Raw genomic sequence first — 70,725 nt, forward strand, 5'->3', positions numbered from 1 at the left:
TTCAGGATGCTCCAAGTTTTTGCTTTTCTAGGTTTTTTCATTTTATTTATTTATTTTACCTCACTTTTTTTTTTCTATTTGCTGAGTTCTTCAAATTTTGTTAAGTTTTTGAAAATAATTCCATGTCTTGAAAATTAATTTTTTAGGGGGGGGGGGGGTCTAAGAGGTGTTTAATGTTTTTGCATACAAAGTAACAAAAGAATATAAGAAAGAAAAATTCTTAAAAAATATATAAATCAACACTTCATATATACTCATATATACAAGGATAAATAGATACATAATCTCAAATATTACTGTTTATCCTTGGAAAAAAAATGTGATAGGAAGGAGGGGAAAATTTTTCTTTGTTTGAATAAAAAAGTGAATGAAAGATAATAAATATTAAATATCATTAATGTCCTTTGCAAGGGGACGAAGTGAAAAATAAGATTGAAACCATTTATTTTTCAAAAGAATAAAGTTGAGTATTTTTTATTAAATAAAGTTAAAATCTGTTAAAAAAACAAATCTCAACCCAAAATTTTAAATTTTTAGAAGAAAGAATTCGAGAATAATTTTATATTTTTCTTTAATATATTTCTTAAAATAAAAGTTACTTAAACTTGAAATTTATACATATATATAATACATTATGCTTGATTTTACTAATTAGAATGTGGTGATTAAATTCAAACTCATAACTGTTGGTTTTCAAGACTTTAATATGATGTCAAAGAATCATCTTTACTAAAAAAAACTTAAAATTTTTAAATAAATTTTCATTAATTGTTTTATATTATTGTCTAACAAAATTATAGTTGTAAAACTCAGATAAACCTGACAGATTTATCTGGGACTTGGTCAACTTGAGTGGTAGACCAGTTCAAGTTGAAAAAAAATAAAAGAATAAAAATTATGGCTAACCATGTCAAAAGCTCGAGTTAATTCATTGACTTAGTTAAAACTCAGATCTTAACTTGTTGGTATTTTTTATGATTTTTTTTGTTAAAACCATGTTATTTTAATATTTTTTTTTAGAAAAAATAGAAGATCAAACTGGATTGACGTAGATCGATTCTCCTTATCTATAATCTAAATCTTATTTTAGATCGATTTTTTAATTAAGTCTTATAACCATAAATAAAATACTAAGTTGATGTAAAAAAAAATTAAAAAACTATTACCCCAATTTAGAGGGGAGACTTTAGAGGAGAAAGAAGCGTTAAAAGTAACCTCCATTTCCCTTCCCCTTTATTAAAAAGTTTCTTCTCATGTAAAATTAAGCTTTTACAGGAACCTTAATTTTCACCGTCTCGTTCTCCCCTGCCCTCCAATCAAACTTTTTTCTGAAATAAACTGTAAAGTAATCAATACAAAGCCCCTCTTTCCTCTTTTTTCATGCACGCGTACATTCTCATAATCTCATGCGCACTGATTTGACGAGGCAAAACGTTTTGCTAGCAAATAAAAGCTATCTCCTTTTCTATCTAGAATAGGTTTGTTAGACATGTCATGGATGGCGTCACCGCCTATGATGAGATGCACCTCCTCTCATTGGGTGCCATCATTATTATCTTTATTTTGTTCTTAATTTCATTATTATTGTCTCAGTCTTATCCTTGACCGCTTCCATAATCTCCTACGTGTAAAACATATGTAAACGTACCACACATGCAAGGTCGGGTTGATATTGATGGTTCTTGGTTAGTTGTTAGAATTGTCGAGTTTGATTTGATTTAATTTAGGATTTTAATTATTAAAATTATCGCATCAACTATTATATTTCAATTAATGCTATTTCAATCTTTTAAAATATTTTAGATTTAATTTTCTTCCAATTGAAAATTTAAAACGAACTAGATTAAGTTGGAATTTACTATCTTTTTAAAATATCTTGAACAATACTATCTCGTTATTTTCTAATATTTTTTATTTGAGATAAAAAATAACAATCTAAAAATGTTGATGGGATTTTTAATTTTTATTTTAATTGAGATTAATTTTTTTATATTTTTGAAATATTAATTCTATCATACTGATTCAATATTCAAATTTATGCTATAAATTTTTTCATGTCACAAAGCATGAATTTTGAGAGTTATATTTGAAAATTAAAAACTGTTTGGAATTACATTCTGTTTTACAAAAATTTAATTATTTTTTATTTAAAATTATTTTTTTATATTTTTAAATTGTTTTAATATACTAATATTAATAATAATTTTTAAAAACTAAAAAAACAATATTATTTTTATATATTTTCAATCAACTATTTTCAAAAGTAATTACTACAACCCTTCTAAACAACCCCTTTAAACAACATAAAGGACAATGCCACAGGCTGAGGCTGGTCCCTTCTGTGCTGTGCCTTTCAATGCAGATATGTTGGGACAGCAAATATTGTTTCTAGCTTTAATTTGCTAGGTTTGTTGCATTCTTAGGTGGCTAGGTTTTGACGTTTGGAAGCTGGTCATCAAAGTTCATCTACCCCAAGTTTGTTCTTTTTTTTTTTTTTTAATCTTGCACTTGGAGTCTATTGCTCTGTCAATAGAGTTCGGTTAAGTTAATATCTTTTACGACTAACATTAAAATTTATTTTTAATTAGTTTTGAAATCATGAATTTTAAAAATTAATATGTTGTATGGGGTGGGTTGAATAACTATGCTAATAGGCTTCAATTTAAAGGATTGTTACAACGTCCATATTAGCAAACGAGGATGAATATTGGATTTTAAGTATAATGATTATTTTTTAAATTTTATTTGAATTTAATAATTTGATAAAATTCCTATTTTTCTTATATTAATATTTTGAGACTTCACAAGTGAAAAAAAAATACATTTCTAAAATATCTAACAAACTTGTCTGCAAACAATGTCTCTACGGTCCATCTAATTACCACTAGAGGACATGAATGAGAATCATGACGAAGACTCTCATACTATTATTTACGAGGACATACTTCGTAATTTCACAAATTAACAGGGGCAATCTTCGGAAATTGACTTGTAATAATTAACAACATTAATACCATGCCCCTGGAGTCCTTGAGGTAAAGCCTGAGACTTCTTTTATCTCACCTCTCTTCCTGAGGCTGCTAGATCTTTCAATTCATGGCTGCGACTACCTCCACGAATTGCTCTAGCTTCTTCAGCCTGCGTTCAAATTCTGTTGAGCCAAGGGTCCGTACCACATCCAGTCATGGCTCGTCACCGGGGTGTGGAAAGCTTGATGGGGTAGCTATGTGGTTCATCAATGGTGTGGCAAGTGCGTTTTTTGCATCCTTGGAGAGATGTTCCTGCATCCGTATTGCCACTGAGGATGATGGTGATGAAGCTAACGATGCACCCTTGATTCTCAATGATGGAAACATGAGGCACCTTGAAGGTGGCACTATTAGCCGGAGAAGGACAGGGAAAGGCAAGAGGAGTGCTAGGGCATTTGATGAGGACTGAATTTCTGCATGGGTTTGCTTCAGCAAACTTGCAAAGAACGTTCATTTTGGTAAGTCATGGGGTTTTGGGATGTGTGAGGTTGGTTTGCTTCTTCTTTTTGTTCTTGGAAAGGTTGGGAAATGGTAAAGTTAAGGACAGTTGTGTTTGATGGTCTGATCTCTTATGAGTTATGATACTTTGATCAATTATAATATATATGGAAACAATTCAATAACAGAATTCAAATTATGTACACGTTCATAATCTTGACTAATTAAAATCGTCGGTGTTTTACTATCATTATAAGTTTTGGAAAATTAATTATCTCGGTAAGGTAGAAAATGCTTACTAAAATATGATACTACGTACAGCTATTCAATAATTTAGGAAGTCGCCTGATCCATTACATAAGTGCTTAATTACTAACCATCAGAGTGTTTGCTTTCAATTTTGTACCCTATGGAGGAAATCAAGTTCGGTTCTTGTTATGAAGATGAGAACACGAAATTCTACAGAATTTTGATTGATTAGATTTTGATTTTATCATTTAAAGTGTGGTTGATGTGTGTTCGGTGCTGTGATAATTTTTTTAAAAATAATTTTTAATTAAAAAATTTTAATTAATATTTTTTTATTTTTTTATAATTTTTAAAGTGCTAATATAAAAAATATCTTTCTAGTATATTTTAATTAAAAAAAACTTTTAAAAAATATCATGCACCATAATATTAAATACACAATTAGTGTCTTTATAACTTTTCAACCTGCTTCAAGATAAAAGGGTCTTTAGTACATGTTTGTTTTTGCAGCAAAAATAGTGTTTTTAAAAATTTTAAAATATATTTTTGTTTAAAATTATTTTTTTTATTTTTGAATTGTTTTAATATATTGATGTCACAAATAAATTTTAAAAAATAAATAAAATTATTTTAATATATTTCTAAACAAAATTATTTTTTAAAAAAACTGTTATCACAATATCAAATAGATACTTAGTCATATTTAGATCTTTTAATTTGACAAATTAAATTGAAATTACGAATCATATAAGAGTGTTTTAGAAGACAAATTAAGTTAAACATGAACCATTGACAGATAAATCTTTTTAAGTAGGTAATTAATGCATTGATTTGTTCTGTTTAAGTATTTGCGTAAGTGTTTGGGAGTGTAATAGTAATTTTTTAAAAAATATTTTTTTGAAAATATATTAAAATAATATTTTTTTATTTTTTTAAAAATTATTTTTAATATTAACATATCAAAATAATTTAAAAATATAAAAAAATTTAAATTTAAATAAAATGCTATTTGGAATGTAATTTTAGATGAGTCACCAACTTAAACAAATTCGTTTTCTTTTCATTACCTCATCTTGCATTTCCCTCTTTTGGGAGCCATGATATTTCGACGTCTTGCAATACTGAATAAAATAAAAGGTAAACACGGCACTAACGCCTAAAAGTGCTTTAAATGGTCAAAAATGTTTTTTTCCCCGTGATTTTGAATGATGATGTCTTTCTTATCATAATGTTTTTTTGTTGTTGGCTGCTTTCTTTTTACTGTATCTTGGCACACCATGTCCAGGAATCCAAAGATAGATTGGAATATGAGCACGATTTATTCTAGCTTTAAAATGACTGGTAATTGTGCTCCTGTTTTTCTCGTTTTATTAAATGTGATTTCGTAATTAATCCTGTAAATAATATCACATCATCACCACCTTTTTTGTGGTGATAGGTCAAGTGAGACTCAAGTTTAACCCCACAAATATAACAGCTCATCTTTTAATCGTAGTTATTAAACCATTAATGGTATAGTAGTTGGAGTTGGTGACTTACTAATTTGGAGCTTAACGTAGCTCAATTTGTTTTGAATTAATTCATCAAATCTTTGGTAACATGATAGAACCCACGTGAGACCTTTCGGTGTTTATTTTTTTTTTAATTTTCCTTATAAAAAATAATGTCATTTCAATTTCTTTTTAAATTTTATTCAGAATGAAGTCATTATTTACTATTTTAGAATGGATTTGGGTTAATCACCGAACTCATCCTCAACTAAGTTTAATAATTATAATTTTGATATTCTTTTTGAATTGGATCAAGCCCTCAACTAAACTTAATAATTTTAATTTTAATATTCAGCATAACTGCAACTTTTAATATTCAGCATATTGATTTTCATGTTGTTTATCATAAATTAACAAAACTAATTTTCGTACATCTCAAACCCTCAACTAATTTTAAAATTAGATTTTCTTGTCGATTTTTCTTTTAACTGTTGACAGTATGGACCCTGCAAGAGTACAAAGATTTTCACTGTCTATGGTTTCAATGCTGTTATGATACATTTAAAAACTTTATTCAACATGCTAATTTGCTAGCGGGGCCCCTTGCGCTTCTCAAATTCTACACTCCTTCACGGTTTGTTCATAGAACAACAAAATCAAGAACCATAGAACAATCAAATCCTCTATTTAGCAAAAAAAAAAAAAAAAAAAACCAAATCCTCTATTTGGAGTGTTTGTCCATATGATATTGGCTCCATCGACACTATCCAATGGATTGTATTTCCTAAAAATGGAGATCTTCGTCTTTAAAACTTTCTGCCTGGTCGATGATCTTTGCTGGCCAAGCTCACTTAAAAATATATAGAGGGAGAGGGGAGAAACCTTTAATGGCCCGATCCAAGAGAAGGGGCCAGAGAGAAGGGTAGGATCATGGACCAGTTGCCTGATCATAATTTTCTTTTATTCCTCTTACTAGAAAACATGAATTATTGTATTTATTATTTTACCATGAATATGAAAACGAAAATGAGAAATTAGAAACCCAAGTCGTAAAGCAAGTAGCTCATCGTTTTATCTTATCCCTATGTGTGGACATGAAGAAGAAAGTTAACAAATTGGGGGCCCAGAAGTTGCGTCCATGATTGCCAACTTTGAAAGCTGAGGCTGGTTTAACTAACCGTTTAAAATTGCGTTCAACTGCATTTTTTTTAAAAAATTATTTTAAAAAAAATTATTTTATACATTTTTAAATTATTTTAATATGATGACATCAAAATAAATTTTAATAAAAAAAACTTTAAAAAACAATCCCATCAAAATCATTATTGCTTTCCTGAGTTGGTGAGAGGAATCACATGAATGTAATTTTAAATTTGGACCATGTTTGTTTCTTGGAAAATAATTTCCTGGAAATTACTTTCCAAACTTTTTTGTGTTTGTTTGCTATTAGAAAAATTGGTCAACGAAAAATACTTTTCGATCAAAGAAAAATTTAGCTTGATTTTTAGAAAAGTGTTTTTCTAGAAAATTTGGGCGGAAAACACTTTTTGGAGTTGTGAAAAAATTAGAAATGTTATATTATTTGCTGATTATATCAAATTTGGTCATCAAACTTTTGATTGCTATATATATTTTGTTTTGAATATTTATTTTTCAATTTCATCTTTAAAATTTAATTTTTATATTAATTTTGGTCCTCATTTTTATAATTGTTATTTGCTTTTCTCTTATCATTTTTTTATTGAAATTTTTTATTTTTCAAATTTGATCCTCATTCTATTGATTGTTACTTATTTTACTTGAAATAATTTATGAAATGTTTATTATTATTATTATTTTAATTTCTTCATCTTTTATTTTTTTTATTTTTTAGATTTGATCTCTATTATTTTGATTATTATTTATTTTATTTGAGATAATTTATGAAATTATTTTTTTTTCAATTTCATTCTCATTTAAATTTTTAATTTATAATATTTGTTTCTCATTATTTTAATAAACTTGAGAAAAATAAAATATTAATAAGTTATTTTTCAGCTCATTTCCCATGAAATAACAAAATACTGAAAAGTATTTTCCAACTTATTTTTTATTACACTACCAAACATCAAAAAATAATTTATTTTTTTAAAATTTACTTTTTTAAAATTGATTTGAAAAAAAAAAAAATCTAGTAAACAAACGGGTCCCTGAGCCTCTACTCTGCAGGTCATGAAAGTGGAGAGTCCAAGGAAAGCCATGGAGCAGTCCATTATCTATGTTTTCTGAATGACAAACGGGGTTTCATTAACACTGAGCTTAGCCCATGTTTTACAGGGCGTATTAATTAGGCCATCACTTACATGGCTATACCAGGACTGGCAAAGAAGCCCAGAGGCTAAAACAGGGCTGCAAGCAACACATATTGCTTTGCTGCGGTTCAAATATTATTCTTTCTAGTAGAAAAAATAAATAAACACGTTTTTTCATTTTATTTTTTAATGTAAAAAGATCTTATTATATATATATATAAAAATTATATATTCATTCAATTAAATAAATTGAAATTTTTTTATACCAATAAATGAAAAAAAAATCATTAAGAATTTGATTATATAACTATAGTTAATGTAGAATCTAGTTCAAACCAAGTTTTATATTATTGGAGTGGATGTTCGCTATAAGACTTAACTTGATAAATTACTTGGATTTTTTTAAAATTTTATTCAAAATAACATCTTTATAGACTTTTTTTTAACCAAAACAACATCATTTTATGATATATATGGATTGATGTGGTGTTCTTTGAATTTAAATGATAAACTTTCTAACCCATTAAACATTTATTTAAAACGTGAGAGAATAGGAATCGCATATTTTTCGTTGTGAATTGCACAAGAATTTCACTCTTTTAATCAATAATATCAGTGTTTAGAGAGCAACTCATATAAATTTCGTAGTCGACAACCTTTCATAATTAATTCCATGTCAACAAATCACGAGAAGGAAGGAAACTGCTCAATTCAATGATTCTGTGATAAATTCAAGGGAGAATTCTTATCGATCGCCAGGTACAATGATAGGATCATGACAGTCCACATTCCATTATCTTGATGGATCATGCATGACCTAAATTTCTGACGGCGAAGCTTGATAACGTTTACAGATAAAAGCCATCGACCAGTTAACTGTCAGAAATTTAAGAAAGCAAATGGAAAGGGAATGGAAAGGAGATGCTGAGACGCACTATCAATACACAAATAGCAATGATTATGGAGCTTTTAAAATCCCTTATATTAATTCATTAAAAATCTTAACAACTCTTGTAATAAAAGATTATTGTTCCCACATCACCAACCTTACTGTATCACATAAAACCTTTATAACGAAGAAAGAAGACCCAATATGCAGCCAAAACTGACCCCAACATTTCAACATATATAGACAACTAGAGCTAGCTATACTAGGTTATGACATGAGCATGAGTAATGCTATTGTTTAATTTGATCGTATCGACACCATACTAATGTCCAAATCCAGTGATTTTTGGTGGAGATCGGCTTAAAGCATCGACATTCTTGATGCTTTCACATGATTGTGCATGACGAGGGATTATCTTCACAATCATATTCACATCTGCACGCATAGTAACCGCTTCTTCGGCAACCACAGCCGCCGCTGCCACCCCAACTATCATGCACTGGCCTTCCATAAATTTCATAACTTGGGGGTGCCGGCCTACCATAGTCATGATAACATGGGCCTCCACTAATCCCTCGGTAGCATTCAGCACAACATGTCCCTGGGTGGACTGGTTCAACATTAACCACTTTCAGCTTCTCTGGTTCGTTTGGTTTTGATGGTTCAACAATAAGTTTTTTCGGCTTGTCTGGTCCTTTGGGCTTGTCATTGCCATCATCTGCTCCTTTTGTCTTGTCCGGTTCTTTGCGTTTCTCTGGAGCCTTGATCTCAATGCTCTTGACAGCTCTACTTCCGTTATAGATTATCTTTTCCTTGATCTTTTCAGGACTGCAACATACCACAGTGATGGTCACTGTGCCTGCCTTCTTGTCATATATCTGGTTCTGAATTTCTCTTGTTCACAATCCACAAAAACAACTTAGCCACTTTCCTTTCATCTTAAAACAGCTCAAACTAAGTTATAATACATGGAGAAAGAGGCACTCACGAGGGATTCTACACAGTACTTTCTTGATTTTCTTGTGGCATTTCTCACATTCAAGGTCAACCTTGATCACCATTGTTGTGATTGTCTGCAATAGGAGCACATAAAAACAAGGACATTATTTCTAAGCCAAGAAGAATACTGAAAGGACCGGAACACTTTCTGACATGGAAGGATATTGATCAGTAAAGATAGTGAACAAGAAGATGAGGTCCGTAGGGCCAAAAACAATGAACATCACATAAAAAGAAGAATAACCCAAATGAATGGGCTAAATAAAAGACAAATCTAAACCAAGAAAAGAAGAAGGAAATATATCATAATCCCCACATCCATCCATACACATACCTTTTCAGCCATGGTTTTGTCTAAGCTTTGATCTGAACCTGATGAGATGATAGAATTGAGAGCAGAGTGAAGGAACGGACCAGAGGGTGAGAGGGAGATTGAGATTGAGATACCAAAAAGAGGCTTTTAAAAATTAAGATTGATCACAACTTAAGTAGTAGAAGTGTAAGACCATGTTTTAAATATCGGGCATCTAGAGACCAATAAGAAGAGAACACGTGGGAGTGGTTCAACAATTTTGTTAATCATTTCGAAGGTTGTCGGTCATCCTCCGGTGCACTAGTTCAGTCATGTTAATAAATGAGCCATGCATGATGCAACCCCCATGACAGCCGTACACGTGTCCCCAAAAATTCCCCATAAAATTTTAAAAAATCTTCAATTAATATCTCCATACCTCATGTGTAAAAGAATTTAGCCGGCGGTTGATTGTTGTTTCCTGAAAAAAAAATAAAAAAATTGAAGACGCATAGAAATTTCTTACCTCCTTCGTGGTCTAAAAACGTAGTATGCTAATTTTATGAATGTTTAAAAAGAATATGCTGAGTAACTGATAGTGAATAATATAAATTTAAGATTTTATTTAAGAATTTAAGAATTTATATTGAAATGATTGTTTGATATTGTATAAAAAATTTGATAGTAAAATGATTATGAGTTTGAATTTTACTATTTTTATTTTAACTGATAAAATTAATAACACAAAAAAATTTGAGTTTGTATAAATTTTAAATTTAAAGTGTTTTCATCTAATGTATATATTAAAGAATAATATAAATTTTATAATGTTTAAATTATATTTATTAAATATCTATAGTATAGAAAAGATAACAACAATATGAAAGAAAAATAATATTTTTCAAGAACCCACTTCTTTGATTTTTTTTGCAAGTATACTAATAAATTTCATAATGTTTAAACTATAATTATTAAATTAAATATTAACATAAATACAATAAAAAAACTAAAAAAATAATTTTTTTAAGAACCCATTTATTTGATTTTTTTCATATTTATTTTCCTTTTATATATATTTTAATTTGATACAATCTTTAAAACTCAGGTTTCTTCATTTCTTATCAATCTTTACAATTGCAGATGTAATTTTGAAGAACGGTAAGGACCTTGACAGTTTCACTGCTAAAATAATAGAGGGATATAACTCATTACAATTCAAAAGTATAGGGACAAAACGTCCCATTTACACTATCATATCCAAAGCCAAATTTAAAACCACGTGTCTTAGAAGAGCACGTGTCGCTCATGCACTGCCCTTCATGAAATACGGTTAACTGAAAACGCCAGCTCAAATTGGGCCAGCCACAAGCACCAGGCCAGGCCTCACTCATTACTATTATTATTATCATGATCACAACGCCGCACAACCAATCAGCAATCATTCACCGTTCATTTTGATGGCAGGCCAAAAACACACGATGTCGGCACTGGGCAGAGTCTTAAGTTGCAGAAAGCACCCTTATATTGACACCTGTTGTGTATCGGAAGCATACTCACAAAGATTCTCATCTACCGAGACACACCAAATAATCCCTCTAAATATCGTTCTCTCTCCTCTCAGTCTCGAAGACCTCAACAAAAGAAAGGCTCGGATCAGCGACCCGCGCACCGGCTCCAGTTTTTTCAGTCGAAATGATTGCTGGTGAGGAAATTCTAAAAACCTAGCCAGGTTGCTGCTAAAAGTCAATCACGACGCGAAGTATTTTGCTGTTTACGAATTCCTTTCAAATTTGAGAAACAGAAATGCTAGGGGATGGCGGAGAGACTCCTTCCAGGTACTGCAGATTCTGTTACTTAATCAGGTTAAAATTTTAGGTTTAATTTGTGATATTTGATTATGCAAATTGTTGTTTAATTGATAGGTTTGAGTTGTTGTCTATGGTGAAGAAACACTCTAAGTTGTTAGGGAAAACTACAGTGGAAGAGGAAGATGCAGCAGATGTTGAAATGGACTCGCGGTTCTGGCACGATGTGTTGGATTTGTATTTTATTCGTGGTAAAGAATCAAGGAGAAAGCAGGATGATGATCTCGTCTTTTTCGTTAGAAAAAGGGTGAAGCATTGTTTATTTGTAGTGGCAATTATCTAGTTTCGCTTTAATGTTGATTTTCGATTTCGTACTAATTTTGTTTAATTATGTTGTTGTAGAGCACGCAAGGATATGGTTTCAATGATAGTGTAGAGAGTGCTGCTCCTTACTTTGTACGCAGGTGGGCACCTAAGGTAAAGAGCGGCGTAAATTTGTGCTTTGGATTGATTTGTGATAATATTTGCTTGAGGGAAAGCCGGCATGCTTGTGGCTTTCTTCCCACAGCATGATGGAAAGATAATGTGGGAGTTTATGCAATTGTGAATATAAAACTCTGAATGTGGTTATAGTTGAAGAAACTTGGGCTAGGCTGTGGTTTGGTCTTTTTTTATATTTTGATTACGCCTATGGTAGTTAGATGTGGCCTTTTTGGTATATGGAATTGATTTTGCTAAGGTGCTCATTATCTTCAGTTTTGTCTACTAGTTGGATAATTTAGTTAGTGAAAGTTCAGCGGAGGTGGATTGGAGGCGCTCGTTTTACTTGAATTTGATTGCACATACATCATACACAGTAACTGTGGCAATTTGCAGGTATTTTGTTTCTCATGTCATATCTTTACCTTAATATATTACGTATACTACTTGCCATACTGCTGAAAATTGCTCTGGAACTGAAGAAATTTTTTGAAATTCATGGTTTTTCACCTGCTTAAAAAGGCCCGTGACTGATAAAAATAGGATATTGTATTAATCCTGAACTGGAAAGGTTTTTTTTTTAGCCATGAAAGAACTTTGTGATTGTGAGTTCTTGTTTTTTGTTTTCGTTTTCAGTCAACAAGTCCTTCGGAATCATCAAGCTGGGCAAGATACACAGTTGTCTCCTATATATAAGGTACTTCCAGTTTTTATATAGCATGGTTGTTTCTTTTTGTTAGTTTGTGAGCTTCTTATCCATAGGGAGAATTTAACAATCTCTCTGCAGGTTGTAAAGACTGTTTATGCATCTCCAAGTCGTGTATATTTTCATTTGGACTCAAAAAAGGTATGCTCATTTGCTGTTAATAAGTCATCCTCTTAATTCATGCTGTCTTCAATTCTCACCTGACATTATCTCTGATGCATATATAGGAAGTAGAGACAACGCCTGCATATCCAGATATCTGTTTTGCAGTTGATGATTTTGACTCCACTTTTGATGCAGTGGTACTGTGCTTATCTTATGACTGTTGTACTTTTTAATGCTTTATTTTGCAAGGTCAACAATTTACTTTTTTTTATTTTATTGATGTTTTTCTCATGACAAGGTGTGCTGTGTATGTCAATATGCATGGATGTGAGATGGAAATTTTTAAGCAAAGGGGAGTGGAATAAAATTTGATCTGTATCACTTAAATTATAAAATTTGATCTGTATCCCTTAAATTTGATCGAGTTATACCCTTACTAAGAATGAATTTTCCTTATGAAGAGCATAAATTATTCAGCACGTTGCATTGAGGAAAAGAAATGATATAAAATGCTTCATATCTAGGACACATTCACAATCTTTTACATCTTTAAACTTTGTCAATTCGTTGTTACTTTTCTTATAATTTTGCTATCATCAGGTATTGACAGAAAGAGACCACTGCTATTGTGTACTTCTCAATGCACATGATGGGGCAGCATTTCCTAGTGACAAAGAGTTGCAAGATGGCAGTTCTAGCAGTAATTTTTGTCAGAAAAATGATACTAGTCCTGGGAAGGAAAAGAATTCTAAGGTTTGTGCTTGTTCCACCCAACACATAAAACTTGCTTGTTTGAGCTCTTTGATCTACCATGAACTCCCACTTGCTGAGCTATTCTGATTTGAAGAGGCTTTAAGTTGCTTGAAATTCTCTGACACTTTGATACATCTCTTGGACAAGCTTGCCTTAGATCAAAGTGGTTTCTGGTGTCATATATCATACTCTCCTTGCATGGAGAGCTTTGGATTTTTATTAGAAAACTTTTACAGAACCTTAGATTCCAACAGCTAGGAATGAACTACTGTAGATGCCATGGGTGGCTATGGAAAATCCATGTTAAACTTGCCAGTTTAGTTGACCGCGAGCATACATTTTCCAAATTGCAATATCTCTAAATGCACAAATGCGTTGCTGATTTATTGTAGGGTATTATGATTTCTTTTTTCATCCTCCTGTGTTGTTTCTACTTAGTTTTATATGCTGAGATAGAGATGAACATGAAAAGAAACTATTCTTATTTCTATCTACAATTCATTCAGTTCCTTATCTAATTGGAGCCATTATTATGATTTCAGCTCACACTTTTCTCTGGATTTGTAAGCTATCAAATGGTTCGAGAAGCATATGATGGTATATCTTCAATAAATTACTCAAAAATGGTTCTGTTTTCTTTCTGTTGTTTCATCAGAAGTAAATCTTAGGTGACTTTCAGTTAGAGTGATATGAAGTTGGCTCTTCTCTATCTGGATTATTAGTTTCACTTGTTATTTCTGCAGGAAAGCATTTGTGTGAAGCATATGAAGTAATGACTTACTTTGACATTGAATTTGCTTTTGTTGTCTTCAGCCTGACATATGTAACTTGTAGTTTATCTGTGCTTTTATTATTTTGAGCCAAAAATATCCTTTAGTCTCATATGGAGGCAAGCATGCTGGATAATCATTATAGCCATTGAAGATTTTCTGATTTGCAATATGCAAACCTTGTTTTAATTTTCCTAGACTGAATAACAATTTTCTTCTGGGGACTCTAGGCATAAATTCTAAACACTTAACCGTAATTCATTCTTTATCTACTTCTAACTAAATTCATTTTGCTGCTTCCACAGCAGATGAACACTTGTACTAATGGTTTATCAGAATCAACAAAGAGGGTGCATTCATCCCAAATATTTCAAATAGGCACTGTGATGTTAGCAAACTATCTTTTCTATCCAGCTCTTGATGCCTTACACACGTTTTTCTATTTTGTTGGTAATGTCTTTAGCTTTCAGCAGTTTCCTAGTACAATTGTTTGTTTGGGTGCCCGGGGTTAAATTCTTTGGGAGTTGGGAGCAAGTGCTCTCACATGTTCTTGTTACACTTGTGGTTTCTCTCGTTCTGAAGTTCTGACTTGGCAACTTAACGAAGTTGACTTTGTTACTCAATTGTTCTGGTTTCTGGTTATTATCATACTATTGCAACTATGATCTCTGTCCTGTGGTAAAAATGAGTTTTTTTTTTGTTTTTTTTATTTGCAAAAAGAATTTTATTGTTACCAGTTTCTGAACTTCGATGCAGCTTGCGGAGATATCAGAAACTGAAATGCCAACAATTTTCTTTACTCATTTAGCTCTCTTATCTCTCTATCCCCCTGTTCAACAGCTGGCAAGTCTCGATTTGGGAGTCTTCTTGGTCAATCCCCTGGAAAAACAGACAGACTTTACATGAAAGGTCCAGGAGGACGTGGGGAAGTTGAAGTAGCTGTTTCTGGTGTTGCAGGTAAAAGCGGAATCCTTTTCTTCCTAATATCTTGATTTCTTTCAGTGTATTTTTTTTTTGGCTTTTGAGGGGCAGGGATCTATTCGTTTCCCACCTCCCCCACTTTTTGTGGTTTTTGGGTTCAAGACTCCTAATTGTTTTGCAAAAGTGCCACTGTTCTTTATTAGTTGATTAGATATGTGAATAGTACGCGCAATGATTTCCATTCTACTGAATTGAGTTTTCATGTTATCAGATCAAAGCCAGCAGGATGTTGGCCCATTTTCACCTGTTACTTCAAAGAAAGGGTTCGGGATTGGCTCAGTTTTTCTAAAAGCAGCATCTGTTGCATCTGTGGCAGCAAAGCATGCCTTTGCAGCTGCTTCTTCCTCCGTATCTTCAGATGACGAGATGTTACCCCTCAAATGCTGCTTAATGTCCATATCATTGCCCTGGGAATATATCGCATATGATCTTTTGTTCAAGGTAAAATCAATGTTTCTGCTATTTGTTCCTCAATGAAAGATGAGTTTGTTTTCGGAATTTGGATAGTGGTATTGGATTCTTCTTTAGGTAGATACTAGAAGCTTCTTTGTTTCTATCATCTTTCCTCTTGTGTTGCAACTAGCGTGCCAATTGGTAGGGTTAAACTCTGTTTTGGTATTTGAGGATGTGGACATTAATTTTCCGTTGTCCTTTTGGTGGGAGTTGATATTGATTTCCTTACGTTTTCAAAAGAGTGCTAATTTTTTCACTAACTGCAATCTCAGGGAAGTCCTCCTGTGAACATGTAAATATACACCATGGTTATCGCGAAACAGCCCAAAGATGTCGCCGGCTAGAGGAAAGTGTGGGATAAAACAACTTTCGGATGTTAGTCGGAGTCACTCCTGCCTGAACTTTGACGGAACCTTATAATTGTAGTTGTACGTGAAAATTCTTTCTTTGCATTTTTTCTGTTAAGTAGTGTTTTAGGGCTGAATTTGGAATGTTGTAATATTGTAATAATCAATGACCTTGACAAATGTAAGTGTCAGTTGATGGTTTCCCCTTTCAAAATTCAACAGGCCTTTTAAGTTTTATCAGCCCTTGCCAGGGTCTGGCCTGGTCGTGATCCAATCTTGAAACGTCGTTTTAGATATATTTTTTTTTTTTAAAAAAAAAACTGAAATAACCTGAGTTTGGTTTGGTCCAAGTCACTCTAGACTTGGCTGGATTGTTTAAGTTCATCTGGGTCTGTTGCTAGTGTGGTTCAATGACCAACTCAACTTGGGTAAGTGGTCCAATCACTTTAAAGAATTTCTTTTGTTAGATGAAATTTGATATCATAATCATGATATTGCATTAAAAAAACTGAAGAAGGTGAATTCACTGATTTTTTAGACATATTTTACCGTGGATAGTAGGAATAGTGAATTTACCTTCTTCTTGCCTTGGAAAAAAAAACTTTAGGTTAATGGTTGAGGGCATTTGATGGGTGAGTATTTGTCTTTTAAATTACATAATAAATTATTATAAATATTTTTAAGATTAATATATTGTTGGGTGTTATTGAAAAGCAGGTTTGTATTTTTAATTATAAAATATGTAATAAAATAATCAATCTACCCTTGTATACAAAATTACTTTGATTGATTAAGATTAGGCCTTTTGTTTTTTTATATGCTTTCTATGTCCTTTATTTATTTTTTTATTTGGTAGGGTTATACGAGGTTCTATTATTTTTTGTTAAATATATTTTCTCAAAATAATTTTTTTATTTGATTAAATAGAATTAATTGATTGAATATATATGAATACTCACTTCATTGTGTTTTGTTTTTTTAGAGCATTGCTCTAGAGAACCATGCGACTTTTTTCTACATCATCTTGTATTATTTTATAATGGAGTTTTAACGATCTCAACAAATTATTTTTGTTGTGGATGATGTCTATGATAGAATGGTTATGAATTTCCAATAATTTTTTCTTTTTTCTCTTTACAAACATAGTATCAATGATTAATTTTTTTAGTTAATTATTGCTGGATATTTTATTTATGGTTCACTTACTATTGTTATTTTCAGTTTAAATTAAATTATTAAATTAACAGAGATATTATTAGATGCAGTTAAGTTAATGACTCCAGTGTTAGATTTTCTTACTGAAAACACTATCATTGATTAACCATTCTTTTTTTTACATTAAAAAAAATGAATAGTCGTGCTGCGTAGTGTGGGTTTTAGTTTTAGTATTGTACTAATTGTTTACACATTCAAATTCGTTCCCGCCGGCCTGGTTACAATTGACAGTCCAGTAAGCTTGATTTTAAACCAGTTTCCATCCCCACAACCCTTTTGCCTGCAGCCGTGGCTGGGAAAAATTTCTGACCTGCTTTCTTTTAGGCAGGAAAAGAAAGAAAAGCTTAGCAGGTAATTATCGTGCTTCATTCTACCTCCTTGTTCTATAAGCCTCGTCCCTTCCATTGAGTGATCTTGAATACTCTTCTTGCAAAACGAATTCAACGAAGAAATCACCAAAATACAACACAAATTCGTGCTATTGGCTGTGCTCTCTCTGATGGGTCAGGTCACTATGGCGTTTATATTGCAATGGTTTTGAAGCTACGATGTCTGTCATTTAAATAGGATGTTTCACCATTTGCACCCTTCGATCCTGCTTGCGTCTCTGGTGCCAGAGAAGTAAACGAAAACGAGAATAAGAGGGACAAATAAAATTGTCAACGAGATTAGCTGTGATTAGCTGTTCGAATTAGAAATTGATGTGAAAGTATCCAAAGACTTTACTGTGATTAGCTCTTTGAATTGGAAATTGATGTGAGAGTATCCAAAGACTTTAATGATTAACTGTGGATTAGCTATTTGAATTAGAAATTGATGTGAAAGTATCCAAAGACTTTAATGATTAACTGTGGAATCTAATCATCATCCTTCATTTGTTTCATTTCCAATAGATTATCATTGTCTCGAGTGCCCTCTACTGATTTCAGTACCCCAGTACTCATCCGCCATGGTGGGATTACACTGCCAAGTCAATGGGAGTTATATCAAACAAGTTTGACACGCGGAGATTTTTAAGATATTAATTGTTTTTATTGTATTTAATGTTGAATTAAAGCAATAAATTTTTAAGGATATAATAAAATATTAAAATTCATAAATAATATTTTTAATAAGTTTTTTAAGAATTTATATTTTGTTTTTTATAAATTTAAATAAAGAATGTGTAGAGAAAAATAGGAAGAGAATACAATTATTTTTAATTTATTTATACTAGTATCAATATGATATTTATAAGGAAAATAATATTTTTTCCGACCAGTATGTCTGTAAAACTTAAAAACATATATTTTCATATGATAAAATTTAATAGGCACATCTTTTCATATCATTTTACATGTAGAATTCAAAAAACATAAATAAATTAATTGAATAATTTTACGAGAGGTATCATGCATAATTAATTAATTAATTAATTTTAAAAATAAAAGGTAAAAATATTTATTTTACATTATATAAATTTTGACTTTCCTTTCAATTCTTTTGTTAAATATTCAAATCTATTAATTTTCACATTATATCCTACAACAAAACCTCCTATATTTTATTTTATAACAAAAATTATCAACGATCTCAATACTACGATGAGTAATTAACAAGTCTGTTTAAAAGTGTGATTATAATTATTTTTCATTTAAAAAATATTAAAATAATATTTTTTTAATTTTTAAAAATTATTTTTAATATCAATGTATTTAAATAATATAAAAACATTAAAAATATTAATTTAAAATAAAAAAATTTATTTTTTTTTAAAATATTTTTATAACATAAAAACAAACAGGGTAAATCTAATCGTGCTCTCCTTTACCCTCCCGTGGATGCGTTCTTCGATCTATCTCTGCACGAAGTAGAATGCTGGTGTTGTGCTCATCAACCCAGATAACATTATAATATAACGATGGCGCTGTACTGTATGTCATCTAATTAAGAACCAAACAGCAACAAGAGCCTCTAATTTGCTTAGCATATGAAAGGCAGTTGAAAACATTTGAAAAGTTGGTATCGGGCTGATTTATTTAGTAGCCATGTCTGCAGCACATGAAGGCTACTTTGGCACTGTTGAAAACACAAAGGGTTGCAGGACGCTTAGATTCACTTTAGTTCATGAAACAAAAAAAAAAAGGTTGAAATAACAAGGGAAGGTGTGCAGCTGTGCATGTTGGCCTCCACTAGCTATGGCTGCTTTTGATATAATTGCTTATAACATTCTATAACCAGAACTAACTGCCAACTAAGAAAACTACCAAACAAACGAACTTGGAATATTCATTGTTCATGTAATGGTGTGGGTTAATATATACATAGTCCAATACAATGTGCATGCCATGATCCTAAGAAGCAGCAGCAGTGTCTGCAACAAAGTCTTGGACATTTCTGCTTGAAAGCAGACCAATTTAATTGCTTTTGGGAGGAGCAATTGATCACCCAACAAAATACAATCTTGATTTGGGAAATGTGAACGCTTGAAAGTTTTGCTTTGGAGAAAAAATAACTTCTTTTTTCTTTTAAAGCAGTTCGGTCTTGGGTTTTTGCTTTACTGCTAGTTTCCTTCTTTTCGTCTCATGGATGAGTGTTGTAAAATCTTGATTATTCTGGTGATTAATAAAATTAAAATTTCTAAACTGAGTTTGGTTTTGTATCAAACTAGATAAAAATTAATCTGATTAAATTTAATTAGCTCGATGAATTAACCTGTAATACTATATCTGAAAAGATTTGGTTTAATTATTTTATAATAACTCTATTTTTATTTATTTTAAAAAAATCTTGAAATAACATCATCTCCCTTCAACTGAAATGTAAAAAGCATTAACTATAAAAAGCAGAAATTCGATGATGCATTTGCACAAGCATAAAAGATTAGAAATCTTATCCACTCAATGCGTAATCGAATTGATAGAAGAATTACATGTTAAGCATTAATTAAACTTTTGGTAACCCACCATTTTGGACCAAACCATACCATTGTATTTTAAACTGCGGTTCAAAATTAAAGGTAATAAGTTAGCTGTTTTTTTATTCAAACCGCAGTTTGAAACACCGCATACCGTGTAAACAAGCCAAGCCATCCCTAAGTGGCTGCGTTAGGTTGTTTTCGTTTGATTCTTCGTGATTAAGCTAACCTAAGCTAATCTATCCCTTCTCCCTGACCCACAACCAGTTCTCTACAGGAAATTCAAAAGGCAGACCAAAGTAAAATAAAAGCACTCCCACCACCATGGCACCTTCTACTAAAGCTGGGTCGACATGGAAATAAATACATGCCCCCTGGACGAGAATGCCCTAGCTCTTCCAAAACCCTTTCTTCATGTGGGCCCCGAGTGTCTTTTCCCTTGGTGCATAAATAGCCATCCCCAGCACTTCATCATTCCCTTTTCCCTTCCTTTCCTCCCTCGCGGCTAAATTTGAAAAACCTGTTTCATTAATTTACTATCGGTCCACCCATCATGTTCTCTGCCCAGGAAGCGGTCCAGTTCGAGCACCCGGCTCATGGCCCCGGGTTGACGGCCAATGAGATTCAAGAACTCTTATCTCTCCTCCAACCCCCCTCTCCTACCGAAATCTCCGGTTCAAGGGGATCGAACCAGGCGGTTTACTCAATCGATGAGAGGAAGCGCAGGCGCATGGTATCGAACCGAGAGTCAGCCAGAAGGTCCCGTTGGAGAAAGAAGAAGCATTTAGAGGACCTCACGCAACAGTTAAACCGGTTGAAAATCCAAAACCGGGAGCTCCAGAACCGGTTAGGTTCAATTATAAACCAGTCTCACGTATTATGGAGAGAGAATGGCCACTTAATGTCTGAATCTGTGGCTCTCAAGGCCAGACTTTCGGATTTACGCCTCGTTTTAGCTGCAATGAACGCCATGCAACAAGCACAATAATCTGGTCCTTATTAAAGCTTAAACTTTAACCAAGATAATTAGGCCTAATAAAGCTCTAATAAACTCATGAAAATATTAGAGCCCTGATCCCTCGTCCCTCACTCTCCAAGTGCAGGTGGGTGTTAACTAGCTTAATGTGGCTGTTCTTGAGATTTTGTTGGAGACAAAGCCCACGTTGTTATACCATGTGTGAAGATCTGAGGCCTGCCTTTTGGTCTTGTCCAGGACTTCCTTTTTAGCAGGATAGCCTTTTTCTTTTCGTCCCCCCCCCCCCCTCTCTTTAAGCTTTTTTAGCTATGTGTTTGGTGTTTGGCTAGTGATGTTAGGTGCAGTAGACTGTACTGCAGCTTCATGAATTGGTAGCATTGCTATCATATTCATCTAGGGCATGACTTGTGTAAATAGATGTTTTTTGGAGACTAGTCATATGGATTGCGATGTTATCTGAAATCTTTAATGTATAATTGCCTTACAAAATAATTCCTTTTCTAAACCTAATCCAACAGCGAAAAAAGTTTGATAAATATATTTACATCACGTTTGTAAATAAGAGAAGCCATTAGCTTTTGCCAAAGGGAAAAACAAATGGAGAATTACGTGCATGATGATCAGTGGGATGCTAACTTTGTTCGGACCTCCAATGCTAATCAACATTTTCATTGAAGTGACAGCGCGCAGTGCTAATATATTCTTGCATAACATTTTCATTGCGATTTCCTACTGTTATTCCACGTATAATTGACCTCCAGATGCGAGACTATTAGTCAAAAGTTATTAAACTCGGTTTTGCATGCATGGGTTAATCAAAAAAATAATATTGTCTTAATTTTTTTAAAATAATAATATTTTAGAATTTATTTTTTTAAGTCAAACTGAATTTTAAAAGGATAATCAGATCAAGATTAACCGTTAAAATCAATAAAATTAACTAAATCAATTTTCATTCAATTTTAAAAAATAAAAAATAAATGTATTCTCTTTGGCTATTTACTTTATAGCCTTCTCAATATACTCTCGATGGTTATAAAAAAAAACAAAAAAAAATGATGCTTACTTGTAAACTTGATCAAGACTAAAATAGAGTTAAAATTGCCATTCAATCACCGTCTTATTATAAGGGTTTGGATAAAAGGGGACAAAAAAATCAAGGCATGATAGGGTTTTTTTTATGTTCTTTCAAGGATTGGATGAGGAGACGAGACCATATATGACTTGGGGGTGCTTTCATCGGAGAAGGAAATAAAGAAATGAAATATGGAGGGTAATTAAGAAAGAGAAGGAAAGAGAGATGAAATTATCGAAAATTGGCAAAATAGGGTTATTTGATCAATGCCTATAGGGTTTTTACTATTGATTAAATGGATAAGTTAGTTGCAAGTGAATTTCTATAGCAAAATTGGATGGAAGCTTATAGAAAAAACATATTGATGTTTTTCTATCTTTGAAGGGTTTCCAATCCACACGAGGAAACAATAAACGACATATATTTCAATGATTGTGTGTAACTGTGTGAGGATTTGCCCTTTGGTCGAATGGGAAGATGAATTATGGTAAAAAATTTTTTTAATATTGTAGAGTTTTAATATCAAGTTTAAATTTTATTGTTTCTATTTTTTTAATTAATTAAATCATGTATTTCAGCGTAATGTAATAATGAATTTGAACAAATCACAAGTCTAAATAGTTTTTCGAAGCTAGTATAAAAACATTCTTAATATTCTACCCAATAATTTATTTTTTTGAAGTTAATGTTAGTGTTTGTTGGTATATTAAAACTTGTTTTTACTTGAAAAAATATTAAATTAATATTTTTAAATGTTTTTGAATAATTATAATAATTTAATATAAAAAAATATTATCTTAATTCATCTCTTCAATTGAAAAACATCCAAAACTTACACTTTAATATACAGTAAAAAATAAAAAAGACTTGATTGATGGATAATGTACCGATATTAATTAATTACAGTATTACACCAAAAGAAACCGAGGAAAAGGCCACATATGATCGATCATTTGGCACCATTCATCGTGACTTCAGTATGTCATATAGGCTTCGAAAGTAAAAGAAAAGGTGTTCTTAATTAACCCTTTACAGTATACAAAGTTAGTGTCAAATTAGCTGACGAGAAAACGTGTTCTACTAAAAATGAAAAGGAACTTCATCGTGCAGGAGGGTCTTGGAAAAAGCTGTCTTCTCCTTTCATCAACCAAACTTTAGAACACAAATGGCGAAGATAAAGTGATCATATCACAACGTAACTTTAGCTCCCCTCATCCCTCTCTTTGTTAATATATTCTACTTTCATTATCAAAGTTATTAATATATCAATTCAGTACTTTAAGCTAAGACTGCTTAGACATTAATGGTCAAATTAAGACCACAACTTCACAATTGATTCTAAAACTAAATAAGATATTATATTTATCAATTATATTTTATAAAACAACTATTATCCCATTTAATAAAAAATATTAAGTATGAAATGAAGATTATCCAACGCTTTAGATATACATAAAAAATTAAAAATAAAATTTTCTTAAATATTATATTTATAGTTTTATATATGTTGAGAATTCTTATTTATCTTAAATCGACTCCTATGGTTAATAACTTTATTCAAAATCTAAATTATTAATTGAATGTGTCAAAGAACTATCTTAATCAAATAGTTTAAGCTGTTAAGTGAGGTCCAAGATATGATTTATATTATTCTCTAATATACTCCCTCAAGTAAAAGCCCTTTGGGCTAGAAACTTGTATAGACCTACATTACCTTGTGTTTAATTTTTATCAAATAAATGAGGATGGTGAAATTCTAACTCGTGGTTGCTTTGTCATCAAGACTCTGATACCATGTTAAATAATCATTTTAATCCAATAACTTAAGCTGTTAAATGAGAATTAAGATATGATTTATATTATTCTCTATCAGAATAAGTGAACTTGGCTTTGCCCCTATCAAAATAGAAAAAGGATGTTGTTTTGAATATATTTTTAAAAATATAAGTCTAGATTTTGAATTAATTTTAATAACACCCACATTTTAATCATATTGTTCATGAGGACGTAAGATTTGGTGAATCATCCACCTTAGCTCTAGGCAATCGAAATGAAGGGTGCTGCTAGGCTACTAGCTAAAGCACGCAGCAATTGCTGTGTGGCTCGTTTAAAAGGCAAGGTACAATATGATTCTAATTCCATGCATGTGTTTCGAAAAAGAAAAGTATTAGATTCCAAATTCCTACGTTTCATGAGAATGATTCATTACGTTACAAGTGACACTCCACAAGCCACTAACTTAATTATCTACAAAAATAATGAAAAGCACATATCATATATATTGACTAAGCTGTGTTTGGTACGTATAACTTTTGAATTATATTTTTTTTTATTTTGAGCCATAATTTAAAAGTTTTTTTTCATAAATAAATTATGACAAGTTTAATAAAAATGATTCAAAGTAAATGAATGTGGTGCAGGTTATAATTCATAAATTAAAATTTTTAACTTTTGTTTAAATAAAAAAATCGACTGAAGTATATAACAAACTCTTGATCAATTAAGTCAAAAGTTATTTCTAATTAAGTATACTTTTTTTGAGTAAAAAAAAACTTAAATCAACTTATAAAATTTATATATGAAACATATAATATTCTAAATCATGTAATAATGACTCCTGCAACATCCCCTTTATATACTAAACCATTCTTCAATGGAGATTTTCCAAGCTAAAAATCATCACCATGAATAGCCTTTAACCTTCCTTAATTTTGGCCTGCATCATCCCCTTCATATAATAAAACATTCTACGAGTGAGATTTTCCAAGCTAGCTAAAAATCATCACCATGAAAAGCCTACAACCTTGCTTTTAATCAGTGGCAGAAATATAAATGCCTGCAAGGAGCTATAGCATTATATAGCAAGAGAGTCTCAAAAGAGCAGGACGAGCTGTAAATAAAGAAGGGGAATATTAGCATGATTTTGTTAGTAATCAAGGGAATATATTAAATTTCTGAACTTGGAATTTTAATCGACTCAATTATCATAACATTGTCAGACTTTAACCAGTATATATAGTTAAACATTTGCACGCACAAGCGCGCGCACATATAAATCAGAGGGAATGATTTAATTTCCAATTTTTGTGGAAGTAAAAACATCGAGAAAGACAATGAAAAATAGAGGGACACGTTTCTTTGTTCTTTTTATTTTAAAATAATAATTTTTTTTCTAAAACTATAATAAATAAAAACATATAAATAGATTTATTCAATTTCTATCCCTTATATTAAACATATTGATGTTTCTTTTATTTATTATTTTTATTATGTTAATTACTACACTAACCAAATACACCTAACATATCGTTTTTAATAATAATATGGATCTTCTCGTACCCCGCTTTTGACTGTAAGATGGATCTTTGCCTGCCAATTAAGCTGTTTCCTGATTTGAAATGATTCATTCCTCAAAAAACAATGGATGAAAAATCCATGCTTCCTGCAAACTGAGTCAATGCATCATCATATTGTGCTACTAAGAACTTTATTAATGCATTCGCAATAAATACATGCATGCCGTCAAAAAGTGTCTCACAAAAAGGGGCCCTTCTTGCTCTAGGTGCAGGGAAGGGGCTCGGATCATAAGATTTGGAGTCCCCATGAAATCATCAAAGCAAGTGTCATTATGGATAAAAAAGACATTGAAAAAGCAAATTTGATTATACATATCAAGTACTCCCAACTGCTCACAGAAAAACTGAAAAAAGATGAAGGTTACGTTTTTCTTAGCCTGGCCAATCATGAGATCAATCTTTGGCATACGTGTCGTCCCATGGTTGATTCCTATTTACTTGCGATTGGTCACTCGAGTTCAAAGCAAAAAAAAAAAAAAAAAAAAACTTGTCACCGATCGATATATTGTCTCCCTCCTGCCTCTTTCTTCTCTTGCAAGGTTCCTCGAGCTGCAAAGAGAGGGGAGGGGTGATTAGTGATCATCGTTGAATTTCTAATTTAAAGGGCTACAAAGCATCTTCTTCTTTTCTTAACAAGCTTGTTGAACTTCGTCGATCACTGATTTAAAAGGGCTACAGAGCTTGCTAGCTGAAATTCCTTTTGACGAGAAGCATATATGGCATAGTCAGGAATGGACTGCGCGAAAGGAGAAAAGAGAAGGAGGAGAGGGGGCTCGAGGGGATCAGAACTAGTGTAGGATCTGTCATGTCGTGTGACTCATTAATTTCCTATTGTTTTCCTATGGATACCGGCAACTTTTTTTCCTATTTAAGATATTCCGTGAAGACTTGGATGAGTTTAAGATGTGGTAATCAAACAATAAAGAAGACGAAACAAAATGGCAAAAGGCTATTAATTGCTTTTTCCTTTGAGAGGCTCTCGACGATTATCGATTCTGGTAGCAAAAAGAAGGCTGCGTGCTCGATCTATCTAGTATTTTGAAATAGTTTTTCAAATGTATATATCAACTATTTAATTATGGAGCCATTCCAATTGATATAATGGATCCTATTTATAAAAACTAATTTAGGATGAATATTGTTTCACATACTATATTTAATTTAAGTGTGAGAGATTATTCTACCTCGTTTGGACCAAATATATTTACTATTTAAATGGTAAAACCAATGATGATAATTTTACCTAAACTCTATGTATAATAATTGAATCAACTATAGTTATCCTTTTTTTTATATGTAATAATTATAATAAAAATATTATTAAATTCAATTAAAAATCCGATCCAAACTCAATCTATTATATATATATATATATATATATATATATATATCTTAAAATATATGTTATTTTTATATTGAATAATAATTATTACTCCTATAAAATTGATATTCAAAAGCCAATAAGCGGCTATGAATATATAATTTAATAAGTAATATGTTGGATATAAATATAATAGAGATCGATCCATTCCATCCTAGGTAAAAGGGTCTTTATCTATGTGCTCACATAACATGGTATTCATAAGAAGCTCCATTAATAAGGGCCCCATTAGTAAGATGGGCCTAAAGTATAGATCCAAAGTTAACTAGCCCAAGACAAACGTGCAATCGCCTCCAGGGACATTCCCGTAATTACAAATAATTTCAAATCCCGACAGTCGTCAAAAGCAGCTGCTCATCCCGCCCGTAAACAAAAATCAAATCAAAGAGAGATAGAAAATGGAGAAGATCTGTGTAGCAATTAGAGTGAGACCACCTGTCACTGTATCTGAAGACACCACCATCAATGGAACCTACTGGAAAGTGGAAGAAAATCGCATCTCTCTTCACAAATCTCACGGCTCTCCTATCTCCGGCGTCTCTTATGCCTTTGGTACCTTTGTTCTCTCCAATTTCTCTCTATTTCCTCTTTGATTTCTGTATTTTACTCATTGATTTTTTTTTAATTTTTGGTAGATCACGTGTTCGATGAGAGCTGCAAAAACTCTAGAGTTTACGAGCTCCTTACCAAGGATCTCATTCTTGCTGCTGTTGACGGTTTTAACGGTATGATTCATTAGAGCTTTTGTAGTTTCAATAGTTATTTAATTTGATTTTTTTTTAATTTTTTAATTTTTGTAATGCAGGAACGGTGTTCGCTTATGGACAGACTAGCAGTGGAAAGACTTTTACGATGAACGGTTCTCAAAACGATGGAGGAATTATTCATCGAGCTGTTAAAGATATTTTTGAAAAAATTCACATGGTAATTACCGCAAGCACGCCGTGGCTGCTGTGTTGGGCAAAATTTGAATTGATAGATGAATTTTTTTTTTGAAGCAGATTTCCGAGAGAGAGTTTCTCATAAGAGTTTCGTATATGGAAATTTATAATGAGGAGATTAATGATCTTTTTGCTGTTGAGAATCAGAAATTGCCAATACATGAGAGCTTGGAGGTTGGATAGAGGCTTTGGGAATTCTCTTACTCTTTTACTAGTTTCCTTGCTTGTATAATTCACTGATTTTAATTTTTTTATTTTCCTTTTTGTTTTTGGTTCTAGCGCGGCGTGTTTGTTGCAGGACTAAAGGAGGAAATTGTGAGTAATGGTGAACAGGTGTTGAAGTTAATCGAAGGAGGAGAAGGTTTGAAGCATAATTCACTCGTAGCCCTTGTTTTTAAAACTTTGTTTTGGTGATAATGTATGCGTGGTTACATGTAATTTGAAATATGTGCACCGCAGTTAATCGACACTTTGGAGAGACGAACATGAATGCTCGAAGCAGTAGGTCTCACACGATTTTTAGAATGGTAAGAAGTCATCGACATGATTAAAGATGTAGTGAGATACAATTTCTTTGATGAGATTTACTATCAATCTTGAGGCTGTGTGTGTCAGGTGATTGAAAGTAAGAGGAAGGATGCCAATTCTTCTAGTGATTATTCGAGTAGTGATGCTGTCCGAGTTTCTGTTTTGGTGTGTAATCTCTCCACATTTTGCTGCATTGAGGATAACACATTGAATTATATAGGATCTGGTTTTTCTAATTTTTAAATGCCATTTTGTGCTGTGTGGAAGTAGAACTTGGTAGATTTAGCTGGATCAGAAAGGATAGCTAAAACTGGAGCTGGCGGTGTACGTTTAAAAGAAGGGAAGTATATTAACAAGAGTTTGATGATTCTTGGTAATGTAATAAACAAACTAAGTGAAGGTGCCAAGCAGAGGTAATTGCTGCGCTGGAAATTTATCTCTTTAATTAGGTTTTATCAGAGCTGTTTTTGTTAATGTTTTAGTTTATAAAATACAGGGGGCATATTCCTTATCGTGATAGCAAGCTTACTCGTATACTTCAACCTGCTCTTGGTGGAAATGCCAAGACTTCAATTATATGCACTGTAGCCCCAGAAGAGGTAGTCATTTGTTTGTTCCCATTGGAGTGTTTATATTCTATACATCGCCAACGGTTCCAATTGGCCCACCGTCAAGTTGAGCCTTCTACGTTAACTGTATTTCGTTTTTGTTGTTTTTTAGCTTCACATTGAGGAAACAAAGGGAACTCTCCAGTTTGCTAGTCGAGCTAAGCGCATCACCAATTGTGCCCAAGTGAATGAGGTATGTCTGTTGTTTTGTACAGGGCATTAACCATTTTATCACCTTAACTAGAGTAGGTAACTGGGTTCTAATATATTCATTCCTCGCGGTCTTCTTGTAGATTTTGTCAGATGCAGCCTTGCTGAAGCGGCAGAAGTTAGAGATAGAGGAGCTGCGTAAGAAACTTCAGGTTATGATCATGCCATGTTCATTGTAATTTCTACATGGTAAAGATTTAGATATTATTTGATTAAGTTAAATACTTGTTCAGGGATCCCGGGCTGAAGTACTGGAGCAAGAAATTTTGAAGTTGAGAAATGACATGCTGAAGGTAGATTCTACGCTAACATGATCTGACCATTATCATGAACACCGCTCATAACTTGTGTTAATTGAGCTCCAATTTCCAATTTCCAGTACGAATTGGAGAGAGAAAAGCTTGAGATGGAACTGAAAGAGGAGAGGAAATCACACAAGGAACGTGATCAATGCATCAAAGAGCAGCAGATGAAAATTGACAATCTCAGTACCGGTGCCTCCATTTCAGATAGTGATAGGAACTCTATCCAGGTATATTTCAAGCAAAGCAAAACGCCATAATTTCTCGGCACTTTTGTCCAGCAGAGGTCACTACACGGATAGCATAACCTTCTTTCTAGTACTTTGATATTGGCAAATTGGCAGCAGATACTGGTTTTACCATCATCCACTATTGGTCCATATCTTCTTGCTGTAAACAAGAGTAACTTGCCCTGGTTCTTGCATTTCTCCATCATTTATGCCTATATTAGTAATGCAGCATTTCAAAATTTTCTTAAAGACAAATTTATATGACTGTTAGCATGATTTTTAATGAAGCATCTGAAGGATGCCAAAGAATAGAGTGATATAAAGCACATACCTGGTGCAAACTGATCATGTACAGATGTAAGCAAGATATGTAACCTCAAATTTGTTCCCTTCTGGTCTTCTATAGTCAAGTTTTGCGTCACAACAGTCATGGCAAAGAATATATATTTATTCTATTTGTATTCATTTAATATATTGCATGTAATCATTACTATTCTTTCTGTGATTTCTTATGCATTAACAAAAACTTCTACTCATCTCTTAGGTTACTGATATTCTTATAATAAAATAACTACTGGTCGTAGGAACAGAATGCTGGGAGACAAATCCTCAAGGAAGAATTCAGTGGCAGCAACAGTGTCTTCAAAAATGATGTTTTCAGAACCCCTACATTCAAGGCAGATTCCAATGCCTTTGTTGGCAAACGGTCCAATTACTCCAGGCTGCCAGATTTCAGTCCTCTACCAGATAACTATAGCAATGTGGCCGATGAAGACACATGGTTGAAAATGAACAAAGGATTCATCGCGGACCTTGATTCAATTCAAATGACTCCTGCAAGAAAAGTTCAATCCTTTCCTTTTGGTGATGTTACTCTAGTAAGTTTATGTTAAGTTTTTCATATGCTCAGTCTTGTTATCTGCAATTGCTACTTGTCCCTTTCCTATGTGTTAAACTAAGGAAAAAGCCTGAGATGAGAATATCAAGGATGTCCTCTTGAGAACTGATGTTCACCTTTTCTAATTCTCCTATATTTTGGTCCAATTCATTTTTTGTTTCAAGTGTTCGAAGTTTTCTTGTTTGCATGTGGTTGTTCGTCTCTCCATCGCATTCATAAACCATATAAAAAAACAATGTTGAATTAGAAGCCAAGGGTTTCCATCTTTGGTAACTTAACAGAAATAAATAAATAAAGCATACATACTGGCATGACCTTTATTAAATTAGTCTTCTAGTGTTCTAGCATTTTCAAACTTTGATATTGCTCGTTCAATGTGATAAATAGCTATGATAGTGATACCTTTTTATTTTTCAATGTTTAGATAATACTAGTAGCACTATCCAGCCACATAATGTTTTTAATTAGACTCATCCACATCGCTGCCAGGGTTCTTCAACTGAGGATTACAAAGTAGAGGTCCAGAATCTCAAAAGGCAACTAGAACTTGTCCTTGAAGAGAAGAATGAACTCGAGGTTTGCCTTTTGCTCTTGCCCTTTCTCAATTTTCGATTTCATACATCGGTGATAATTCAGTGAGGTAGCTTGATATTTGAAAGTGGCATGTTCTTGATGACTGTATTCAGTTGCTGTTGTTCGCTCTCCTCAAATAGTTCCATTTCATTGGGCACTTTTTTATACAGTACGCACCACTACTATTGGTAACTATGATGTAGAAATGCATCCAATGTGCAATTTATGACACAGGAAAGTGCAATGACGACTCTTTAGTGTGCTTGTTTTTCATTTTTAGCTCATTTGAAAATTAGAAGAATAACACTTGTAAATTCCCGTCCACACACAAAGCTTCCATCTATTCCTGGTGTTAGCTATGCATTGATACCAGTAGAAAGCTTTCTTTTCAATCTGAGACCTCTAAATAAATACTGTTTCTAGGTATACGTCTTATTCCAAATAGGAGAACTCTTGATATCTCTGTGAATTGATGGAACGTAGCAAAGTGTTTTTGGCTGATCATGCTATTCAGTTCTGTCTATTTTATTCTTCTGGTGCAAGCATTTAATCTTAATGTATTGCATGCATATGTTTGCAGAAGAAGCACTTAGAACAATTACAGTTGAATGATCATTTAATGGGGGAGATATCAGAACTCAAACATGAAGCAGTGGTAATTCGAGAAATACCTCAAAGACTATGTGAATCTATGGCTAGTTGCAGAGACACTTACAAGGATGTTCTGTTAACGTTGCAGGTGACGCTCTGCATTTATATGCCTCTGTCAGTTCATATTTACTGATAGCATTAGATTAGTAAAATGTAATTTCTACTTTGACATCTAAACAGAGTTTTGTACCTGATGGAGACTCTTCAATTGGAAAATTCCTATCTACCACAAGTGAAATTGGCTTAACCCTTTTCTCAAATTTGGAAAAGCGTTTCTCTATGGCAATGGATGATCACAAATCTTTTAATGAGAATGATTCTCTGGTCCAAGAAAACTGCGAAGTGCTTTCTGAAAGATTGAAAAGCACAATTACATCCCTGGCATTAGCAGAAAAACTAGCTGTTCAGAATAAAGAAGAGAAGAATCCAATATGCGGCTCCACATATAAGGTAGCTGCCTGGTCACAATCATCAAGATATCATTTATCAATCATGATTTTATTTTTCATCCTGATGTTTGGATATATTGTTCCCTCTTTCAGGATTTCTGTCATTTAAACTGTTGCTTATTTAGCTATTTAATATGACAATACAAGCCAAAATAAACATAGAATTGTATTTGAGTTGATCTTCATGTCATGGCAGTATGGATGATATTTGAAACATTCTAATAAACCATTTAAATAACTCTTTCGATGTGCATGTGAATGCTAAGTGTAAACTTGCCAGTCTCTGACCAAAAGAAGAAAGAGTCATACCTAAATCTGATGTATTTGTTTATCTTGCCTCTAAGCCTGTCTTTTACTCTTCCGACGATATCCTAGGTGCTGCCTGCATTTTAAGATATATATACACGTGGGAGGTTATACATGTAGAGAGTTATGTTCCATAGATCTTATATGTAATTCTTACTTGTACAGTGAATCGGTTCTGTTTTTTCTGTGAAGTCCACATGATGCATGTTGTCAAGTTCCAAAGTGTGGCAATCACGATCCTTAAACAATGTTTAGTGTATGCTACTTTACAATGAAAGAACTGCTTGTGTATCAAATCATACATCATTCAGGTCACATTACATTGTTTGAAGGTTTAGTTTTGAAATGTGATAAAGGAATGCACTCTGGGAGAAGAACCTGCTTCTTGGAAGGAGAAACTGGGCAATGAACTTGGTGCTATCAAGGAAAAACTCCAAGCCTTGGAGAAAGAGTTAGAACATAATAACCAGCTTCTGAAGGATTCAAGAGAAAGACATGATACCATGGAAAGAGATTATTGGCTTTTGAAAGAAGAAAGAGATTCTTTGCTTGAAAAAGTCTCCGAGTCATCTCAAAACCTAGCAACGGTTGCCCTTCAAAAGGAAAACATTTTGAAGGATTTGAACACTGAAGCAGAGAGAAGGAAATATCTCGAGAAAGAGATCAAACAATTCAGTGTTGCTTTTGCCAGTCGGCAGAGATCCTTCATGTCTTTCCAAGGTGAATTTCTATCTAAAGTTGAGAAATTGAGAGCCCAAAGTCCAATTGCAGCATCCGAATCTCTTGGGTGTTGAAAATTCAGTTTCGACTGCTCGTTAGTTTATTCTGTATTTCACATGGTTCTGTTCGTGTTGCTTCCCATTTACTTGCGTTGATTTCTGTCTGTAATTCTACACATGATCTTCTGAGTTTGGATGTCCTTAGGAACTAAATCATGCAGTTATGAGAGAGATTTAGTCAGTTAACCCTTGTTACAAGGCCTAGCTTGGCATGGGGGGTCAACCCGGTGACCCACCATCCCGGGACTTGGCTGGGCCATAGCTAGTGGGAAAACCATGAAACATCATTGTTTGTGTTTTTTTTTTCTTCAAGAAAAGAAGTTAAGCTCGGATTGATGAATTAACTTGTGTATCAACTTATTTAGTTCTTGGCATAAATAACATATTTGACCGTCCATTCCTGCATTCAGAAATTTCATTCACCTAATTTGAAGGAACTAGCCTAGACTACCTTCTGATAAATTCCCCGTAATATTCTGAAAATGAATGCCTTGTGTCAATAGATAATTTGAGAAGTAGTATCGAATTATTTGTGCATAAATATTCTATGAAAACAATGCATGTGGGAAAATACTCTGAAGATGTTGCTACTTTTAGCATGCAGCTCATGCGCAGATGAGCCGGTGGTTCCAAACTGGTGAGCGAATTCTTGATTCAAACATATACCTGAATTGCTTCTATTCTGTAAGAACACTGTTTATACATACTAAAGAAGTGAGAATTCGTTACATTGCAAAATGCTTGTTCACTACCTGTATGATGCGACAAGAACAACTCAATTCGAAATCATTATATGTCGGCACAGAAAATGAGAGCATTGCTTGGCCATTCAGTCTCACAGCTTTATGGTCACCCTCAGTCTCTTTCAGTGAGGTTGCACTCATTGCTCATGTCCATCCCTAAGCCCTTCTATATTTATTTTCTTGGAAAAACATTTGAAGGTTGAAAATTTCAACCAAGATGCTTAATCGTTTTATCGAGCTTCATGTCTTCATTGAATCCACGTCTCACGCGTGTAAATGTCAAGCAGACACGCCAAAAATTAACCTCGTTAGGTAGCCAAGAAAAAGAGAGCAAATTCTCCCTCTAAAAAGTCCCAGTCACATTAAAAGCCTTGGTTAAAAAAGCAAAGATACTAGGCTCCAAAGCATGAGAGAGAGTCCATGAGCAGTTTGCTTTTTGGATTATTGAATAGATTGTGATGGGTGTAAGGCCCGCAATTCCCATCGACTTTAATAGTATTTCCACAGTTTGGGCCCCAATGAGCCCACGATTGAAAGTTGATGATGATGCCAAGAAAATTATTACACATTTATATCTTTTCAGCTTCTAAATCCGGGATTAACTTTATTAGTATTTCCACGGTTCGGGCCCCAATGAGCCAACGGTCGAAAGTTGATGATGATGCCATGAAAATCATAGCACATTTATATCTTTTCAGCTTCTAAATCCTGGATTTAAAACCCGTTTGGAAACACGGTCGCACATGTGACACAGCCGGTTTGGAAATGATGCTTTTAATTTTAGAAATGCAGGTCGTTCCACATGTCCAAAAATGTTCCCAAACAATTCAGTAATTTTTTTTAAAAAAATCAAGAATCTCAAAAGAAGCCGCCCTAAAATGAAACAAAAAGAAAAGGCAAAAAGGTGCCTTTTACTTTTCATTTCCTCCTCTGAAAATAAAGCGAAGATATTGAAAATGTCCAGTCTATGGATTAGATTTGGGACATGGGAGAAAATTTGCACCCCCCCCCCCAAAAAAAAGTCTAATTGTGCATAAATACTCCAAAGATAGGCACTCAACTGATTGGTTAAATGGTGTTAATTAGAAAATATGCTTTCATTGCTGTATTAAACTAACAACATTAAAAATAATAACAGTAACACAAGCACAAAAGTCGGCAATCCATTGGACACCCTCTCCAAATGGACACAATTTTGTAGGGCCCATAAGCATATCTACTTTCATAAATGCATGTCTATCACAGAGGAAGGGTGGGGATTGCACAAGGTCCGAAGCCTGCCAATAAGAACAACAAATGACACCGCCATAACAACACTTGGTTTTACAGGTTGATTTGGGAAATTTAAAATTTAACATCTAACCAATTTTTAGGTTTTCAGTTGAATTAGACAAACCATTTACCCAATCAGAACTATTCGACCTAGCCAGCATTTTAGTGACCCAGCCGAACCTATTAAAAACCTAGTAAAAACCCGGTTGGATCAATGCCTTTTAAAAAAAATAAAACAAAATGCTACTGACTTGATAAAAACTCATTATTCTAAATTCACCCAATGACTCGCAAGTTGACCCAATAACTCAACAATCCAAGTTCTTTTTTGAACCAGTCCCGGGTCAGGTGTAACTGTTATGACAGAAACCGCACATACCTAAATTTATGATTACAGGTGATCTGGAACAAAGGGTGCCGCCAACAGTTAAAGCCGGATAGCCTGGAGACGAATTACACGATGTCTCTATCCCTCACTATCCAATACTCAAATATCCGTTCCCCTACTATTTCTACTCTAGTCAGGTCCCAAACCAACTGATATGCGCTGTCTATAGTCTATACCATTTAATGCAATACAACACCACTATAAATCTCATCATCTTTCCAAACAGAATACACAAGCACCCCACATCTCCATCTTACCACCTCTCCAGCCCCAGGCACTCGGACACTTCTCTAATGGCCATCTCAGAAACAAAACCACCCAAGCAACTTCGAGAGCTCCTTCAAGAGCAACAGGAATCTTTCACCCTAAATATTCACCTTCTAGAAAGAGGATATTCAAGAAAAAGCTCGAATTCAGAACATACCTTCAGCTGCTGCTATGGAAATTCAAGCAAGTCCTCGACGAGATCAGTCAGTTGTCGTCTAAACACGACCAAAAAGCCAAAACTTTCAAAGGTATTAAGAGCTGTATTAAACCAGGTCATTTCCACAAAGAAGAGGCTAAGAATCAATGGTTCTAATCATGAAGATGGAAAACTAAATGTCAGTGAGAAGGGCAGGAATAACCAGCAAGTTCCAGAATTAGATAAATTTTCGTCAGCTAGCAGTGCAACAGTGTTTAATTCATGTTCTGAGAGTGAAGTAGAAGAAACGTCAACTTCATCGCAAAATGATATCTTGTTCACAACAAACACTTCACAGCTTCCCAACCTCCACAATCCACAGGAGGTAGAAAACCTATAATTATTAGACAAAAGTTACATTTTTCATTCGTTTCTTTCCAAGGAATCACAGACTTGATTCACTTACTCACAAAGCTAACAGGCTACTGCAGATAGAAAGCTCCAACAGCAGTGTATAGAAGAAAGCAGGCAACTCAGCCCGGCATCAGTACTAGAACGGATTCCTTCTCATGGAAATTCCCCAATTCACAGCAGTTAGTCTCTTTATCTGCCATGAACACGGCGTACACTTGTACTTTTACTGTCAGCCTTTTTAAACTTTTCTTGAAAATAAATTCTTGTTCTTACAGATAAAACAGAGGATTCCAGTACAGCAGAAGAAGAGAGTGCTTCAAAAACTAGAGTTATTTTACCCAAAAAATTTACAGAAGACTGCATTTTATCAGCATCTCTCTGGGAAGTCCTTTTTTACTCACCAAATGAGAAACCAGTTTGTGGAGAAGCCACAGAGATACAAGAATTTATCCTGTCTTATTTTTCTCCACAGTACTTGAAATCCAAAATGGTTCTGCAGCAAACAAAGCAACTTCTGTTTGATTATGTAAAGGAGATTGTTGAGACCCAAGAAAGGGAGGGGAAGCCGCATTGTCATCACCAACAATTCTTGGGGCCAGAAGAGCTTGGAAAGATAATTGGTGAGAAAATGAAGCCATGGGATAAACAATCTGGCAATGAGTCAAACCTGACAAAATTGCTGAATTTGGATTTACTGAGTTCACAAGGCTGGAGTAATTATAAGCCAGAGAGAAGGGATAATGGGTTAGCAATTGAAGATATTGTTTTCGATTTACTGTATTCAGAACAAGACTGGAATGAGTATGGGCTACAGAGGAGGGAAACTGGATCAGAGATTGGAGATACTATTTTGGAAGAGCTTGTGAATGACATAGTAAGAAACATGATTGGTTTCTCATCACCAATTACCAGATGTTAAGCTTAAGCTAGCTTCAAAAATTAATTAATTCCCAACTCTTTGACTTTCTGTCACCACTTTCCATCTCCCTGAATTCAGATATCAAACTCCGCTGCCATATGTTGTTTGCTGATAAAAACAAAACAAAAATAAAAATAAAAATGGTAGGCATTCCATTTAATGGTTACTTTTACATCCATTTTATTCAATATAATAAAATAAGGACACTTTCAAGCAGTAATCACCATCCATGAGTCTAGAACTTCTAGCATTAACCATGTATCTTTCACTGTAAATCACAAAAACCCACTCACACAGCACATCAAGGTCAATCAGAAGGGTTGCCAAGCCATCATATGGCTGTATGGGTACACCACACTTCCATGAGCCGACACTAGATTACTCTAGTTCCAGTCATAGGAAAAGGAAGCAAAAGGAGTGTTCAAGGCATACAAAGTTATTGACTAGTGGATATTGATGTTTCACCCACCAAAAGTAACACAAATAATTGAAAGCTAAGACATATTATGGGGTATCTCTGATTATGTGTGAAAGTTGCAGTTTGTTCCACAACCACACTCTAACAATCTGTTGTAGAAATATGACAATATTCACTTTTGGTTCCTTATCTTTCACTTCCCTTTGTTCTTTATCATTTCTTATGAGTTAGGTTTTATCTTATCTCTCTCTTTTTTTGATAGAGGGCTTTTGAATGATCCAGTCCTGAAGTTTTGATTATAGCCGAGTTGAATTAATCATTATTCTTGAAACAAGAACAAAATTAGGACTATCCATTTCCCTTGGAAACCTTTTAGCTTCCATTTATGTTCCTTCTAATTCCAATTTCCTGTTGAATTATTCCAGCCAAAGTAAAATTTATCCCCTAACCTTTTCAAGCCAAAGTCATAATCATGGTTCCTGATACCAAAGTCAAAAGCAACACTTTACTCGTCCAATAAAATCAGCAGTTCTTAAGGCCAGCCAAATTTCAGATTCTATGAAGTTCATATCATTTCCAAAACAGCACTATGCACAGTAATTTGTTGCAACAAATCAAATGCACAAGGAAAACACTGAAAACTATATCCAGCATATACCATGGACAAGCTATGAAATGCTCATTTGTAGTTGGTGCATTTGGAGTAACAATCTGTAAAACAAAAGGAAATAAGGAACTACCGGATTTCCACATCATCGCCAAGCTCCCCATCTTCAAGCTCCTCATTACTGCCATTTCTGCGGGAACCATCACGGTGATCTCTCTTGTGCCTTTTATGCTGGCTTTCACCATCTGATTCAGGTGTGTATGTGTGCTGCAAAGAAATATCACCAAGAAAATTGGAACATTTTTCTCAGAAGTTAAACTACAAATGCGCCACTAGAACTGTACCTTTCTAGATTTTTTACGGTCACTGCTATGCTTGCGTGATTTTTTAGACTCTTCTTTCTCATCCTTGTCAGAATTTACATCATCAATGGCACTTTGATGCCGTTTCCGGTGTTTCCTATCTTTGTCCTTTTCCCTCTTTTTGTCATCCTTGTGGCCATAACCATCACTTGCATCAACATTTTCACCATCTGTTTCATTCTTTTTTGTCCGTTGCTTTCCTTTTTCCCTTTCACGTTCTTTCTCTTTCTCTTTCTCCTTCCTCTCCTTCTCTTTTCTCTTGTCTTTTTCCTCTCTCTCTTTCTCCTTCCTGGCCTGTCAAAAGAGAGAAAAAACAAACAAATCAAGAAATTAAACAGCATAACTAGCATTATTTACAGGGGGGGAAGCTCAGACAGATTATCCAGGGTAGCAGCTTCCACATTCAGGTTCTTGTGCGCTCTCATCTAAGCTCAGGTTCTTGTGCGCTCTTATCCACAAGGCAAACTGAGGGGGTGTTTGGAAGTGTGGTAGCAGTTTCTTTTCAAAGTGTTTTTTGCTCGGAAATGCATCAAAATAATGTTTTTTTATTTTTTAAAAAAATATTTTTAATATCAGTTCATCAAAATAATCCGAAAACACACAAAAAAAATTAATGGCAGTGCATTCAGATAGAAAGTGGTTTTGACTTCCCCTTTCTGTTTCTTTTTCCGAGTGTAATTTAAGTTCCTTCTACAGGCAACCCTTCTCTTATCAAATATGCTGAAAGGTCAATCAAAAGAATAAATTTGAAGTATGGAGGTACTTATTAGCCCCACATGAGCTAAGCACTTCAAATTTGTTTGACTAGTCATGCAGAAAACGCCACAAAAGGAACCAGAAGAAACAGTTAACAGCCATATGAAATGACAGAATCACACCGGCTTAGCTAGATATACTAACAAAATATAAGTACCTTTTCTTCCTCGCGCTTGCGTTCCTTCTCTTTGGCCTTTTCCTGTAAGTGTGTGACATATTCTTCAAAAATTTCCTTACTCAAACTCTCTTCCCCAATTGACCTACAAAAGAAAAATCAACACAATGAAATGCAAAGGGAGGTGGGTGTAAACAGGTTCTTAAAGATAAATGATTAGCAGGTCATCTTCAAAGAGGGAGGTGGGAGTAAGCTGCAATACCTGTATTCCTGGCTCTCCTCAAAAAGCGGTTTGCAATCCTCCCAGTTAGATGAAGGAGTTACTTCCTATAAAGAGAGCATAATATTAACGGGTAGCTTGGATAACTAAGAAAATATATCTATGTTTCTTTCTTTCTCTTCTTTTTTTGCCAATAGAAGATGATCCAAAGATTGTAAAACAGAACAGAGATCACACATTTTCAAACTATTTTTGATATACCTTAAGAGTATACAGTAATTTAGTGAAATCATCAGCAAGACGTTGCTGTTTTTTAGCTTCTTTCTCCTCCTTCTCCTTGGCTCTTTCAACTAGCTCCTCATATAAAAGCTTCAAAGTAGAGTACAATCAAAATCTTAAGTAAGATTACCCACTGTGTGCAGTCTTACTTGATCATTACAGTAAAGCTTCAATGAGATCACCTCATTAATGAAACAGTAATTGGGGTGCTCAAATCTAGCCATTTACTACAAGTGCCTAGTGGAACGTGACACTTGATAGTAAATGAAGCATCAGTGAAATACCCATGTAAAGCATATGAACAACATATTCAAGACCTGTATGTGTGTTATGTGGCCCCAAAAACCAGGACAAAGTGTGAACCAAAAGAAAAACAAGATGAGGTCCAGGGCAATGTTAGGCCACATTCATGCTCGTTAAGCAGCATCATGCTAATAATGGAGCAGTGATTCACTCTCAAGTTATAATGGAACTTCATCAGATAGCATAAGACATGAGGTGCATTAGATATAATTTCCTCAAAACTTGCATGCATCCATGCATCAAAAGCTTACTATATAACTTATCATCATGGCAAACCATCATTGCCATCTCAACAGTCTTAGATTCTCATGGGACTATCACCAATATTAAAAAGTTCAATAACAGTTTGAAGGCAGTGCAGACAGACTTCTGGTTTCATATAGAACAGGATGAATTCTACAGGTTTAGTGTGATTTGCTCCTTTGGATAACAAGACATTTTTCTCATTGACCATAAACCTTCAATTTACAGCTCACAAGACCTTTTTTAGAAAACCAGGAGGAAAACAGAAAATATAATACCTTTAGGTTGATATCTGATATTGGTGGAGAACCAATATCATCAGCAACAGCACCCTTGAAGTCTTCAAATGTCCATGTTGACACCATGGTAATCTGCACATATAAGGGTTCCAGATTTACAAAGGGGCTGTGAAAAGAAGAAGCATATATTATCTTACCTTGCCCAGCTTCATTGCATCCTTTATTCGAGTTTTATCATCATGATACTGTCAATACAAAAAAGGAAAGGTTAGACACGTGTGTAGCAGGTTTCAACCGTTTCAGGCAGAAAATATAGACAAAACCAGTTATGTGAATATAAAGAAAGTAGATTAAATATACAGTGAATAATTTGAATATATGGGTTATAACAGAAACGAAATTTCACATCAATAAAAAAAATATATTGATGAAGTCAGGGCAATAAAAGATTGCGTTTACTAGTTAAATTATATACCACTAAGAACTGATGAACTTGGAACTATAGAATAGCACAAATAACAAGCTTAAAGCAGTGCTAAGACTAGTATTTTGCAACTGAAACTGGTGAAAAACATGAAAAATTTGATGCAAGAGGGTTGCAAAATCAAGGTCATCAATCAAAACTATCGCATGAAAAAAACACTAACATAAGTTATACAATCTACATTTCGGTACTTTTTGTTATATTGCAGGTCAAGATTCAAATCTAACCCATGCCAATGCTTCCCACCTAAGCAATGCACAAGGAGCATATACTATATTACTTTCTATCCCAACATATAATCAACTAGAAACAAGAAGCCATGAGATGGAGGGACATGTGGACCAGTTATGCCAGGAAAAAAATTCTAAATCCAAAAGAAGAAAAGATGTAAACTGAAAATAAACTGTCTGGTGTCAATGATTATATTAGAACAAAACCACAAATGTTGACACACAAGATTGATGTTGTTTGATTTGGCAGAGTAATGAAACCATAAATCCTCTTACTAAAAATAATATATGCAAGTCCCGATCCTAAAAGATTGAAAAAAACAATTCATCATAGATTGCAGGAATCAGAAATCAGACAAGTTACTTGTTTCTCTAGTTCTTCAGAAACATCCTCAAACAGATCTTTTGGCTTTGAGCCAGACGTGTTTGTTGCAACGGCCTGATATTGAGGCAAATCCTTAACCTACGACCAAAAGAGAAAATAATGAACTAACAAGTTCAGATCCAGATATCAGGTACAATTTTCCTCTCATCTTTCATTTAATTCTTCTTCGTGTATTTCACAAAAACAAATGCGAATGGCACCTTCAAACAGTAGTCAAGCCAGTGAGTTTTAGCTGTAAGGGAGCCAGAAGCAACATGTTCTTCCAACAATTTGCGAAATTCATCACGATTTTTCCTTTCAGCCCGTCTCAATTGTTCCTTTTATTTAGAGATAAAAAAATGAGGTAAGAAAATACAACTGAAGAGAAAAAATTACAACATAAATAAACGGGTACCTTTTGTATCTTCTTTTGTTCCTCTTCCTCTTTCTCCAAGTCACGAATATAGTCCTGCCAATACCAATATCAGCACCTAGTTCACAACAATATATTGAATTACAAGTGAGAGAACATACCTGGAAAATGAGTAAACGGTCAAGTTTTTCAAGACACAAGCACCGCTCATCATCCTCTAGGCGATCTTGAATTTTCCGCCATTGGCTGTTGGCCTGGAAATGGAAGAATAATCATGCCAAGGTCCAGAAGTAAAAATACATTGCTATATTTTTTTATGTCCCTTGAGAAATACCTTGATGAAATCACAGGACTCCAGAAATTTTCTATATTCTGCTACATTCCTCCTACGGTCCTCAGCAGCCTTCTCCTTTTCCTGCATCACAAGTCAAAACAAAAACATGTAAGAAAAGGATGGTATGCATAGTACAATTAGCCATCCAAGCTTGCACCTGAAATGAGAATGACAAATTAAACACCAAGAACATAGCAGCATGACTGATGTTTCTCCCAGTGAAAAAAGATTAACACCATCCAGAAATACAAATGCCTCCTAGGGTGTGCCACTATAACAGAATAAGTGACGCACTGATTGAATCTTATAAGCATTGACTGAGAAATACAAGATCTAAATGTAAAGACATTATTGGATTTCTACATCAAGAGAAACAAATGGAGTTTCTGTTATGAACATACATTCAATAGCAAATTGATACAGCAGAGCTTGGGTGCTAGATTAAAAATCCACATAAAAACCCTAATGAAATTCATTTTCTCCATTTTTTGTTTCACCGCACATGAAATGAGCATGGGTAATGTTCTTCCAAAATCAAAGTAAATTAATCAAAGTTTTGCTCCAAGAAACCCAGCTATCTTTTAACCAGTAATAAAAATTACAAGTATCAATCAAGTTAACAAACTACTGAAAGAAATTCTTGCTTTCAATTAAATTAGAGAAGCGTACAAGTTTTGATGGAAGTTCTAGAAACCTATAAAGTCAGGATTGGAACTGCCACACTTCAAGTTTCAAAACTTCTACTATTTGTAAGCCATGTAGAGTAAATATAATATTACAAAAGACTTTTTATCCAAGAAAAAAGAAATGTATATAATATCACCTCTATGTCTAATATCACCGTCACGCAATTTCATGTCTATATAATATAGAAAAAGATTCACATTTACACTTCACCTATATGTATATAGGTGTGCTCCTGCACAAGCAAACAAAGCACAAGTATAGAAATATTTACCTTCCTCTCAAGTTCCACAATGTAGCTGTCAAAAAGATCCTCTCGGTCTCTGGCTCTCTCAAGAGCTTTGTATCGTTCATCATTTTCAAACAGACTTATAGCTTTGCTGAAATAACAGGGCATAAGTTAAAACAACAGAAAACTTCACTCTACAGCAAAATAAACTAGATATCAAACTTTTCTTTGAATAGACTGAAACTTCAACCTCCACTTCATGGATGAAGTCAATTCCTTAGACTCCTGAAAACAGATAAAGCCATCAAAAAGCATTATAAAATCAGATAAGAGAGAGAGAAAGACAAGACAATTTAATTATATGCGACATACTTCCAACATCTTGGCAAACTCTTCCCGAGCCTTTTTCTGTCTTACACGCCTCTCCTCAGCTTCTAGTTTTTTCCTTTGACCTAAGTACTAAAGCAAATAAATAATCAAATTGACATCAGAATGGCATGAATTGAAACATCAATGCACATATAGAAAAGTATATGCAATCAGAACCACTCAAATCCAGTTCAATCACAACAGATTCTCATTAATTTATGCCAAAAGTTCCATATGAGATTGATATGAGGCTTACCTCATTAAATGCTTGCTTGCGCTCACCAAGAGTTTTTAAAGCAGCATATCTTTTGTCATTAATGATCTCTCTCATTGTCTGACATCAAATTCCCACATTAATGACATTCATTTAATGAAGAAAGTAGATGGTAAGAATAATAAATAACAATGATACCTGCTCCCAAGTCCAGTCAGACTGGACATTTGCGGATTCTAGAAGAGCTTTGAATGCATTTTTTGCCTCCTGAACATATCAAACATGTAAGTGAAAATAAATTAACATGATTATAATGAATATTAAATAATAAAATACTCTACCACACAAGGGAGAGAAGATGGTTATAATGATGACTAAAAGAAGCATTACATATCGAGCATTGCAGTTTTGTTGCATTATTTTCCTTTCAGAAGCAAATTCCCACACAGAATCAACATAGTTTCCCATATATGAAAATAGTTAAGTGTGATACATTATTCAAGATTTACTTGTCAAGAAAAGTAGGGAAGGAGGCAACAAGTAAATTTTAAGTTGATACCAGCTTGTTGGCGAATACTAAAGGTTCCTCATCTGGGGTCTTCTCCTCCAAAGGACTGGCATTAGTTTTTCCCATATCCATTGACACTTTATTGAATTCCTGTGGTGATGCAATACAGAAGTCAAAAAACAACAATCTAACATTTAGATTTCATTGTGCATGCCAACTCTTGAAAATAATTGTGTTTGCCATAGGAGGATGTTTACTCAAGCAGCCTTGTTTTAATATGAAAACCAGGACAGAGGGTCCATGGATTTTCAATGCCTTTTTTTCTTTCAAAACAATGATTCATAAAGGATCTAAGCATGAATATATATTACAAACATACAACAGGTTTAGTGATGCTCTTTTTTCCACAACATACAATTGGCAGTGTGGTTAAAACATGCAAATCCAGCTTGCAAAATTCATAAATAGCCTGTAAAGAATTAGCCATACCGCAGTATCCATCATAGATGCTCCATCTACAGAATTTGCAGCACTTTGAGATGATAGATTATCAATGCTACTCCTGCAATTGTTCAAGCATGTATTAACTTCTAAAGAAATACAGGGTTTGATTTTAATATTTTTTGTTTCCGCAAGACAGTTTCTTATTACAAAATATCATCAAAAACTAAAAAGAGGTCCATACAGTGATGTTGTCTTTGCATCAACTGCTGCAGCAGGAGCTCCAGTACCTACTGAAACAGCAGTGGGTAAAGGAGTCACAGAGGGTTGGACACCTACAGCACTAGCTGTGGTAGAATGTGCAACAGGAAGAGCTGGTGATCCAGAAACTACCACTGGGGGTGGATTAGCAACAGCAGCGACTGAAATTGGGCTTGAAGAGACCCCTGGTAACATCACAGAGCTAGAGCTAACTGAAATAGCTGTGGTGGATGTTTCGCTTGAGGTAACAGCAACAGCAGTTGGGACATTTGAAGCTGCGTCGGTTTCTGATTGATTCCCCGGGCCAACTGTTTGTTGCGCCTGTTCACGAGCCATCTGGAAGCAGGTGTTGAGGAGGAGAAGATCAGAAATGCCACATCAAGGAAACAAATAATAAAAATTACACAAGCATACCTTCAATTCCTCAGGAATTGACCACTTAGATTGCTTTGTAACCTTGTTGTAGTAATACCTGTAAACACCACCCCCCAGATTCAATAGTGATCTTGTTGAAAAAAGAAAGAAGAGATACTAGAAAGCACTCCCAAAAACTCTTAGGTGTGCAAAAATAAAATAATAATGGAATCGAAACATACTTCTTCCCCTCTTGAGTTGTGAATTCCTTCCAAACAGTCGATGCATCAGCCCTCTGTTAAAATGGCAGCAATTATCAGATGAAGAAGCAAGATCAGTTTCAGAAAATATAAGGAAAGAACAGTTGATATCACAAAGATAAAAACACTTTAACAGCTACAAAGAAAGGTAACTATGCATAAGAATGATGAAACTGAGGAAAAAAAAGGGAAAAATAACATGTACTTATGGCTTAAAGATAAAGTATAACTCTACAAGAAAAGCAATAATACAGCAGTAAGTGAAAGCAACAAAATCATAAACGTCAAGAATCAAATTAAGCATACCATGGACAAAGAAATGCGCAATGGAAAAAAAAAAAACCTGTAATTCAATGTAAACAATGAAAAAGTAACATTTTCTGAATTATGTTGCTCAAGGAAAGCTTAGCATGCCACCACCTTCAGTGATAGTTTTTGTATTTTTTTTCATTCAAAACTCACTCAAAATTGTATCTAGTTGATATTCTGTTCCTGATTTTTAATAAATAATCATCACAATGTGAAATTATAACTCCCCATGTGCAAAATTTGCTTGTACAGCTATAAAACCAACCAGATCTTAGAAATTTCGCATGACATGACCAAAAAGGTCCCATTTCTAGTGCAATCCAGATGGTTTGACCCAGTACCAACAGTTTCTAGAAGAGTTGGAAGTGTAAAACTTCCTCCTAAGTGGGGATCTTTGATTCAAACCCTCACTTGGAAGAATTAAATAGGTTTGGCAAAAGGAAGAAAACGAAAATCAATTAAAAAAGTTATTACTTCATCCAGTCATAGTAGCATGTCTTGATTGAAAGACCTCACCTTTGTGAAGAGGATAATGTTATAAAGTTAAGTGATTGCATCTACATGTAAAAACAGTGAGTATTCTGAAATTAGATAAAAAGAGGAAAAGTCTCATGAAGCCATTAAGTAGAACTTCAGCTCATCCAGATTAAGTCAAATTAAACCCTCCCCTAATATTTATTTTAGTTATCAATTTCACAAGCTTCTAGATGCAACATCATTTTTTGAGTGCAAGATACAATCCAATGTCCAGAAACTAGTATCCATTATCATTACAATAAAGGAAACTGAGGGTGTTGTAGAATCACAACAAAAAGTGTCCAACCAAGAACAATATTTTTTCCATAGTATCTAGGCCAACCAGGACTCTAAACTTTCAGTTAAGAAAGGCACCAAGCAGTATATACCAGGTCAGCAACTACAACCAGAGATGCAAGCATGAGATGCGAACATGCCCGACATACAAAATCACAAACAGGCTGTTCCTTCAAGACCTTTGTGTGAACACTTTTATTTCTCATAGGCGCAATCAGACTTCTTAGGTATCATAAAGCTTCATCTTTGCAAAAGCTATACTCATACTACAATTTCCCTTGTAATTACATCAACACTTTTTCACTATTCACAAGGGCCTTCTTTAGGAGGGGGGGTAGACTAAACTAGGCATCCCTTTTGATGCATAAAATATTGGTGCCTATAAAAACCCTATTTAAAACACAAAATAACCTTTAAATTATCTAAAGAAGTGAAATACATAATTAAGAGGAAACACTGCAGAGCCAAGCATTTTATATCTCTGAAAGAGGAGAGAACTATTCAGAAAACAAAGCCATTGAAAGCCGTACAAGAAAAAACAATGCATACAAGTTTTGAAAACCAAAAACAACAAAAAACTCTAGGACCTAAAATAAACAGCATAATGACTAAAGAGAAACAAAAGGTGGCGCGAGAATAATGGCAAAATAGCCAGCTAAGTAGACTATAATTATCTTACGGACTTACACAGATCATTACCCTGTAGGAGCATGAAACTACAACAAATGAGATTCATGAATAAAGAAATAGATAGATGCTATTTGAGATGAGTAACCATTCTCATTCTAAACTTTTAAGAAAAATGAAACTGTTAAAGCCCAAAGTTGGTTATGCACACCACCAACCACAGCTTCTGCATAAAATTTTGCCCAATGACAAGTAGAATGGAAATAACAAAATGCTGTCTGCCTTGAGAAAGTGAAATCCAGTCTTGAAAGTGACCATATAGATCAGTTATTAAATTTCTCCAGACTTGCCACGAAATCTACAGCCAAGTAAAGAAACATGCAAAGAAAAAGAGATCTCGAATAAAATAATTTTGATAAACTTAGGGGCAGCTACAATTGCAACATCTATCCAAGGAACAATGTTTGCATGTATATCAAACAATATCAAAGGCCTGTACAGTAGATAACAGAGACAACATTTTTAAGTTATGCAGATTATAGCCGCTCAGGAATACAGCTCACCTCAATTGGTGTCATCAATTCAAAGGGCTTATCCCAACTAGATTGTTTTGTTCTCCTGTTGTAATAATACCTGGCAAAATATACTCATTAGTTATTAGTTATTGAATTGTACAAGAAGGAACAGGAACAGGAACATCCTATTGCATGGGGAGGATTTGTTAGACCATAATAATTATTTGGGTTGTTTTAACGTGTATGCAAGTGGCATGTACCTAACATCTGAAATATTGTAAGAAACCATAATCTATTAAGAAGAAAGCATTTTTAGAGGCCAGCCTTTTGAATACCCGAGCAAGAGATAAGAAGTAATGATGTGGTAAAAACAAAAACATACCTCCTCCCATCAGATGCTGTATGTTCCTGCCAATCACTCAAAGACTGTTGACTATTGCTAGAAACAGCTACTGTCTGAAATTCCATATAAACAGTTAAGCATGGCTAACCAAATCCTGAGAAACAGTAGCTGTGTGGGTAAAAGATAATTTATGGAGCAAATAACTTAGTACAGATCTGTAGACGATATAGATGCATTTTTCCATTGAAAAAAATATATATATTTCTCAATATAAGGAAAAGCCACCTCAAAATCCACTGGAGGAATAAGTTCTTACAAAAGTTTACTTGCTGAGATACAATTAAAATCAGCTTACTCTACTTCTATAAATTTCCGCATTCAAAATCAGAGTACATAGCATTTTGATCATACCTATGATACTATACCTGAGGAGCATGCATGTCATTATCTTGAAAAGATTAACATCCAGGGAAGCTCATAAAATTTGGAACAAATTCAAAGTAATGTCATTTTCAAAAATTTCTACCATGATTAACAACAAACTGTCATCTTATCCAAATTTATTTGCCCATGCAATTTATTGAAAACAAGGTTCTTAAATATGCATCAAGTTACATGAATAAGAATCTTTGAGGAATCATCAACAGCACCACTTCATAAAGAGTTCTTAGAAGATGAAGCATGAATAATGAAATAAATATGAAAGAGAGAGAGGGAGAGAGAGAAAGAGAGAGGAAGCTTACTGAATCTGAGGAAGCAGATATAGAAGGCTGGGCAACAGCAGGCTGGACTGGGGGAACAAGTGAAGCACCATGACTTCCAGAGGACAACCAAGGTTGTCCCCCCATAGGTACAGCATGTGCATGCATTTGAGACATTGGTGGGAACTGGGGCAATGCACTGGCACTGTTTTGTGTCAGGCCAAAAGAAGATGGTGCAAACTGAAACGATGCAAAACTTCAGAAGTAAGTCCAAAAGACATCCCATGAAATAAGCCAATAAACAAAGAGAAGAAATCTGTTGATGAGTTTTTACGGCATATGGTGAGGAGTTAGGAACGCCAGAGGTGCCAACCACATGCATATGATTACTTAATGGAGGGGCATTTTGCTGGGGCTGTGATGATGTCAGAGGCCTGTTTAGTTGACCATAAGGCATTGATAAAGCCTGTGCCGAAGGTGCCCCAGGCTGATTTGGCCATGGCGGTAACTGCTGGATTGGTTGAGAATACTGCAGGTGCTGACTTTGAGCAGCTGGCATCCCAACATGTGAAGGAGGCATACCTTGTCCAACTGGCCGAAACTGTTGGGAAGCCACCTGAATGAATGGCTGCCCTTGCTGTGTCGGAACCATTGGTCGAAACTACAAGGATTTATCCATAATAACCATAAAAATCAGATAATACTACCAATAATAAAACTCATCAAACCAAAGGAGAAAAAAATTAATTGCACAGAAAAGGGTGAACTAAAAGATCCAGCAATTGTAGGCTGGAGCACCAAGACACACGTCCACAGGTGGAGAGAGGGAAAAAACTTGAATATCTTGTTTCACATACAACTTAGCAGCTAAGGGCCACTTGCGAAAAATATCCAAACATTAACCGTTTCCAATTATATAAACAAACTCTAATGATAGTCCACTGCTAAGCAAATGACCTTTAGAGTCGGCCAAAACCAAACCCAGCTTAAATTTTTCAAAATCTTGCACAATATGTATTATTATTGCAATATCGTACACACAAAAACAAGCAGCCTATTAAAAGCTGAGCCATCTTAAAAAAAAAGGTTGAATGAGATTTTTTACAGCTACCTGTCCGCCAGAAGATTGAGGATTACTGGCCATTCCAGCACATGCGCAAACCTTATCAACGGCTGCATAAATTATAATGATACAATCAACAACCACTCATTAGAGACAGAAATCAGTAGCTAAAAAATTGCAGCCACAAACAAAGCAAAAGAATCAAACAAACAGACAGCCAGCGCCGAATAATAATTAAGCTAATGTTCCAAAAAAAATCAATAACACCAATTAACTGTCTGCGCCCTAAGAAATCAAAACCTAGATAATACGAGAGCATAATTTTTGTTACGTAACAGAATGTTAATCAAGAACCGCTTGGAAATGCGAAGGAAAAATTATTATTCGAGTAACCAAACAAGAGGTGGTTACGTACATTATTTCGAGTTTTTCAATTTTCGTTATCAGTTTTCCAAGTAAGCAAGCAGAGTAAGCAAGTACAAGAAGGAAATCGCATGAACTGGAAAAGAAAGAAGAGAAAGAAGCATTACTTGCAGTTGGCAGAGAAGAATTCAAGAGAGAAATCGAAAATTTTCAGATCTCTCAACGCGCGAGTCTCAGTGCTAGGGTTTAAGAGGAAAATAGGAGCGCAGAGGATTTTGATTTGGTTGAGATGGTTAAAATCAAGCAGGCAAGTGTTTTTTTCCGGTGGTAGTTCTTGTTTCCCTGATCTACCCCTGCATTTGGCTGATTTTGCAATCATCAACCGCCACGGGGTTTAACAAATTTTTAGTGCATAATTTTTAAATTATTTTTTTCATAAAAAATACTTAATTTATGTATTCAATTATTTTCAGGGGTTTTAATATATTGATATAAAATATAAAATATAAATAGAATAATTTAAATGTATTTTTAATTAAAAATAATTTTTAAAAAACATTATACACTACTTTTTATTTGGTTAACAATTAGATTTGTGTTTGATACCAAGTTCAACCCTTAACACCATAAAATTAAAATATCAAAAACATTATTTTCATCTTACTTATCAGTTTATTTAATGATTTTTAAAAATATTTTTTTATTTTAATATATATTAAAATAATTTTTCAGAATTTATTTTTTATTTTTTATTTTTTATATCAATCTATTAAAATTATTAAAAACACTAAAAAACATTAAAATTAATATTTTAAAAAATATTAAAAATTAAAAATTACCTCATTCCTTGACAAGTCTTTAACAAACCCCCTATCCACGAACTATTCTTCGTTTTTGCTAACATACATGTCGAGTTAACTCTAGACAATAGCATCAGGTCAAGGAAATTTTTTTATTTTATTTTTTGGATTTAAAATTTTAGACTTAATAATCAAATGAATTTTTAAATTTTTAGGAATTATTAATTTCTTCATATAACATGTTAATGTGAGAGCTGTATCCTTTCAATAAAAAATATTTGATTTTTATTGACGCGTAAATTATACCAAAAATATCCTTATGCTTACTGTAAAAAAAAATATGCACCATATCAAATTGAACTATATAATAATTTTCTATCACTAACACCCATTAGCGGACAAAAAATATGCGCAGAAACAGTAGAGCCATCTGAGAATGATAATCTGAGTGTGTGTTTGGTTATGCATAAAAGTGTATTTTTGTATAAATATTTTTTATATATTCTTATATCATCATATAAAAATTAAAAAAATATTAAAAAAATATTATTTTAATATTTTTTCATATAAAAAATAAATTAAACCGATAGCATGGAAAATTATACAGCAGTCCAACTGTTAGTGAAACACTATAATTTGTTGTTGTACTCTATGCTGCAGAGGATTTGAAAAGTATAAAGATATCCATTTACAATTTATAATGATTAATGATTAATACATTTTTTTTTTAATTTACGTGGGGTGTCTTACTTATGCTTTCACGTGTATCTAATTACATATGTGAATTATTCTATAAAACCAATACATATTCATTTGAAATTCTTAATTACACTTGAATTTTTATTTAAAAAACACTACAAACTGTATCGCGTGATTTTATATTTTTATTTAGAAATGACTCATTTAAAAAATAATAAAAATATAAATGAAGTATAATCCAATCTCTATATATTAAAATAAACTTTTAAATAACCTTGAGAGATCTTGAAATGGGTCGATACAAATACACATCTTAAATGAAAGTCTACAACACAATCTTTTATTTGATCCTAACAAAAATAATTGACAATAGAGATAATGTACAAAATTTGATTCATAATAATGTCTCATGTAGTTAACTACTAATTAATCATTAAAATTAAATCTTCAGATGAAAAATTGCTGGAGAAATATGATGACTGAACATATGATCAATTTAGACCGAATAAACAATCCTGCTGGAGGATCTCTGATTACATGACTGTTTGACATTATTATACAGAGTAATTTTTAATTAAAAATATATTAAAATAATAATTTTTATTTTTAATACCAACATATTAATTATTAAAAAAACCTAAAAATAAAATCAATTTAAAAAGCATCTTATAAAAACTTTTATAACACAAAAACAAATATTCACCTGACCTTCAATATATATATCAAATTTACTACTAAATACACATCGATATTCCCAATTAGCATAGACAAACCAAGAGTTATAAGTTATAACATTAAAATGAAAATTACAAATCATAATCTTCTTGAAATGGCCATCTTCACCATTGCCACCATATTATTACATGGAGAACACGGACAAATAGCAAAAACCATGTCGCCGATCGACTAGTTCTTCTCCCAAAAAACAGAGTAACTCGTCAGAATAGCTGACCAAGCACATGGAAGTGGAACCCGTCAAGATTCACGAATGGTGCCATTTCTCTCTCTCGTAGGGAACCTGAGAAACCCTAACCAAGTTATCGTTACGGACACTACACGATTGCTTGCATGATGAGAAGTCAAATATTGCTCTTTTTCTCCGTCCAGACCCAAAATCTTTTCCAACAGGCTTATCTTTCTTGGTGCACTCTTTATAAGCTGCCAAGAATGGGTCGTCATCAATATCCTTCTTGAGGCCTCTTCTTGAAGAACTTCTCAAAGGAGCACCCGGAGCCTGGAACGTGCATGGAGGAAGAGGGATTATGATATCGTGAGTTGAAATCCTGGAACTTTCAACCGGACATGGAGGGGGTTGTAGCTTTACCACGGATGGTTCTCTACTAAGATAGTCGTGATGGCTAGTTACCTTGGACTCTCCGGGCTTTTTCTCCCATGAGAAGGGCACGTTTCCTTTTGAGTGAATCTTGCTTTGCTTCATGCTCATACCTAATGCTATGCACCTAATCTCGAGAGATTTTGGAGTTGGTCTAGTCCTTATACGCTTACAAAGGCCGATCAAGGTTGACGCCAAGCGAATAAAACGTGAAGAAGGAAGAGATACGTACGAGGAGCCAAGGAGGCGTATACGTGGGAGGTATTAGGCCATGGTTAATTAGCACCTTTTAAACAAATTGTAAGAGTAGAGACAATTGAAGTTGGCTAAAAATGACTAAGTCGTTAGGGGTCTGCGTCATAAGAGTTTGTTGAGAGCTTGGAAAAATGGTTCAAGGCAAAGAGACAGATCAGAATTATTAAGAAACTACAAGCATGCACGGATACTCGAGATTTATAAATTTTCCTTGCCGTCCAACTCTCAAACACTCAAGTTTAATTAAATACGTAATCTTATCAGTTATCTGATATTATTTTTATTTTTTATCTTAATTTCTTAAAAACGAATCGGTAGCAATTGGTTAAAGTCTTGGAATATAAATAACGAAACAATGAAGATATATATATATATATATATATATATATATATATATATATATATATATATATATATATTTCAAGTTTTGAAAATACAAAAATTTATTTTAAATAAATTTATGTCAGTGTTTCGTTTCTTCAACTAAATTAACATTTTTATTATTATTTTTATATTTATGCTTTTTATTTTTGATACATTAACCTAACTCGATGCTTAAATTTTGTTCACCTTTTCTTGGATTTTATATGAATAAATAAAAAGTCCAATGCAAAAATAAATTTCTTGCACAAAGAAGTGTGATTTTTAACGTATTTATCTAATTTTCTATTGAGAAATAAGTGGTTGGCTGACTCCATTTGTATGAAACCATTAATTAAGTATTACTTTAAAACATGTGGGTTTTTTTATTGTACAAGATTTCATTATTCACCCTCTCACACAATATTACTGTGGATAAATTGTGTAAAATTTTATATTTTTTTAATTTAATTTTTAATTTTTTTAACAATTTAGTTCCAATTGATTTTGATTTCTTATGAAAAGATAAAATTAAAAGAAAATGAGCCAAAATAAAAAGGATGTAAAATATAGGTGGCATACCATTAGTTCTATAAAAGATATACTTTGATTTTTGAACTTTAAAAATCACGTAAATTATATAATTTTAGTACCTCAATATTTTTTCAATTCAATTTTGATGCAAAAATTTATTTTTTGTTATTTTTTAGTCTCTGGTTGAGAGGGGAAAGATAAAGGTTATCGGATTTCAGCGGTAGAGAAAAAAAAGTGTTATTGGCACCAATTTAGACCACCAAAACGAACGATATTTATGTCAAATGGTTTCATTTAATGAGAAAAGTTCATAATAAGTGTTTTTTTACTTTTAAAATTCATGAAAAAACATATATAAGCTCTAGTTGATTTTTAATTTGGATCGATTTTGATTTTTGGGCAGGTTTTTAGTTTTTTTAGACCATAAATATATTTATCACGATTTATACGATGTTTTGGGTAAACAAATGGGTTAAAAAATGAATTTTTAGGTAAAAATAACTTAAACCTCGATTTTCCAACTACTGAATCTGGACAAATCAGACGATGCGTCATTTGATTATTTTTTTTAAAGGGTGGACAACATGTCGTTCTCCCTAGTTGCAAATAAAAAAAAATAAGGGCTCAATCATGCAGTTCTGCTAAGGCAAACCCATGCTTGGACCCTAACAAAATGGGTTAGATAGGCTGAGCTGGCTTATTAGGCCTTGCAGTGCCTAACCTTTGCTATTTTTTTTCTAATTCTTTTTTTTTATGGTCATTTATTTATCTTCTAAAAATTTATGTTTAAATTAGTACACATTATCTCTTTCATTTTATTTGGAAAGCTTATTTTAAATGATAATTAGTTTTTTAGTTATGCATTTAAATTTGAAGAGTTTTTTTTATTCATCTATATTTTTTTTTATCTTTTGTATGGATGGATTTTATTTTTAAAAATAAAAATATATTTTCATATAATATTTTTAATATGTGCAACATTGCAAGATGTATTTCTTCCCTTTTTATTTTATTCGATCAATTTAATTTATGTCCTTATTTATATTATAATTTGTTTAAATAAAAAATTATTTAAATAAATAAATTTAGCAAATACAATCGGGTGAATATCTCATCTTTTCAAATTAAATATGTCAATTTATATTTGTCTCATGATTTTTCAAGTTTTTTTTTAGATATTAGTAATAATTTTTTATTTATTCATTTGTATATATAATTATTGATTTATTTGATTATATGTATGTATAAAAAAATTATTTAAACTTAAATTTTTTAAATTAAAAAAATATATTAAAAAAATTTTATATAATTTTTTATAAAAAATAAAACAACCTAGCCACCACAAAACATGAATAAGATGACATAACTAATCTACAAGCCAAAACTCGTCCACGTCCACGTACTATTAGAAATAAACACGTAATTATAAATTGAAATTTCCCAAACTTTGCAACACAATTTAATGGCATCCATGCACTTCATTCCTTATTGGACCCCTGATCGATGATATAAATATACACCTACCAAATAAATTTTCAACGGAAACCTCATGAAAACTCCCTGAATTATGAATAGTTTTTTTATATATATATTATTATACAGGAGAGATTCAAACTTAAGATCTTCTAAGCGAATAAAAACACTAATATGGGGTTTGAATTACAATTCATTAGCTACTCAATAAAATTAATTGGCTACTCACCATAATTTATTAAAATAAAAGAGAGAGAAAAAAATGATGTGTCAATCGAGAACAGTTCAGGGGATCTCTATTGTTTTAGCCAAATTTATATAATTAAATAGTGACAAAAGATTATTCAGGAATTTATATGCGAATTTGCGTATAGTCATTAATTAAATATAAGTATTCCATGAGTTGTAGTCTTGGACAGCCGTATAAATTTCAAAAATCCGTGGTCAATCCCTTGAACATGACGCTGCTTGTCAAACTTCCCTCGTTACCGTTCTGCTAAATTTGTTGAATGTTCTACCTTTATCTAGAGATATACTCATTCAATGCGTTTACCATGAGGTGACCGAGATACAGTGTGTTTATCCAAGTTTTTATATTTGTTTTTAGTGGTGGTGTTTATTATTAAAAATAAAAAATATATAGTATGTTTTTATTCTTACACGGTTTGTGATGTGAAGGATTGTATTCCACATTTAAACATAAAAACAAAAATTTAGACAAACATACTCGAATTCATTAGTTACTAGTTACATGACCCGCGTGATACCGCGAGTTATTTTTTTTACATAAAAAATATATAAAAAAATAAAGATTTAAAAATTTTGGGTTTTTCTATAAATTTATACCCAAAAATTTTAGGTTTGGCTGCAACGCGTGATCTAAGAGTAATATTTATAATATTAATAATAACATTAAACTTGCATGACCCAAGTTTAAGTGAGTCTGACTGCAACACCAGACCCAAGAATATTAGATGTGGGTCTGACTATAAAGTCGTGTCATAAAAGTGTGATAATTAAATAGATTAATTAAAAAAACCAAAGAAAAAAATCAATAGGAAGAAAAAAATTAATGAAGAAAAAGAAAAAAAATTAAATTAATTGGGTTGACCCTTTAAACCAGGTTATCCCGTAAAATTTAGGATTCGCGTCATGAAAGTTTGATAACTAAATAGAAAAAAAAAATAAAGGGTTTACCCATCAAACCAAGTTAATCCGTTAAGCCTAGTATACGTGTCATGAAAGTCTAATAATTAAATAGAAAGAAAATTAACTTTAACAAACTAAACTAAATGAAAAAAATAATTAACATTAACAAACAAAATCAAACAAAAAAAATCATTAAAAAAAAGAAAAAACAGTTATATAATATAATATAATAATTATAATTATAATTATAATAATATAATATATTAATATATTAGTAAAAGGCGTGGGAAAGCTACAGTAGCTTTCCCACGCCTTTTACAGTATTACTTAATGACGGAAGCATTGAGAGTTTTTAGTGTTTAACTTAATGGCGAAGTAATTGAAAAAATGTTTTTTTTACAACAACAGGTTTGCGCGTTAACTGAAATGAAGTGTCTTTCTTGAATGTTATTGATGATTGTTTGGTATTGTATTTTTAAATGTATTTTAAAAATATATTTGTTTTGAAAAAATACTAAATTATTTTTTTTATGATTTTAATGTGTGTGTAAAAAACCAAAATAAAAATTATTTTAATATATTTTTAAATCATTCGATTGATCGCTTGATGTTAGGAATTTTTAGAGTTAAAATGAAAAATTTTAAACGGTAAAATTGAATTATCTTGTAGAGCCGTATGCAACCTAAAATGGAAACTCTCCGGCATTAACTATTGGTGCCTTGGTGGTTCATTGACTCCAATTTGAAACAGAATGATCCGGCCATAATTCAACGGTCTACACAATGAGTTGATTACTACCAAAAGATTTGAGTTAATCAGTTGAACTCCTAATCATTTTTTTTATTATTGAAAATTATGAACAAAGCTGATCTCGAGTACAGCTCAAAACGGATATATATGATCATGGGCTAGCAAACCGACTGCCCAGTAATTGTCCCTTTCCAGTTCCTTCGCTTTTGGAAATCGGTGTACAGAACCCAGACATTCTTGCCAAATGATAACCGGCAACAGAACAAGAGTACTTACACGAGAGAGAGCTACTGCGACTACCAGCGTTCTTCCTCACGATCTTAGGCCTTCCACGATCAGTCTTTCCATCACTGGTCAACTTGCCATTTATAGGGGACCCGGTACACTTCTTGTAAGCTCTCAAAAAGGGGTCTTCTTGAATCCTGGTACCCTTCTTGAAAGAGCTTGATGGAGTTGAAGGAACTTGCAAGCTGTGGTCAGAAGGAAACTTAGTGCTCTTTGACGCGCATGGAGGAGGAGGAGGAGGAGGAGGCAATTTCAGTCTGAAATGCCATATGTCCTCGGGGCGTACTTCTTGGCGTGTAACCTTGGACACTCCAGGCTTCTGCTCCCACGAAAAGGGCACGTTTACTTTTGACTGGACTGCATCATCGTGGCTCATTTTTCCTGTTCTTCTGGGGTGGTACACTGGATAGAGATATGGTTGGTTAGGCTTTTATGAAGGAAGATGCTCGGGTGCTTGATGCCTTTTACGGCTCACTTATTTTCCTTAGAAAAAAAGGCAAACAGTTATTTAGGTAACGAAAAGGAGTACACAATTAAAACATATAGTAGGAAAAACATGCCCAGTTTGTTAAGGATTTTATGTCATAACATGATTCGTAAGAAACGTAGCAAAGTTGTCAAGAAAGTTGAAGTACTACGCTTCAACAACTTGGAAATTGGATGGTCAAGGGAGTCAATGTCATGTAGATCAGGGAGAAAATACCCAGTGGTTAGCTTGTGCCGGTTGCAAGGGGCCAGCAATCTTAATTCTAAAGGGTAGTAAATTCTAATTCTAATTCTAATTCTAATTTTCAGCTTTGTTTACTTGCTTGCTTGGCTTCTGCGTATATAGTTGAACAATTGCATATGCTAACCATTGACCGGCTTATATCATGTGAATTTTTTATATTGATGGATTAGTTACTCCTGTGGATGTGTTTTACCACATAGACAAGAGGTAATATTTGTGAAGAAACTTTTACGCGTTAAATAACCAGTCTAATAAAAATAATTATAGATATAAATATAATTGTTAGATTAAACTTAAATTTGACCAGAAAATTTTATACATATAGTTCTACAAAAGAGTAACTTTCTATAACCAGTCGGGATAGAAAGGCTTTCAAGTAGATCCAAAAGATTTTTTAATTTTTAATTATTTTAGTATTATTTTGAATTTTATTTACTTTGCTAATCAGTTTCAATTTATATATTTATATATATATATATATATATATATATATATATATTGTTTTTCGAGACAATTTTATAAATGATTTAATTTCAGAATATATTAAATAAATTTCATCTACAATCCAGGATTGTAACCTAGGTTGGATAAGTCTTGATCTTCTATCTATGGCTACACATTACATTCTTGTTTAGGATTGCGGTCCAAGCACAAGTTGGTCAAAATTCAAGTTTTATTTTAATTTTTTAATTTTTTTAATATATTGATATAAAAAATAAAATTTTAAACAAAGAATATTTAAAAAAACAAATACAAACATCTTCTCAAACACCTCCTAAGTCAACAAACAATCATGCAATCGTTATATCTATAATGTAACAAAAGGATTCCGATAAAGATTTAGGGATGGTCTCATACTATGTCCATGCTTTGATAATAAACTTGTGGGCAAAACAATGCTCTCTCAAATCTGAGTTTTGCTTTCGAAGTCAGCAAAATTCCATTTTTTTATGGCAATGATAGCAGTGCTTAGTGATTAATTAATCTCCTTTGAACATCTATAGATCACGTTACAACCACTCCCTAGTCAGCATTTGAAAATTGTAGAAATAGACAAACCCTAGAATACGGTTATAATCTTAAAAACTATGAGAAAATTCTAGTCAAGTTGCGGTTGCATTTACTTTTCTAATTGTCTGTTCCATCTTGGATTTAACGAGAAGTATTTTTCATGCCAAACCTTACTGTTTACAGAGAATGATTTTTCATCAATACTTTAAGTACTGGATCTTGAAATCTCTTGCTGAATATTTGTCGTTTCTTGTGAAGACATTACGCTGGTAGTAGTTTTTCTTCCTTTAATCTTTTATTTTTTGGGCTCCTGGTTTTCCTTGGCTTGGCTTTATTCGGAGATGTGTTTATACGAACCAATACATGATTTAAGGTAGATAGGATAGTCAAACACTTGTATTTTATTTTTGAAAAATGACACAGTTGTTGTTTATTTTTTTTTTTTACAGAATAAGTGTCTTGGATTTTATACTTCAAATGTCCAAATACCCTCTGTGAGGTGAGCTTCGTAGTATTACAAAACTCATTTTAAAAAAAATCCAAGATATGTTTAGTTTTAAAATTTTATTATTATTATTTTTTTTAATATAGATGTTTAGGTCAGTTTCTTAAAAAATTTAGAGATTTTTTGCAATATTTTTATTAAATGTAGAGATTTTTTTTCTTAATCTATTGCACTAGTGTGTTGGGAAGTAACAATCTAGAAATTCAAAGTAAATAAATATCTACCGATCTGAGTACCGATAAGTTAAGATCTATTAATCCGAGAAATTAAAGGCAAATAACTATTGATCGAAGTCGTAAAGAACTGAATCCTGCCGACATGAGTGTTGGCAGGCTAAGATCGATCTACTAATCCGAGAAATCTAAGACAAATACCTATTGGTTCGAGCTCTAAAAAACCAAATCCTCCTAACCTGAAAATCTAAGACAAGTACCTAACACCCGAGCCCCAATAAACCCCGGGACAAGAACATACCTACCAACCCGAGCTTCGACAGGGCGGACCTACCCACCCATATATATACTGCACAATTAATACGAGCAGGGGTCGAGGATTCTAAACTTATAGAGCTCTTGGCAATCCTTTCAATAGATAACTTTTCTAGATCATGGTCACTTATTAAATTTAAATATAAGAGTTTGATTATTTTTTTATTTTAAAAGTATTTTTATTATTATTTTTAATATCAAAAATAAATTTTTTAAAAATAAAAAAATTATTTTAATATATTTACAAATAAAAATTATTTTAAAAAATAATCTTTATAACAATAACAAAAATGCTATAAATGATCGAGATGGGGTGGGATCTCTTTTGAGATTCCCATGTCAAATATTTGCTATTCCACATGCGAAACATTGGTGGAGGGTCATCGCCAACAACACCCCTCTTCAAAGCTCTCGACCAAACGCAAACGGGAAGCAATATTAATTGTGTTTAGTTATTGTTTCAAAAAATAAAAATATGTTCAGTGTCAGAAATGTAAACAAAGAAAAAATATTTTTATTTTTATGAAATGAAATTAATTTTCATCTTTATAAAGTAGAAGGTAAGAGGACATGTGTTATCTATTTTTATTGTTTTGATTTTTTTTTATCTCGAGACAGCAATAATACACTAACCAATAACCTTTTAAGTTTTATTGCTGGATTTTAATTATACTGCATGAACGACAGGTTCCATTTTTTAATTACAAGACTTGGAATTCGGCAAACCGAAGGAAAATGTATAAATTGAAAGGAATCAGTAAGGAAATTTACATGCATCCTGGAGACTGAAAAATGTATAGGTAAATTTACAGGATACAACTTGTTCATTGAAACAACATAATTAGGAATGCCCTAGGCGGCCGCTCAATCACGTCTGGTCATAAAAGATCATAATTTTCTTGACTGGGAATTTTTTTAATAATAGATATTAACAATATTTTATTTTTAAATCACATTGCTGATTAGGATTGGAATTAACATTCGAATTAAAGCTTTATTTGTTTGCAAGAAAGTTGTTTTTTTTTAAAAAAATAAATTCCGGAAAAAATGAATTCTTGAAAAATAAATTATTTTCTGATATTTAACAGTATTATAGAAAATGAACTGGAAAACACTTTTCAGTGTTTGGTTATGTTATGGAAAATGAATTAAAAAATAATTTATTAATAAATCATTTCTTTTTCAAGTTTATCTAATATATATAAAATATTTAATATAATATTTAATCACTTATAATAAAAGAATGAAGTCTAAAAAGTATAATGATAAATTTTTTTATTAAATTCTATATTTATATATAGCTTATTTTATAAAATATAACTATATATATCATATTATATTATAGAGCAATAATATTGTAAAATATTTCTTAATTAAAACCTATTAATATATTTTTTTAATTTTAAAAACTTAAAATAAGTTTTTTTTTCATATGAAGAAAGTCAAATTAATTTATAATAAGAGTTAGATATTTAAGGTTTTTTTTTTATGTATGAAGACTTTTTGGCACTTGTTTCAATCTTTATATTTAAGACCCCCCCCCCGGAGGTTCGAAGAACACTGTCTCTTGGCTTTACCAGGGTTGTAGCTAGCTTTTGTTCAAAAACTCTCCCCTGAAGTGATCTCATGGGTTGCCAGGAAGACCTGTTGATAGAAAAGGTTTGTGAGATCTACGACAAACTTTTGAGGTTAACCTCAATCCTTCCAAGCAAGTTAATTCTCTCTTCACCCAACTTGTACAAACGTGTATGCATTTTCCAGTGATAAAAACTAATTGTTTTTTTTATTGAAAACAACTTTTTTTTTACTAGCTTTTCAGATAGTTACCAAACATTAAAAAATAAAAAAAATAAATTTTAAGAATTTGATTTTCTTGAAACAAATAAAGCATTAATCAAATATGACTAATCTCATTCTCGAGAATATATATATAAAATCCAGCACCCACAGGCAAATCCTAATTCAGTAACTTGATTCAATTATTTTTTTTACATTAATTTGTCACTCATGCTTAGAGTTGGAGAAGAAAATCCTTTGTAAACTAAAATTCTACCAAAAATTGTCCATACATTTCTCTCAACAAGTTCTTTGAAACTAAGCCTTGAATTTTTTTTGTGGGGCATAGCTACTCGAATTGACCTGTAAGTTGATTCGGAGAAAAAAGTATAAGTCATCATTTCAATCGTTTTAATTATGGGATAATTATTTCTCTTTTTTTATTATTTTATGTTTAGTTGGGTTTGCATCAAGTTTGGCTGGATAACGAGGTTATAAAAAACTCAACCAAATAAATAATATTTTATTGTTTCAATGTTTTATTTAATTTAATTAGAAATCAGACCATATCAAGCTTCTAATCTTATTTTTTTTGCAAAATTACTATGTGGGTTTCTAACTTTGGACACAGCCCGCAATTTCTGTTCGAAAATGCAGTTTATAGCTACTCCAAGCCCGGATAGAATCCGGGCGGCACAGCCCAATTACAATCTCAATATCAAGTAAGTAAAACGGCGTCACTTCCATACGAAACAATCGGTACTTATAACTGTGCAATTAGGGCTAGGGTTTTTTGCATCTGACCTTCCTCTCTATATAACCGATGCCGCTTAAAGGAGGATCAAACCCTCCACGAACATGACGTTGCCCAGCCACCGCTCATCTTCTTAACATATTTTCCTCTATTTTTTTTTATGTTTCTACAAATTTTATTAATCAATTGCTCCATCTACGGATAGAAAAAGAGATTAAAAAGAGGGTTGGCTGTGATGATTATAAAAAAATCATTGTTCTGAATGCTATAGCCATGGCTTGACAGACTCATTTACACCCATAGAATATGAGCACCGGCCCTCTCTTTTGTCTTTAATTTCAGATTCTATTTTATCGAATTTCTTTGCTTTATTTTATTTTTAATTGGATTAAAAATTATTTATCTGATTTGATTTGAGTTGTCTAGCTCAAATCATTTCCATGTTAAATTTAGTGTTTTTATGCTGAATTAATTAAAGGGTTTGAAGGAGCTGGACCATGATTTGCAATGCATTTGCTTTAAATGCTTTGTGTTTTGTTAGCTCCTTAAATTAAATCTGGTGGTGTTTAAAGCCCTAATTTGATGGAATTTGAAATTCGGTGGATTAGGGTTACGCACGCCACCATATCACTTGATGACTTTATCTTAACTCGTTTTTTGTTGAATTTTATTTGTTATTTTCTTGAGCATAAGATGTTTATTCAATAAACTGTTATTTCTAACCGATTCGGATTTATTGATAGTTACAGCTTAAGCATCGTAGAATCTTTCTAGTAAATTGGTTTCGCATCGTGGGAGTTTAGGGAGATTTTGTTTGCATGTTCTCTAAATTGTTATTACAGATTCATATTTCTTGATTGTTACATCATAAGCGTCATAGGATTTTTATATTTAATTGTTCTCGCATTGAAGGAATTTAGGGGAACTTTATTTGAATGTGCTGTATAACAGGGAACTTTAGTTTATATACTGTTTCTGATTCAATATTTGGTGCTTTGTTTTCTATTATATTTGCATGGTTGTGGGTTTTACCAGCCTTGCAACTGGAACCTGTATGCAGAGGATTGGTGTTGATGCTTGTTGAGTGCCCAGACATGGGCGTGGGTGCCTTGTTAGGTGTATTTGCCGAACCTGCAGCATGAGCATCCATCTATTGAACATAGACGAGTCAAGAGAAACTAAACGAGTTTGAAATTTGAGTGGAATGGGTGTCCTGCGGGTTTGTTGACAGTACCGAAATCTATCTCTGTTGCAGTTGTCTATGTCTGCTGGGTGGTCACTAGATAATTGTGGGAAGGGTGGTTGTGTCCTTAAACTCGTTAAAGATGCGATTTTACTGGCATTTTATGACATCTTGACGCAGAACTTACCTTCAATTTATAGTTGTCATGTGGAATTTCGCTCAACCTTTTTACTTCTCTTACTGGGAGTTCATCCGTGGAATTTGATTGCTATCTTTAATCATTCTCCATTATATGTTTTGTGGTCTGTGACCTGGAAATAAGAAGGGAAGAGCAAGAGCAGTAACGGACAGAAACCGTGCGCCATTAAACCAGATGAAAGCAAAAGTGAAGGCTTGAGATGGTTTCAAGAACTTTGATGTGATTATGGTAGAAAAGGAATAAGAAAGCAGAAGAAATGATAGAGTAGAGCAAATAAATTACATTGGTTTTTTGAAGTTGTAACCTTGGGGTGGTGGTCAAACGGTTCAAAATTTCCACTCTAAAGCAAAATACTTCATGGCTTGATTTTCGTGTGACCCTGATTAGCTAGTAATTTGATGGCCTTGGTTTCTTGTTAATGGACCAAAACGTAAATTTATCAAATTGTCAGTTAACAAGAAGCAATATGATGAGCTCGGTTCTTTGCTTCGTCTTATTGTGTCTCTCCTCTAGTCAAGCATGCAGTCTCCGCAATGCTGTTCTTGTTTAAAGTTTAAACAATTGTCTTGGACGATTTCCTTTGTATATTGTACAATATCCCATTCCTTTCCCAGTTCAAATAAACGTGGTGCAAGGATTTGTGCCAAGAGTTGCCATGCCAATGGATTCTTTAGGCCTGTTTCAAGGCACACCGGATGTTCTACAAAGTTACTATTCAATACATAGAGGAGTTGATAACAAGGAATGGAAGTGAGTGAGAATTAGAAACTACTATTCAATGATTTGTATATCTACGGTGTGTTTTTTTTCAAATATATATATATATATATATATATATATATATATATATATTACAGCTTCTATTATTATCATTATTATTACAGCAAGTATGATTTTTCAATCATAATTTGTTTCCATCTTAAGAAATATAAAGTTTTTACCCCTTCCAAACAATCAAGGCTTGAAATTTTCTGGAGACTTGATTTAAATTCCGGAGGGATGGGAATGAGTGGTGAATTTAGGCATTGGGATTCTCAATGCGTAGGCTTAGATTTATTGATCTCCCATTAAATTAATAAGAAAAACAGCGTAACACTTGTGAGTGTTTTCTATACGGAAGCCCAACTTAAGTCCACAAAGAGCCTCGCCATGATTGGCTCTAATCAATTCACTTCAAATTGGCAACACAAAGTATCACGGAATTCTTTTTGTACAGAGATGCTAGAGCCGCTTAGTTTTCCCCTGTAAAAGCCGAAAGCCTAATGTCAACTCCCAGGGTTGGACGCCATAAATACTCTGGAGTTTAAAGCCCATGATCAAAAGAAGCCCAATATGAAATAGTCAAAAGAAGCCCAATCGTAACCACTAGTTATGCAGCCAGCTCACGTTTGTCACCCTCGCAACACCGTCATCAGCTGGATACTTCCATATATATAATTTTACATTTGCCTAGTTCGATTTGAAGATTGCCCTAGAAAAGTTGCTTTTTTCTAACAAAAAGATTAGATTGTTTTTCGCATAAAAAATATATTAAATTGAATTGTTTTCTCAATGATTTTAATATAATTATATCAAAATTAAATACAAAGTTTTTAAAAATATTATCTCAAATGATATTTTCTTTTACAAAAACACTCAACTTATTACTAAACATTATTATGTCAACTCATTCCTTCCCTCATCAATTAATTACTTTCATTAAAATGGTTGCTCATTATGTCATCTGGATTAATTTTTTTATAAAAACAACTATTAAAAAAAATATATGCCTATAAAAACAATGTAGATTCATCCTTTTCCCATTTTTTATTATTTAAAGCTGACTAAATTAATTTAAATAGAGTTTGGTTAAGTCAATCAAATTAGATATTACCTGATGAAGTCGGATTTCACATCACAGCTATGTTCTAAAATGTTTTTTTTTTTTAAATACCTCAACATTTGACATTTTAGCCTATCAAAATATTCATCGAGTGATTTAGCAAGTGTAATTCGAAGTCTTGTCGGTCCTAAAAAGAATAAAATAAATAAAATCCGCGCCATGCATTCTCAACTTGTAACAACTACGTCAGGCACATTTACAGCAACAAAGCCTCTGGCTCAACAATATCTGACAAACAATAATAGAACAATAACAGGTTATACAACACCGCATAGGGACTGAGAGTCAAAATTATACTAGACAAGCATAATTCCATGATACAAATTACAAGCCTTTAAAGGACCTTTCTGCCAAGCACATTGGCGATCATCGTTGTAACCGTTCTCCATTTCTTCAGAACACACAAATAACCAAAGAAATACATATAATAAAATTCGAAAAATAACAATATAACAGACAGATGAACAACTTCAAAAACAAAGTGCTCCATGTTTTGTCAGCTACGATGACAGGAGACTTCTTAGATGGCAGATCAACAGTTACATGGCAGGCAATGAAGAAGAATGCACAATAGTTGATCCAAGGAGGTCATTGCAGAGACTGCCACCTTCATTGATCTTGTTCTCTGCCCTCGGGCTGCTTCCCGCACTGCTATTTGAAAGGGAAGCAAACGCTGACTTTTGTAAGACCCCAGTTGGAGATGAACCTATACGAGGACTGTTGTCCCATCTATAGGTCATCAGGTTCAGCGATGACGTGGTCTTGCACTCTGCTGTTGCATTGTTATTGGTGTTGTGCAAGACCTCCCCGAGCGGACCACCCATTGAAGTTCCCCAAGAAATGGGAATCCAGTTGGCTTGCCTTTGGTTTGGTTCGTTGGCAATACTCCCACCTCCACCTCCCACTCCCAGTCCCATCTGTATTGGATCAAATTCTCGTGATAATCTCAATGGGGAGAGAGTGACTTTTTCATTGTTTGGGGAGGAAGTAGATGACATGAAGTCTGCAGGAGCCATGGGGATTGAAATCGATAGCTGGGTTCTCTCAGATTGCTGATCAAGTTCAGGCCAAGAAACAGCAGAACGATCAGACTGACTTTTAGGCCAATCATCCATGAATTGGCGGAGGGAGTGCTGTGAAACAGATTCCTGGTCAGTGAGGTCCTGAGACGAACCAAAATTTCTGCAACTCATTAAAGATGAGCTTTTCTGTGAGTGATTGAGGAGGGAGTCGGAGGTGACAAGTCCAAACTCATTTCGTAAGGATTCCCCATATGAGTTTTGTTGTTTTGATATGAAGAATGGAGTTTCTTTAGATTTAAGGTCCATGTTGGATCGAAGCATGGACACGGCTGTCGCATCCTGCGTTCTCTCACCTACATTCTCTTTAGTATGGAACATCCTGCAAGTTATCCATGAATACAAACCATTAATTACCTTCAAACAAGCCAATTTTGGGTATAAAAAAGAATAAGCTACTTGATCTGAAGACATCAATGAATTCCTTACAAGTAGAATTCCGATTCCCTATTACATAGAAATCCTATGTCACAATAAATAAATAAAAATAAAACCTTCTTTAAAAGGATAGAATGGATTCCACGACAGTCAAGGTTTAAATTCATCTTGCTTTTACCTGCTGAGCGTATTAGAGGCAGAAAGATTAGATGGACTAGCTGCTTGCTGCTGATTATGAGCAATAGTGAGGCTGTCGGACACAGTGCTGCGAAGCCTCACCACTGATGATGATGTAGAAGACGAAGTGCCATTGGCTGGCTTTACAGTGGTGGCGGCTGCAGCGGAATGGCCTGATTGGCCTTCCACAGGCTTTCTTGAACGATGGCGGCCCCTGTTCATATGCCGCTCACAATACTTCTGATCGGCAACTGCATCTCTTGAGCACCGCCATTTCTTCCCATCTGTCCTTCGACACCGTCCTGGCTCCGGATCAGTGTTGCTGGAGAAACCCATATGGAAAGCACCCCATGGCACTGTATTTGCACATTTCACAAGACAAATGGAACACAGATACGAATGTCAGATAAAGAAATGATATTTCGATTCCTGACTAATCTGCTGTATACAAATTCGAAGCAGCTAAGAATAGAACTAAATGGAGTACAGGTATTATAGCTGAAATTTTAGTTATTTTCAAAGGACTACTGCTTTGGTGAATACGTATTCGCAAGGACTAATAATTAGAGCTCGATTGGATTTCTTTTCACTAAGATGCTAGAGATTCCAGCGGAAATGATCTGTGGCCATGCGTTCAAAGATTTACCATTTAACCACAGGATTAATACTCCACGGAAAAGAAAAGAAAACCCATTTTGCACAAACGACCCCTTCTTCACATACAAAATACAAACACTGACGCACACCTAGACAGACACAAAGGCATGTATGGCTACTTTGTACATCAAAATAGACAGAATCAATTCGAGGGAGAGAAGCAAATCTGGTGGACAAAAGGCTAAAAGAACTTGGAACTCAGTTCTTTATGGAGGAGACAAAACTTACATGTATTGGGCCTGAAAAATCCAGCAGAAAAGCTAGGAAACCCAGCAGAATCAAGAGCTTTTCTAATGGGAAGGAGCAGATTAGATGGTATAGGCACATTTGCTGCTATATACTTGTAGATCAAGGCCTGATGTTCAAGCTCCATCCATTGTGATTGAGTGAATGGCCATCTGGTCTCGGTCAAAACCCCATGCATGCTGGCAGCATTGTAGATACCAGAGCTGTAGCCTGAAAAAACAAACACCAAAAAAAATCAGGTCAAACTATGTAGAAACTTCAGACACATAAATCCAAAATCTCTTCGTCCGCAGAGAATATAAAATAGAAAAGGTCATGATCTCTTGATGTAGAAAGGAGAAGGAAAGCATGGAAAGTGTGTAGAAGGTTACTAAAAATCAATTTTTGCCTACAAAACTTGAAGAGGCTGAAACATTAATGAGTTTCTGTCTGTGAGAGGCCATGAAAACAAACCATAAAGGTTGAAAGTATAGCCATGAAAGGGAGAAACAGACGAAATCCAAAACAAAATTTTCTCCTTTTGAGCACACTGGTTCCCTGTGCATGATTAATTACCAGAACCCATCACCCCAAAACAGGAAGGAAGACACAGATGATAACAATTTCTACTTTATCTTGACAAGACTTTTAAACAAGACCACTCCTAGATTTCACCGAAATGACCTCTCGACACCACTAGCACCGGGAATCATACCCCAAATAACAAGCTATTGATCAAATAGACGTTAACAAAAAACCACAACCCCGTCACCTGTGAGTTCAATAAAAAAAACCATGGGTTCATGCAATGCGCCCCATAAAGCCATAATGTCTGTAGAAGCCACTTGCTTCCACAAAGGAAACCAAGGATAACACTATCATATCCTCAAATAATGAAGCATATCCCACTTGTAGGCGAATCCTTAATGGTGCTCAATATGGTACCTGTATTTCTATTATGAGCAGAAGATGTGAGGTGAAAGTACGGCAATGTGCCATTTTGGGAGCTTCTCTCCGCTGAAGGAGCTGATCTGGGATAGGAGAAGCTGAGCATCTGCTGCTGCTGCTGCT

At 33.4% G+C, this 70,725-nt stretch overlaps 7 protein-coding genes, 1 long non-coding RNA gene and 1 other non-coding gene across 12 annotated transcripts in view; 5 read left to right on the top strand and 4 right to left on the bottom strand.

Annotated features, from left to right (window-relative positions):
• Nucleotides 1–3,021: 3,021 nt before the first annotated feature.
• LOC133682218 (uncharacterized) lies at nt 3,022–3,666 on the top strand. Its single transcript, XM_062105501.1, has one exon. The coding sequence runs from the start codon at nt 3,097–3,099 to the stop codon at nt 3,436–3,438; it is 342 nt and encodes a 113-aa protein (XP_061961485.1). The 5' UTR covers nt 3,022–3,096; the 3' UTR covers nt 3,439–3,666.
• A 4,786-nt stretch (nt 3,667–8,452) lies between these two features.
• On the bottom strand, nt 8,453–9,915 carry LOC133682102 (heavy metal-associated isoprenylated plant protein 6-like). Its single transcript, XM_062105366.1, has 3 exons — nt 9,720–9,915; nt 9,375–9,459; nt 8,453–9,278 (listed from the first exon to the last, which is right to left on the bottom strand). The coding sequence occupies exons 1-3, from the start codon at nt 9,729–9,731 to the stop codon at nt 8,773–8,775; spliced, it is 603 nt and encodes a 200-aa protein (XP_061961350.1). The 5' UTR covers nt 9,732–9,915; the 3' UTR covers nt 8,453–8,772.
• Nucleotides 9,916–11,134: 1,219 nt separating this feature from the next.
• On the top strand, nt 11,135–16,314 carry LOC133683067 (uncharacterized). 3 transcript variants are annotated; one of them, XM_062106578.1, is made up of 12 exons: nt 11,137–11,512; nt 11,625–11,789; nt 11,885–11,959; nt 12,252–12,358; nt 12,599–12,659; nt 12,750–12,809; nt 12,896–12,970; nt 13,374–13,526; nt 14,069–14,123; nt 15,137–15,253; nt 15,489–15,718; nt 16,003–16,314. In XM_062106578.1, exons 2-12 carry the CDS (start codon nt 11,685–11,687, stop codon nt 16,024–16,026), a joined length of 1,062 nt encoding a protein of 353 aa, XP_061962562.1. In that variant the 5' UTR covers nt 11,137–11,512; nt 11,625–11,684; the 3' UTR covers nt 16,027–16,314. The 3 variants fall into 3 exon arrangements, with proteins under 3 accessions (XP_061962561.1, XP_061962562.1, XP_061962560.1); XM_062106576.1 differs by having other exon boundaries at nt 11,138–11,512; nt 11,600–11,789; XM_062106577.1 differs by lacking the exon at nt 12,896–12,970 and having other exon boundaries at nt 11,135–11,512; nt 11,600–11,789.
• An 11,019-nt stretch (nt 16,315–27,333) lies between these two features.
• LOC133681481 (kinesin-like protein KIN-7N) lies at nt 27,334–33,856 on the top strand. Of its 2 annotated transcripts, none has more exons than XM_062104531.1 (18): nt 27,334–27,528; nt 27,612–27,701; nt 27,782–27,900; nt 27,978–28,091; nt 28,197–28,278; nt 28,377–28,444; nt 28,533–28,610; nt 28,716–28,858; nt 28,942–29,044; nt 29,166–29,246; nt 29,347–29,415; nt 29,497–29,556; nt 29,643–29,795; nt 30,386–30,673; nt 31,183–31,269; nt 31,847–32,005; nt 32,098–32,367; nt 33,029–33,856. In XM_062104531.1, the coding sequence occupies exons 1-18, from the start codon at nt 27,375–27,377 to the stop codon at nt 33,464–33,466; spliced, it is 2,556 nt and encodes an 851-aa protein (XP_061960515.1). In that variant the 5' UTR covers nt 27,334–27,374; the 3' UTR covers nt 33,467–33,856. The 2 variants fall into 2 exon arrangements, with proteins under 2 accessions (XP_061960515.1, XP_061960514.1); XM_062104530.1 differs by having other exon boundaries at nt 27,335–27,528; nt 30,380–30,673.
• LOC133681483 (uncharacterized) lies at nt 29,451–32,249 on the bottom strand. The gene is made up of 2 exons (XR_009836528.1): nt 32,108–32,249; nt 29,451–32,013 (listed from the first exon to the last, which is right to left on the bottom strand). It is a non-coding gene; the product is annotated as an uncharacterized LOC133681483 (long non-coding RNA).
• Nucleotides 33,857–36,016: 2,160 nt separating the features above from the next.
• On the top strand, nt 36,017–37,643 carry LOC133681615 (uncharacterized). Its single transcript, XM_062104706.1, has 3 exons — nt 36,017–36,642; nt 36,739–36,850; nt 36,947–37,643. The coding sequence occupies exons 1-3, from the start codon at nt 36,037–36,039 to the stop codon at nt 37,588–37,590; spliced, it is 1,362 nt and encodes a 453-aa protein (XP_061960690.1). The 5' UTR covers nt 36,017–36,036; the 3' UTR covers nt 37,591–37,643.
• On the bottom strand, nt 36,557–51,295 carry LOC133681614 (pre-mRNA-processing protein 40A). The gene is made up of 29 exons (XM_062104705.1): nt 51,139–51,295; nt 50,657–50,718; nt 49,880–50,206; nt 49,588–49,785; nt 48,884–48,957; nt 48,550–48,619; nt 46,220–46,272; nt 46,038–46,095; nt 45,607–45,959; nt 45,411–45,483; nt 44,973–45,071; nt 44,612–44,680; nt 44,456–44,533; nt 44,203–44,289; nt 44,081–44,115; nt 43,876–43,981; nt 42,918–42,998; nt 42,745–42,837; nt 42,626–42,679; nt 42,432–42,548; nt 42,211–42,309; nt 41,330–41,377; nt 41,172–41,264; nt 40,330–40,437; nt 40,111–40,175; nt 39,891–39,993; nt 38,960–39,271; nt 38,749–38,882; nt 36,557–37,698 (listed from the first exon to the last, which is right to left on the bottom strand). The coding sequence occupies exons 2-29, from the start codon at nt 50,687–50,689 to the stop codon at nt 37,665–37,667; spliced, it is 3,054 nt and encodes a 1,017-aa protein (XP_061960689.1). The 5' UTR covers nt 50,690–50,718; nt 51,139–51,295; the 3' UTR covers nt 36,557–37,664.
• A 12,805-nt stretch (nt 51,296–64,100) lies between these two features.
• Nucleotides 64,101–64,189, top strand: LOC133684401 (small nucleolar RNA snoR8a). The gene has a single exon (XR_009837902.1). It is a non-coding gene; the product is annotated as a small nucleolar RNA snoR8a (small nucleolar RNA).
• Nucleotides 64,190–67,333: 3,144 nt separating this feature from the next.
• The window catches only part of LOC133681892 (growth-regulating factor 1-like), a 3,930-nt gene continuing 538 nt past the window's right edge, over nt 67,334–70,725 (bottom strand). Inside the window, exons 1-4 of the mRNA XM_062105078.1 lie at nt 70,600–70,725; nt 69,658–69,885; nt 68,774–69,128; nt 67,334–68,539 (exon numbers count right to left, since the gene is read on the bottom strand). The exon at nt 70,600–70,725 is cut by the window's right edge and continues 538 nt beyond it. Coding sequence (XP_061961062.1) covers nt 67,678–68,539; nt 68,774–69,128; nt 69,658–69,885; nt 70,600–70,725 — 1,571 coding nt within the window. The 3' untranslated portion in view covers nt 67,334–67,677. The remainder of the gene's footprint in view (nt 68,540–68,773; nt 69,129–69,657; nt 69,886–70,599) is intronic.

This window comes from Populus nigra, chromosome 2 (assembly GCF_951802175.1).
Source record: "Populus nigra chromosome 2, ddPopNigr1.1, whole genome shotgun sequence".
Taxonomy (NCBI): Eukaryota; Viridiplantae; Streptophyta; class Magnoliopsida; order Malpighiales; family Salicaceae; genus Populus; species Populus nigra.

Coding starts and splice junctions, on each gene's coding strand:
- LOC133682218 (XM_062105501.1), top strand. CDS start 3,097: ATGGCTGCGACTACCTCCACGAATTGCTCTAGCTTCTTCAGCCTGCGT.
- LOC133683067 (XM_062106576.1), top strand. CDS start 11,481: ATGCTAGGGGATGGCGGAGAGACTCCTTCCAG. Junction 11,790..11,884: donor TCTTTTTCGTTAGAAAAAGG/GTGAAGCATTGT, acceptor ATGTTGTTGTAG/AGCACGCAAGGATATGGTTT. Junction 12,359..12,598: donor GTAACTGTGGCAATTTGCAG/GTATTTTGTTTC, acceptor TTTCGTTTTCAG/TCAACAAGTCCTTCGGAATC.
- LOC133682102 (XM_062105366.1), bottom strand. Junction 9,279..9,374: donor AGTACTGTGTAGAATCCCTC/GTGAGTGCCTCT, acceptor TGTGAACAAGAG/AAATTCAGAACCAGATATAT.
- LOC133681481 (XM_062104530.1), top strand. CDS start 27,375: ATGGAGAAGATCTGTGTAGCAATTAGAGTGAGACCACCTGTCACTGTA. Junction 28,611..28,715: donor CTGTCCGAGTTTCTGTTTTG/GTGTGTAATCTC, acceptor GTGTGGAAGTAG/AACTTGGTAGATTTAGCTGG. Junction 29,416..29,496: donor AGCTGCGTAAGAAACTTCAG/GTTATGATCATG, acceptor ATACTTGTTCAG/GGATCCCGGGCTGAAGTACT.
- LOC133681614 (XM_062104705.1), bottom strand. CDS start 50,689: ATGGCCAGTAATCCTCAATCTTCTGGCGGACAG. Junction 44,290..44,455: donor GCAAGCAAGCATTTAATGAG/GTAAGCCTCATA, acceptor TATTTGCTTTAG/TACTTAGGTCAAAGGAAAAA. Junction 37,699..38,748: donor GGCGATGATGTGGAAATCCG/GTAGTTCCTTAT, acceptor TGTTTTTATCAG/CAAACAACATATGGCAGCGG.
- LOC133681615 (XM_062104706.1), top strand. CDS start 36,037: ATGCAATACAACACCACTATAAATCTCATCATCTTTCCAAACAGAATA. Junction 36,643..36,738: donor ACCTCCACAATCCACAGGAG/GTAGAAAACCTA, acceptor CAAAGCTAACAG/GCTACTGCAGATAGAAAGCT. Junction 36,851..36,946: donor AAATTCCCCAATTCACAGCA/GTTAGTCTCTTT, acceptor TTGTTCTTACAG/ATAAAACAGAGGATTCCAGT.